Genomic DNA, 71,731 nt, shown 5'->3' on the forward strand with positions numbered 1-71,731 from the left:
CCATTTTGTTTCAGTTGGAAGTCTGAGGAGAATGAGACCTTGACTGGGGAGGGTTCTTCCCTTAAGAAATGGATATCTGAATGCTGCAGTGGTTTCGGGATGGCCTGCCCAGAGGATTGAAAGACAAAGAGAAGGTCTTTGAGACTCAGTATTCTCATCTGTAAATGGAAATGACATCCCCAACCTCATCTGGTAGATGTAAGTCTAAAACAAGGTGATGTATATAAAACAATCAGACAAACGCCCGTGCATCTGTAGGCACTTAACAGACACAACATTGCATCTGAATTCTTACAATATTTGAAACGGTGACAAAGGTGTTGCAGGAAAGTTAGTGTGTCAAGAGCCAGGCAGGGCTGGGTTTTGAAATACCACCTCTGACCCTTACCAATGGTACAGCCTTGAAGAAGGCATGTAACTCCAGGAGTCTTTCTTGCCTCATTTACATCTGCCTTATGAAATTGCTGTATATGAGAGTACACGTGTGGAATCCTGGCACAGGGGCAGGCATTCATAATGGTAGACACAGTGAGTAAGACTTTGGAGTCATACTGCCTGGATTTCAAGCCCAGTTGCATTATCTACCAGCTGTGTGACCCTCGACATGTCACTACACTTCTCTGTGCCTTGGTTTCTTCCTCACAGAGTTAGTTGCAAAGATTAAATGAGGGAATACATGTAAATGTTTCAAACTGCTTCTGGCACAGAGTACATGTTGGTGATTATTGTTATTATCAGACAAAGGCCTGAGAGGAATGAAATAACCACCCCCCCCCAACCTCTTCATGAACAAAGACATTAGTTGAAGCCAGTCAGAACAGATTAATGGGGTTCCTTTCATTCAGCTTCCTAAAGGCACAGAATGACCCCTCAGGGGCTGGGGCCCTGCTTGTAGGGGTTGCTGTGAGCAAACCAAATTTTAGCCAAGATGCCCCAGGCTCTCTCCTAGATTAGGCCAGAGCTGTTGAGAACCATTGCAAAGGCTTTGTTGGGCTTGGAGAGCTCAGAAACCTGTTACCTGACATCCCAACTCCCTCCCTGGGGGACCAGAGGTGGGAATTCAGGAATGATGCCATCATTCTCACACCTGACTCTGGAGCTTATGGCTACACCGGCTACAGGGGTTTGGGTTTAATGGGCCCAGAGGCAGCAGGGGGCAGGGCAGGACTGACTGCTGGTGCCTGGCGTCCAGGCCTAGGCTGGCCGAGAGTAGGCAGTCCCCCCCACCCCGAAATTCCAGTTCTGACTCCATTTACAACAGGCTTCCTGTAGACCCACTGCATTTTCCCCTCCACTGCTCTAGGCTTTCATAGCTTCTCTGAGCCCAGGCCAGGCCCAGCTAGGCCTTTGGATACCCAAAAGGAAGCGGGAGACCCAGTCCTGGCCCCCTTGCGTCACTGATCTGGCTGGGGCTGGGCTCCGCAAGACTTTAACGGTACAAAGCTGCAGTCGCGAGTAAGTGACCCCTCCCCATCCCAGCCCTGCCTGGCCCCACCCCCAGTGCCGCGTGGAGGGAAATCGGGAGAAGCCAAGGAATTGTTTGTAATTAGTGTGTTTTTAAAGGCTTTTCCGTGAGCCTTTAGCAGATTTCAGGGGAGGGCAGTTTGCCAGGGAGCATTGAAATGGAAATCCTGTGTTCTGGCCCAGACCCTCTTAGAAGGAGATGCTTCCCAGAGAAAAGGCCAGAAACACCGCCCCTCCTCCCTCCCGCAGGTCCCCATACGCTGCTGTGGTCAAGGAAGGCGGGACTCAGCGATGTGGGGCGGCTTTGTGGAAAGGCTTTCCTGCCCACAGGCCCCAGCTCTGCCTCAGGACACCTCGGTTCAGCCTCCACATGAAAGGCTGCTCCACAAGCCCCCAGCTCCTATGCCCCTCTACCCCAAGGGCACATCCGTTCACCTCCCCCACACAGAAAAGATAATCACCCGCTTTGCCCACTCTCCCCAAAGGCAAAGCAGTGGCCCTGGAAGATGGCACCTCCAGGGTAACCTCCTCTGAAGTTACCCAGAGGTCATGTGTACAAGCAACAGTTCTCAGAACAGAACAGTCCCTCCCACCTAAACAGCATTTTACAGTCTGCCATGCCTTGGCACTCCTGAGATCCAATTATACCTCGTAGCAACACCTTGAGTAGATACTGTTTAATGTTACTGGTTCACAGAATGGGGCTGGGGTCATGACTTGCCCAAGGTTTTTAGTTAGCAGAATAACCGAGCTGAGTCTAAAGCCAGGGTCTGGTGCCTTCTTCCCCTCCCCAACCCAGGCTGCCTCTTCCACAAGCTGGCTGACACGCAGGCAGGACTGCTCTGGTGCAATCCCTGGGCCTTGTGGTCTGGGATCATTTCCTGTGGCCTGAAGTACTTATTTGCAAGCTGTAAGGACTGCCCGGTTTCTGGAGGCCTCGATGAATGCTTCCAGCTGGGAATTTAACCTTCTCAGACCCAGCTGTGGCTCTTGCGAGCTCTCTAAGTTCTCACCCATTTTCCTAGACCCCCTGAGGTAAATCAGCCAAATATGGGTGGGGGACAATGTATGGAGTAGCACTGAATTGGGACCCAGAAGACCTGGCCCACCACCCACTTGCTCTGTGATCTTGGGCAAGTCCCTTCACCTCTCTAACCTCCAGTCAAGACTTAGAAAGTATGCTTCCCTGCCTGAGTTCCAAAGCCTGGCCTCTTGTTTTCATTGGAATATGAAGAACTGACCTCCCGTCCCATAGATCCTCCACATCTCAAGGTCTTGGGAAAACCTGGAATTATTGCATGTGACAGATGGCTATGTAGGCCCTTGAGGCCAATGAAAGTTGCCCCCTGCCACTCCAGAATTGTACAGATGAGCAAACTGGGGTGCAGGAAAAGGCAGTGACTTGCCCAAGGTCATCTGGGGATGCTAGTGCTAAGGTTATGGCATGGGAGATTTTCGTCTCCCCCCAGCCCCACTAAGCCATTCCCAATAAAATACTACCACTACTAAATGCATATTTCAAGTCTTATGTAGTGTGAGTAAAAGCATCTTCAGAAAGCTTTGCAATTTTTCTTTATCTGTAACACCCATCCTCTAAAGAATCACAGTGTTTGCTGGCCTCCAGAGATGCCCTACCTTCCACTGGATGGCTGCTTACCTGAAGGCCCTTCTGGTGGGGACACAGCAGCCATGGGCTCCTTGCTCTCTCCCCAGAAGTCTCCTCTATGCGTCTGTGAACATGTGCCATCCCTAGATCCATCCTTTCAGCCCAGGGCTAAGGGCCCTGGGTCTCTCACCCACAGTTCTCCTTAACTAGGGGAGGTTTCTTAGGCACAGCCCCACTCTCCTCCACTTCTGCCCTGACATTGGCTCTAGGAACACAAAAGTGCAAGGAGAGTCTGAGATTTACAAGACAGTAAAGAGAGCTGCATTCATATTTCAGAGGTGACTTTCATCTTGTCCCCTGGTGTCCTCCTTCTGCATCAAGGTAAGAATTTCTGAGCCTGTCCCAGTGCACAGAATGTTGAGGAACTATCACACCTCTAGGTTAGAGGTGCAGTAGCCCTTAGAGACCTCTGATTCCACCCTCTCAAGTTACAGATGGAGAAACTGAGGCCCAAAGATGAAGAAGGGACTTAGAAATCCTGCAGTGGAGCCAGGACCAGAAACCTCTTCTGCCCCCGCAGCCAGTGCTTTTTTTCTACCCTAGCCCATACCCTGCTGCTTCTTGCGCCCACGTGCAGGCTCAACCATGTGTGCGCTAATGCAGGCTGATGGCTTCTGGAAGGGTCACACATGGAGCCACACACCGGCCCATTCACTCTGACACATACCCCAGCTGGCTGTCCCCTGATACATATTCCTCCGTCCCCATTCACCGCCACCTACCCAACCCCCATCCCCTCCACCCTGCATCCCCTCCACCACCCTTGCCCAAGCATGCAGCCAGTCCCACATTGAATCACATGCTCCTCCCTGCCGGTGGCCCTGGGTCTGTCTCTCTTTGTCGATATGACTGTCCACGGCTGCGCAGAGAAGAGCTGGGCTCAGAGGTGCACCTTGGGCGGGGAGACGGGGGAGGGGGCAGCACAGGGGCACTCAGTGCAGCAGAGCTGGGATGTGTGTGCTTGCGCGCGTGTGTGCATGTGTTTGTCTGTGTGCGTGCGTGCGCGTGTGTGTGTGTGTGTGTGTGTGTGGTATTTCTATGACTATAGGCTGGATTCAGAAGTCTCCCCTGGGAGGCTTGGGGCCCAGCCATACCTTAGATAAAGCAGAGCAAGAGGAGGAATCTTTATTGTTTAGAAAAAGAACAGGAGGGGAAAAGAGACAGGGTTAAACAGCCTGCAAAAGATAAGCCCAGGAGTGGAGGCCTATTCTGGCAGAGACTGGGAGCGTCCTGGGGAAGCAGCCAGGCAGCTTTCCAGAAAGTGTGAGCTCACGGGCCACTAGACATTAGCCTGGGCTGGGGTGGGGTGTGCTGGAAGTGGGGGCAGCCTCTCTAGAGCCTGGGGGAGAACTGCTGAGCTGAGGAGGGGCCGGGCAGAGGCCGCTAACTACAGAGATATGAGGATGATAAGTCTCTTGGGCTGGATGCTGTTGGACTGTGCCTGACACACAGTGGGTGCCAATCCATGATTATTAGATGGACGAATGAATGAGTAGTGAATGAATGAATGAATGAATGGGCTCTGTCTCCCTTTATCACCATGAAGGACCCCAGCCCAAGCCCACCTCACAGACAGGGCTGGCTGCCTGCAGAGACGTTAAAGAAACTGGTGCCTCAGTAAAGAACCTGCGCCTCTTCCTTGTATGTGCAGTAGATGGGGCCCTGGCTCCTCATCTGCATGGGCAGCAGAGCCCCTCATGGCTATGTCATCTAACCTCCCTTCCCTTCTGTTTCAGACGGAGAAGCCGAGATTCAGATTGGGGCATGAATTTGCCAAGATCCCATAGCCCACTGGTGGCAGAGCTCAGCCTAGAACTTGCCTTTTTTCACCAGGTGTTTCTTTCTGCTGTTTCTCCTGGCTGCCACCTGTCTCTGTCACCTCTACAGCAGTGCCCTCAGCCTCAGACTCAATGGTTTCTGGGCCTGGGAGAGCCATGGGGAAACCAGGAAGGGTGGAGAAAAAATAAGAAAGATGAGAGATGAACTGGGGCAGCAGAGGCGGGGCCCCCTGGCTGTGAATAGGGGCCATGCCCCTTGGAGAGAGAAATCTGCTGCAGCCCCTTCTGCCCATCCTGACACTGGTGAGGCTAAGCCAGGTGCCCCTCACTCCCAAAGGTCCACGGGACAAGGTGTGTGTTCCCCACACACCACATGATGCACAGGCATGCACACACACAAGCCCAGGGTATGTGTCCCACCGTGTGACAGAGGCGATGGTTATAGAGACAGTCTCCGTCTCCCCACCTCACAGCAGGGCCTGCCATTACAGCTAGAAGGAAGTATTGGGTGGCTTGGGGGACAAAGGCCCTTGGAGTCCACATGCCTGGTGGATATTTTTCTTGTTAACACACAATACTGCTTGCATAACTGGAACTGGCTAGACAGTGTGAGAAATGTTTAGGGCTTGAGAAAAAGCAGGAGGAATAAATAGCCACAAAGCCACAGGGTCCCATGGGCTGCTTTCCTGAGGACATTCTGCTCCCCCACCCTCCCACACGCACATGAATGGAAGGCAGGCTGCAAAGATGGGACAAGCCCTCATCCCAGCGGCCCAGACTGGCCCTGTCGGCCCACAGGGTGCTCCTCTGTGGGCAGAACCTGAGGTTCTCTGTAGCCTCTCATCTTGCCCAGCTGGCTAAGCACTCCACTGCCCGCCAGTCCTGCCTTCTCATCAGTTCAGTCTCTAGGCTACGTCCAGGCTGGAGAACTCTGGTCGGACAGCTGTCAGGGCTGGGACCAAAGGGGTGTCTCTACACGCCCTGGTTCCGTCTACAGAGTGAAGCCAATTGTTTCAATTCAGCTCTGACCTTGTCCCAGTCTTAGCCTGAATTTCAGTGATAAAGCCAGTCCTGAGATGGGAAGCAGTGGCTTAAAGGCCTGGGAAAGATGTGAGGGGATGAAAAAGGAAGATGATTTTAGCAGATATAACAGAACTACTTTGCCCCAAAAGTGGCCAACTTCTTTATCTCCTTAGCTAGTCCCCTGGCACTGAAGAATGCATAGGTGTTATCTTAAAGCAGAGGGCTAGGATGAGAGCTCAAAGGAAAATGTGCCAGGATGCTTTACCCAGGTGCTCAAGAAGTCACCCATCTGAATGTAAGAGTAGGCATGCAAAGCAGGCGAGCAAACTGACAGGATACCTGCTCCCCTTGGTGGCCCAGGCCAAACCATCCAGGTCAGGGACCATGTTTTGATAAACACTTGTACCGGAGCAAGTAGGGTATACAGTAAATGACCCCATGACATCCAAAAGTCCGCTATTCTAGGATTTGGGGTGTTGCTGTTGTTCAGTCGCCAAGTCATGTCCGACTCTTTGCTACCCCATGGACTGCAGCACACCAGGCTTCCTTGACCCTCACCATCTCCCAGAGTTTGCTCAAGTTCATGTCCATTGCATCGGTGATTTGGGGTGAGGAAGCATCAGAAACATTGCCTTCTCTGACTTCTTCTGCTCACTTATTTTGAAGACACCAAGGTTCCTGTCTCCATACCCTGTGTCTTTTCTGGATTCAAGACTTCCTAGAATTTCATTTTCTTCACACTCACCTCTGCCTTTCCTATCCTCAGAAAATCCCTACCACTGTTTGGGAGTGGGACTCCTTGAAAAGAGTCCACTCTAGTCACTAAGCATCCCCACTCCAGTCCTAGCTCTGCCTGCCCCCAGAAAATGGGTAAGTGGAATCTGGTGACTGGCACCCCTGGGTCCCTAAATGAGAAGCATGTTTGTTTATAGCCAGATGAAATCCATCCCTCCTCCCACCCCTTCCCCCAGTCACGTCTGTGTATATGTCTCAGAAGTTCCTGCCATGGCCTCTATACCAAGCTGGCTTCTCCCAACCTTCCCAGCCCTGATCCCTTAGAGGAGGGGCTGAGGCAGCTGCCACATTCAGCGTGGCAGAGCCGCTAGCTCAGTACAAATCAGAAACACATTGGAGGCAGGCAGGGCGGGAGCAGACAGGCCGGGGCTGGGGCCCATTAAGGCCGGAGCCCGGCCACGCTGTTTGCCGTCTCCACACAGGTTTCAGGTCTGCCTCCTGATTGTTTGTTTGTCTTGGTGATGAGAAAGACCAAGAAGGCAGCTGACAAGGACCATGGTGGGTGGGAGGGGGAGGTCCTGGCTCTCACCATTCTCCCCACCCTGGAACTCATGGAGTGCAGGAGAAAGCAAGCTGCCTCTGCCTCATTTCCCTACCCCCACCCCCAAATTCCAAACAGATGTGTAGTCAGATTCTTCCTCTCCTTGGTTGGGGGAAACAAAAGAAATTAAAAATGGGACCCTAGAGACACTACTTTCGGGAGTACCCTAGTATAAAATAGGGGTGAAAGGGAGATACAGGAAGGATTTCCAGAGATGCAGGTAAGATGGGAGAGGTGGAAGCAGCTCAACCCTCTCCTAAAGACAGGTTTATGAAGATTCCTATCCGGGGTTGGGCAGTTGTTTAGGGGGAGGGGGTGTGCCTGGAAGGATGATTGCTCTGGGAGGTCCCACTGAGTTTCAGATGGAAAGGATTCAAAGATGTCTGCAGACATGAATAGAATCTCTATATCTTGATTTGCTGAGTCCTGACTTAATCAGGGCTGGCGTTTGCCATCATGGAGTCTGGCCCTCTCAGAGATAGAGGCTCTGTGGCCCAGAGTGGGGAAGACATTGTTCAGTGGTGCAGCAGACCAGACTCTGGAATGTCTAGATTGGAGGCCTCCTGACTCCCTGTCCAGTTCTCCCTTCATTTCATGCTGCTCCCCTTTCCTGGTATTCTCTGATTTTCTAGGCAGACACTCCAGCCCTCTCAGTCTTTCTGGCCCCAGCTCCAACCGAGGGTCTGGGCTGACTCTCATAGGCTTTCTGTGAAGTCTGAAAGTTCTCTCTAGATTTGCTTGGTAGCCATGTTCCTCCACAAGGAAAGTTTTTACTAGTGTCTGCCCTCTGCCCACTGCCCAGGCCAGTCTCAAACATCCACAGTTGGCCGTGGGCAGTGTGATCAAATGGTGAGCACCCAGCTCAGGCAACAGGGCCAGTAACCTTGTCTCTGGCAACATAGCTTCCAGCCTGCCACTGGCAAGGCCTTCCCCTGAGCAGGAGAGTCTCGTGTCCAGCCCTGTTACTGTCTCTGTCTAGCTCCCCCTCCTCTGAGATCCGCCTGCCTCCTGGCCCAGTCTACCCTAGCCCTCATCTCCATCTCTGCCCACCTGAGGCCAGGCTGTTACTGGATGCCCTCTGTGTTCCTGGCAGGGCTTGGCCATAAATCCCCCCAACAACACATATGTGCCCACTCACGTGCACATGCGCTTGATGTGTGCACGGACATACACTGTTTCCATAAGGTTCTGGTGATAGCTATTCCACTATCTGGGCCTCTGGAGCTGGTTTAGCCTCACCTACCATTAAAACTAGCAGCCCAGCCATCACCCGCAATCCACTGTCCACTCAAAGCTCTGGCCCCAACGGCCTTTTGAAAACTGTGTCAGTGTCCAGGCCAGTGTTGTCAAAGATCAATACTAAGTAACAGGTTTGGGGAAATAATGGCTAAGGAGATTAGATTCTTTTTCCGTGCTCTTGTACTCACACCTCCTCCCTCCCTCTCGCTCTCTTTCTCCCTTCCTCCCTCCCTCTCCATCTCTCTTTTTTCTTTGCAGTAAATTCCAACCAGATGGGGAAGCCTTCTTTCCCACTTCTGAAGTTGACGGGGAATATCAGCCATGGGGGAACAAGAAATCACTCCCTTCCTCAGACTGGATCATCCCAGCCTCACCAGGTCTCCTATCCCAGTGCCTCATGCCTCACCAGATAGACCAGATATTAAAAAGTATTTCTTAAGTCCTTTTTGTTCCGAGTCTACTATTGACACTTGTGCTTCCCTCTCAGCAGGGCCTCAAACAGGATGGGGTGGGGGGGGATGAGAGGGGAAGGGAGGGGAGCAGGACCCACTTTCAAGGATTCGGCTATCTGCAGGGCCAGACCCAGGCTGCAACCCCATTATCAGGGGAAAGAAGAGCTCAACTCCTGGGCATGACCGAGAATATCAATGGAGTGTTGTGTCTGCCTGGACGTGCTCTCCAAGCCCAGAGACGAGCACAGACAGAAACGGCAGCTTTTGGAGCAGTCAAGTGCCGCTTCTTGCTTTGCAGCAAAAGCTGGGTCTTGTTATTTGAGCTACAGACAGATGGATTTATATGTCTCTGTGTGATTTTTCCTTTAGAGAGCCAAGGTCCAGAATCCCTATGCATGGCAGAGATGGGACAAAGCTTCTCACATCTAGCGATAGTTCCAGAAAAAGCAGTGGGGACCTGAGTTGGGCTGAGCCGCCTTGTTTTCTGGCCTGCTGCCTCTTATGCACAAAGCTGTGGCTATAGAGCCACCACCCTGGCCCCTAGGGTTGACCCCAGCCTCAACTGAAACTTCAGCTGACACTTCCTCGTCTGGACTCCTGGTTTGGGGGTCAGCATCATCCACAGCCGGTCTCACACCAGTGTGTGCCTGTCTTGTACCCCATATCTAACAGCTAGCCCCTTAACCCATCAGACTCAGCCCATCCTAGGACTGCAGAAGGACACCATAAGAATACTATCCTGGCTTGCTTCCCTAATGCGTGTATGCTCAGTTGCTCTGTTGTGTCCAACTCTTTGCGACACCCATGGACTGTGGCACACCAGGCTCCTCTGTCCATGGAATTTTCCAGGCAAGAATATTGGAGTGAGTTGTCATTTCCTACTCCAGGGGATCTTCCTGACCCAGGAAGATTGAACCCACATCTCTTGTGTCTCCAGCATTAGCAGGTGGATTCTTTACCACAGCGCCACCTGGGAAAGCCCTACTTCCCTGATGAGTAATGATCATAATGTATAGCTACTATGTGCCAGGCACTGTTCCAAGGGCTTTACATGTATCCTGTGACATAGGAATTCTTAGCATTACTCTCATTTTACAGAAGAGAAACCTGATGCACAGAGAGGTTAAGTTACTTCTCCAAAGTAACAGAACTCGTAATTGGCAGAACTGGGATTCAGCCCAATGTAGAGATCAGATCTGTAAGAATATAATCACTGCTACCTACACCCCATCCTCCTGGTCTTCCCAGGATTGCAGTCAGACCTCCCAACCTCATGCCCTGTGACACTGCCTCCACGAGCCACCTATCAGAGTCTCCTTCCCAGATACCACCCACCTGCCTGACTTTAGCCTAGATTCTGACTTGGGGTTTGCTGACCTTCCTGCCTGCTGGTCTGGACCCTGGCTCCTTGCATCAGTTGGGACATTCCTCCATTACCTATCCTGCCCTATCCAAGCATTTCTTCAGAACTGACAGGATGGTTACTGCTGGTGGAGATTTAGCACATTGCCGTCCAATAGAAATATAATGCAAGCCATGTATGAAATGTTCTAGTAGCTAGGTTTAAAAAGTAAAACAAGAAAGTTAAATGAATTTTAATAATGTCCTATTTCACTCACTACATATAAAATATTATCATTTTAACAAGTAATCAATGTAAGAATTATTAATGAGATCTTTTACTTTCTCTTTTCACAGTCCTTCAAATCCTGTGTGTATTTTACATTTCCAGCACATCCAGCTTGGGTGCTACCAAACTGAACAGCATATATCTAGAGGCAGACTGGATCTGAGGAGCCCCTGGGATGGAGGTAACTGAAGTAACCTGGGTGGGGGCAGATGGTGCACTGTGAGGGGCGGGGGCAGAAAGGATGCCAACTTGGGGGTTCAGAGACCCCAGTTCTCCTCTTGCTGCTGATGCCAAGTCACTGGTAAGCTTGAGTCACCCCCTTCTCTCCTTCTCTGGAGACTTAAGTGAGAAGGTTTGCCTAAAGACCCTTCGAGTTGGAACACTCTACTCCCACACCCCTCCTGATGAGTCCCCTTTCTCAAGAATATACAACTGTGGCCTCGTCTGCCTCTTCTAGAAATATCCCTGGTCACCTGGAGCTTGGCCCTTTATTTGTCATAAACAGTGGACTTGGCCTTGGACTATCACTGACAAACTCCTAAATCTGTGCAAATAGATTGGTCTATTGCTCTAGATTGGTCACCTTTCCAATCACAAGAGCAGTTTGAGCAGAGGCAAGCTCAGTGATGTAGTGAGAGATCAGGCTTTGCCTTTCTAGAAAACCTGGCCAGCTCAGTTGTTTTTTTTTTTTTTTGCATACATCCCCCTCCATGATCTATGTATCCCACGCCAACCAAAAGGACTTTGATAGAAGCTTGACTATATGGATCTTAGACCATGGGAGAAAACTGGGCATATGAAATGTACTCTTACCAACTACACACACTCTTGGGAATTCTGTAATCCACAGCCCCCATCCCCCTGCCTTCCCACCCCATTCAGACTCACTGGCTGAAACTGAAACAATAGAGCCTCCAGAGAAGTTTTTTAGGCATGGTTCTGATCCTGAGAGTTGAGCAGACAAGGACATTTCCAAATGGTTTGGACTAGTAACAATCCAACTGGAACACTGTTGGCCCATTAAGAAAGATTCTTCTAAAGAAAATATAACCTGTCTAAAATTAGTATTGGAGTAGTGACCTTCTTATCAGTTCAGTTCAGTTCACTTCAGTTAAGTCACTCAGTAGTGTCCAACTCTGCGATCCCATGGACTGCAGCATGCCAGGCTTGCCTGTCCATCATGAACTCCCAGAACTTGCTCAAACTCGTGTCCATTGAATCGGTGATGCCATCCAACCATCTCATCCTCTGTCATACCCTTCTCTTCCTGCCTTCAATCTTTCCCAGTATAATGATCTTTTCCAATGAGTCAGTTCTTCACATCAGATGGCCAAAGTATTGGAGTTTCAGCTTCAGCATCAGTCCTTCCAATGAATATTCAGGACTGATTTCCTTCAGGATTGGCTGGTTTGAACTCCTTGCAGTTCAAAGGACTCTCAAGCGTCTTCTCCAACACCACAGTTCAAAAGCATCAATTCTTCGGTGCTCAGCTTTCTTTATAGTCCAGCTCTCACATCCATACATGACCACTGGAAAAACCAAAGCTTTGACTAGATGGACCCTTGTCGGCAAAGTAATGTCTCTGCTTTTTAATGTGCTGTCTAGGTTGGTCATAGCTTTTCTTAAAAGGGCAAGCGTCTTTTAATTTCATGGCTGCAGTCACCATCTGCAGTCATTTTGGAGCCCAAGAAAATAAAGTTTCTCACCATTTCCATTGTTTCCCCATCTGTCTGCCATGAAGTGATGGGACCGGATGCCATGATCTTAGTTTTCTGAATGTTGAGTTTTAAGCCAACTTTTTCACTCTCTTCTTTCACTTTCACCAAGAGGCTCTTAAGTTCCTCTTTCCTTTCTGCCGTAAGGATAGCATCATCTGCGTATCTGAGGTTATTGATAGTTCTCCCAGCAATCTTGATTCCAGCTTGTGCTTCAACCAGCCTGGCATTTCTCAAGATGTACTCTGCATATAAGTTAAACAAGCAGGGTGACAATATACAGCCTTGATGTACTCCTTGCCTGATTTGGAACCAACCTATTGTTTTGTGACCAGTTCTAACTGCTGCTTCTTGACCTGCATACAGATTTCTCAGAAGGCAGGTCAGGTGGTCTGTTATTCCCATCTCTTGAAGAATTTTCCATAGTTTGTTGTGATCCACAGAGTCAAAGGCTTTGGCATAGTCAATAAAGCAGAAGTATTTGTTTTTCTGGAATTCTCTTGCTTTCTCAATGATCCAACAAATGTTGGCATTTGATCTGTGGTTCCTCTGCCAGATCCCGAGGTTCTAAATCCAGCTTGAACATCTGCATGTTCATGGTTCACATACTGCTAAAGCCTGGCTTGGAGAATTTTGAGCATTACTTTGCTAGTGTATGAGATGAGTGCAATTGTGCAGTAGTTTGGATGTTCTTTGGCATTGCTTTTCTTTGTGATTGGAATGAAAACTGACCTTTTCCAGCCCTGTGACCACTGCTGAGTTTTCCAAATTTGCTGGCATATTGAGCACAGCACTTTCACAGCTTCATCTTTTAGGATTTGAAATAGCTCAACTGGAATTCCATCACCTCCACTAGCTTTGTAGCAATGCTTCCTAAGACCCACTTGACTTTGCATTCTAGGATGTCTGGCTCTAGGTGAGTGATCACACCATCATCGTTATCTGGGTCATGAAGATCTTTGTTGTATAGTTCGTCTGTGCATTCTTGCCACCTCTTAATATCTTCTGCTTCTGTTAGGTCCACACCATTTCTATCCTTTATTGTGCCCATCTTTGCATGAAATGTTCCCTTGGTATCTCTAATTTTCTTGAAGGGATCTCTAGTCTTTCCCATTCTATTGTTTTCCTCTATTTCTTTGCATTCATCACTGAGGAAGGCTTTCTTATCTCTCCTTGCTACTCTTTGGAACTCTACATTCAGATGCTTATGTCTTTTCCTTTCCTTTTCTCCTTTGCTGTTAGCTTCTCTTCTTTTCTCTTACTTTGATTCATGGACCTAACATTCCAGGTTCCTAGGCAATATTGTTCTTTACAGCATTGGACTTTACTTTCATCACCAGTCACATCCACAACTGGGCGGTTTTTTTGCTTCGGCTCCAATCTTCATTCTTTCTGGAGTTATTTCTCCACTCTTCTCCAGTTGTATATTTGGCATCTACCGAGCTGGGAAGTTCATCTTTCAGTGTCCTATCTTTTTGTCTTTTCATACTGTTCATGGGGTTCTCAAAGCAAGAATACTGAAGTGGTTTGCCATTCCCTTCTCCAGTGGACCACGTTTTGTCAGAACTCTCCACCATGACCTGTTCATCTTGGGTGACCCTACATGCCATGGCTCATAGTTTGAGTTAGAAAAGGCAGTGGTCCATGTGATCACACCTTCTTATCACCAAGGTCAAATGTCTGTAGAATTAAAATAGGTATTCTACTTCCAGTTCATGAAATGATTTTTCAGTGATGATTCAAGATTTTGTTTATAGGGGTGAAATAGGCCAGGATAAATGTTTTAGAGGAGTAACATTTTGCAAGTGGGTACCAGAATACAAAAAAAAGGGTGTTTAGTTTCTGCATTACCCCTGAGAGCATTGTTTCAAGGCTTGGTCACAACTTTTGGCCACGGGAGGTATAGGCAAGTTTCTTCCCCCATCTGCAAGGTGGGACTTAGTGGAACCTGCCCTGTGCTACTGTGACCCAGAATGGTTGTGAGGGCAGCCCTGATGCCATAACTAACAGCTGCAAACAGAGTCTATAAACTTCCAAGTGTTGGGCTTACCTAGAAAACTGGAGTGCAAATGTGCAAATTCCTGGTGGCCTCTGGCTATTGTCAGCACATTCAGCGTCCAAGTGGAAGCTCAGAAAATGCTTTGTCTACCATGGTCCTGGAGTAGACCAGACACTAGGAAACAACTGGAGCCTAGGAGGGATAACAGGCATTCTGAGTCAGAGATGAAGCAAGAAGAGGCAAAGGATTTAAAGATCTTAAATAGAGTCTTGAACAGAATTATTAATAATAATTTTAAAACACAAAATGTATATGGCATTCTTCCTTTTGGGAAAACACTTGGCAAACCTCAGTCTTAATAACAACTCTGGAAAGTGAGAACCATGGTTATCTCTATTTTATTACTAAGGCCCAGAGAGGGTAAGTTGTTTAGCCAAAGTCGCACAGCTAGTAAATGGCACAGCCAGGATTTGAATCCTAGGCTATCTGATAATAAAACTATTCTCTGTTCACACCATGTTGCTCCAGATTTCAGAAGAATTGTGGATGAGCACATCGTAATGCTACCAGGCTCCTATAGTGATGTCCAGGTACTATTCTATGTACTTTACTCATATTAACTCACTAATACTCACTACGACCTTATGAGGTAGGTACCCTTATTATTCTCCTCATTGTATAGAAGAGAACACTGAGGCACAAAGTCACTTATCTACAACCACCCTGAAGAGCCAGGATCTGAACCTAGCATCTGGCTCCAGAGCATTTAACCACTTCTCCATGCTGCGTTTTAAGCCAGGCTGTGTCACCACCTAGGAATCCTTGAGTTAGCGGCAACAGGGAGACCACCCAGGACCTCCCCTTCAGACCGAATCCAGCAACCGTCACCCAGGAGCATCAAGCCTCCATACCCACCTTTTAAGAAAGGCAAGCTGAGCAGAAGCAAGCTCATTCTGACAGAGACGCAAGGTGGTGTAGTGGAAAGAATTTGGCCTCTGGCATGAGACAAACCTGAGTTGAAATCTTGGCTTTGGAAATTACTTTGTGACCTTGGGCAAATCACCGAACTTCTTGGGATATCAGTGTCCCACCGCTAAGGGCTGTTGTGAGAAGCAAATTAAATGGCTATATAGAAACGTAAATTATATACTCCAAAGTGCTCTTGAAGGTTAGTTGGAATTGTAGTTCTATAGGGCTAAGTTCCTCTGCCCAAGCCGAGCCAAAGCGGCGACCAGGAGAAGTGGGCTTTAGAAATGCTAATGGCCTGCGTTAGTGGCAGGCAGGGACAATAGAGGAGGGCGCCTTGAATGGGGCGGCCCAGCCTGGGAGCGGGGCTCCCCACGTGGGAGCAGAGTGAGGGAAGGGGTGGAGGGGTGACAGTTCCCAGCGGAGGAGATCGGAGACTGGGCTAATTGGAAGGGGCTGGAGCTGCCAGGGAAGGAAAAGGAAGGGGATTACCTGCAGGTCGGCGGCCTACGGGGGCGGGGCTCTCAGGAGGGGAGAGGGGATGGGGGTACAGGGGCCCAGGGCCAGGGAGGATGTGCAGACCCACTGAGCTGGACCCCCAGAGATACAGGGTGGGGGAGCAGGGGCCTGGGGGTGGGAATGGAGCCAGGAGATTCTGAGTTGTGCAACTCCAGGCCCAAACCTGGGCTGGAGGTAGGGAAGATGGGATAGCTAGTTTCTAAAGCCAGCTTGAATCCTGACCTCCTTGGGTGACTTGGGGATGAGCCTCCCTAGTGCCAGGACTCTATGAGGAAAGTCTGGGGTGTGTGAGTGTGAGTGTGTGTGTGTGAGTGTGTGTGTGTGTGAGAGAGAGAAATGGGCTGGCTGAGGGGAGGCAGGAGCTAAGTCTGTAACCTTCTCCTTTTTCCCCTCATCCTCCCCTCCATGTCTTCCTTCTCTTCCTCTCCCGGAGTCCTCTCCCTTTGCCCTCCCCTCCCCCTGCACCATGAAGGCTGTTTTTGTTCCTCCTCCTGGCCTAGCCCCCTGAGGTGTGCAAACAGGAAGGACTTCTCCCCGGGCAGTGAGTAAGGAGGGAAAAATGAGGTGTTGAAAAGATGACAAGTCGCCCTGTCAGAGCTCACCTTGGCAGGGAACAGGCGGCAGGGGCTGGCGGGTGGTGGGAGGGGGGTCCACCCTGGAAGCCAGCCGACATGTGCCCAGAGCCAGGCAAGCTGATCTTCAACAAGCAGGCACTGTGTATGCGTTTGTTTGGCTTAGAAAAGCACCCCCCCACACACGCCATTCCCACCATCAAAGATTCCTTCCTTTCCTTCCCAGTAGGAAGAGTAAAGGCCGCTGGGCCAGAGGTTTAGAGTGTGATTGAAGGGGGTGGGGCAATGGGAGGGGGCTGGGCAAAGGCCCAAATCCCTCTTCTAAGTTTGGAGCCTTGCATCCAACAGCCTCTTGGACATCCCCTGGCATGTCTCAAAGGCACTTCAAACTCGACATCCTAAACTGAATTCATCAATGCCATTCTCCCCACCCCTGCATTCTGTCCCTCCTATAGGGTTCTTATCTTAGTAAATGACATCATCCAGTCACCCAAAAGCCTAAATCTTGGGAGTCATCCAAGACTTCCTCATACCCCCCAATTGGATCAGTTTACTAATCTGGTCAGTTTTCCTTATCTCTTGAATCTGTCTCTACTCTCACTCCCCATGGCCACCACTCTCTCATTCACTCATTCATTCACTCATTGAGCAACAATTTAGCAAGCATCTACCATGTGCCATGAACTGTGCTATAGCCATTGATTATTCAGCTGTGAACAAATCTAACTGACTCGTGCTCCCATGGAGTTTTGTGCCTGACATGTCTAAGTTCACTGCAGTGGGATGGGGCTCCCTGGATGAACCAATTTCCAAAACTCTTCCCACCGAGCAGAACAGTTAAGAGCAGTGCCTGGGTTTGATTTCTGGCTCTACCGCTCATAGCTGTGAGACCTCAGGCAAATCACTTAATCTGTCTGTGCTTTGGTTTTCTCACATGGAAAATGGGAGTAATGATAGCACCTACCTCGTAGGGCTACTATGAGGATTGATACCCATTTTTTCATGTATTTTAATATATATATATATATATATATATATTTAAAGTGCAAGCACAGTGTTCTATTAACATGGTTAATTTTATTATTTAAAGTATGGAGTGAAGCAGGGCCTGATGATAAACCAAATTATCGGAGCCCAGAGGGAGGCCTGCCTGGGAGGCAGTGGGTGCTTGCAAAGGCCCTGCCAAGAAGTCTGCATAAGAAATCTAGCACAGTCCTGATTAGCTAGCAAAGGCCTGGCATAATAAATCCAGGTGCTGCTGCTGCTGCTGCTGCTAAGTCACTTCAGTCGTGTCCGACTCTGTGTGACCCCATAGATGGAAGCCCACCAGGCTCCCCCCTCCCTGGGATTCTCCAGGCAAGAACACTGGAGTGGGTTGCCATTTCCTTCTCCAATGTGTGAAAGTGAAAAGTGAAAGTGAAGTCGCTCAGTCGTGTCCGACCCTCAGCGACCCCACGGACTGCAGCCTACCAGGCTCCTCCATCCATGGGATTTTCTAGGCAACAGTACTGGAGTGGCTTGCCATTGCCTTCTCCGAAATCCAGGTGAAGAATCCAGAAATCCAAAGGGTATGAGGCAAAGGGTGGTAGATTTGTTACTATCAGTAAGGTGTGGGCACCAGCCCCAACTCTCCCATTTCCTAGCTGTGTGGCCTTGAGCAGGTCATTTTCCTGATCAAGCCTTAGTTTCCTAAGGATAGCAGTTAACAGGTTTTGAAAGCTTAATATTCATCAGGCACTGTTTTCAGCGCTTTTAACTGCCCCTCAAAGGGAGTTAGTGTTATGGAACTCTCATTACACTGATGAGAAAACCGAGGCATGGACAGGTTAAGGCACCTGCCCAAGATCACAGAGTAGGTGAAACGTACACCTGGGACCTGAAAGCAGGTATCTTTGAGACTAGTGATCAGTGCACCTCCTTTGCAGAGCTGTTGTGAAAAATGTGCAATATATTGAATACTTCTGGAAGTATTTGGTAGCAGGTTGGCAGGCTGCCCAGGTAGGACTGTCTCTAAGCTATGGGCTCCAGCTGCTGGGCTGAGGCAGGAGGAAGTCTGAGCCTTGAAATCTAATAGGACCAAAGCAATACCTGAGTCTAGGGAATGGGCTAGAATCCCCTGCAGAATCAGGGCTCAAGGTTAAAGCTGGACTAGAGGCCAAGGGGACTCAAACTGCTGAAACTGTTGAGGGCAGAGACGGTCTTGGTCTCTCTGCACTTCCTTCCACAAAAGGAAGTGCTTAGTGCTTAGTAAATATAGGAAGGAAATGCCACTTCTAGAGGGTCTCCTATATATGGCCACCACACTAGTCTGTCATGTCCTCTTCACAGTGGTCCCATGAGGTTATTGTCCCATTTTACTGGTGAAAAAAACTGAGGCTCAGAGTGGTGAAGTGACTCACTCAAGGACCAGACCTAACAAGTAGTTTTAAGCACAGAGAAGAGAAAAAATAAAAACAGAAAAGACAAAGCCCCAGCTCCCCGACCCATGGCCGTGAAGGAAGGTACTTTTTAACACTAATCTTACACTTTGGTGACCACCAGCCTTACCCCTCTACCTGCCTGAAGCCAATGAAAGAAGCTTTACTTCTGTAGAACCCACACAGGATCAGGATTAGGGGTTCATCAAATATGCAGGTATATGGTCTAGGCTTTCACTAAGAGCCCAAACAAAGAAGCTCCCACCCTCGCCAGCCTGAACCTGTCACTCTGGGACCCGTTCACTTAGGGACAAAGAGACCAGTGGGAACTTCCGACTCCCACAGACCCAGAAGAGCTTCACTCTTAGCCGGGAGGACTCTGGGCAAGCCTCAGGCTTTTCTTTCCCGGTGCCCAGCCTGTGAGGGAGGAGTCAGTGCAGCAACCGTGCCTAATCAGGCAGGGCCCCAGGACACAGAAGCTCCTTCATCCAGGCCTGAGGAGGGGTCAGGCCAGGGCTCAGGGAGGGGCCAGGGCAGACACAGAGCCCATCCAGCTGGGACCAGCCCACATTCCTCAGCGGGCCTGGATGGGGTGGGCACGCTCAACAGGAAGCCAAGCCCTTCACGAGAGGGGCTCAGCCGCCATCTGTGCATACAGACAGTGGTTAGCAAAGGGCCTCGGCCAGCAGAGTCAATTGCACAGAAAAAAAATAGCAAACATTTTGCTTCCTCCTCCTCCCCCATCTCGCCGCACTCTGCTTCCAAAGGGAATGTTGGACTCCTGCTAAGTATTTTTCTCCAGACCAGGGCCAGGCATCCGGAATCAGCCTTGCTCAGTTGCTGAAGAGAGAATGATGTATGTGGGGGCATTCTTTCTACCCAGGGAGTAGTGGCTTTTCTTCTGAGCCCCAGGCTCCTGCAGCTCCAGCAAAAAAAAAAAAAAAAAAAAGCCAGGAGAAATGATAACCAATAACAACCATCCCCTTATGCTTATATAGTGTAGTGTATTCTGTCCATCTGTTATTTCCTTTGCTCATTCCAGCCACCCTATGAGATAGGGATTCTTTTGTCCCATTTTATAAATAAGCAAACCAAGGCTGAGAACGGGTGTGTGCCTTGCTCACCACTCACAGTGAATTAGCATGAAAATTGTTTCTGACGAAGGCCTGACTCCAAATGCCCTGGTCTCTCGCTAGCCTGAACTGCCCAAAGCCTGCCTGGCCTCCATCAGGAAGAGCCAGCTTTGAGAGGCTTGAGTCAGTGTTCTAGGAACATTCCAGTTTCGTTTTTCCCTTTTTGCTCTGATCACCTGCTTGCTGAAGAGAATTTGAGAAATGCCCTCAAAAGGGAAAGACAATTAAAATTACCTGTAATCTTACCACTGTTAGCTAACATGATGGCTGAGGTAGATTTCCTGATAGTTCCTCTGTTACGCACATATACAATCTGGACATCTCTTTTACATACCTAAGATGTTAGTGGACACGGTTTAGGTGTTGGGCCACCCTCCAGCCCCACGCTGTGTCCTCAGCCGAACTTGCAGTTCTTCTTTCGATAAGGCTTGCTTACGTTGAAGTTTCTGGTTCCTGAGGGGCCATGCACACACGCCTTGCTATGTCATGCCCCTGACTTTGTTCATTCAGTTGCCTTCACCAGAGGTCTCTGCCCTCCTCCCTCCCTCCCTCCCTCTTTTCTCTCTATTGTTCATATATACAAGGGTTTAAAAATATCAAATTAACAAAAACTCCAAAGGGACAAAGGGCATACAGTAAAGGATGGGGTTCCTCGCCCCTGACCTCAGTGCCTGTTTCTTGTGTGTCTTTCCAGAGACAGTCTATGTACAGGAAAGCACTGACATGCATGTATCCTCTGTGGAACATGTCTGGTAACTGTGCCCACTTCTATGACTCACTTTTAAGTTCTTGGTTTGGGGATACTCACACTGCAATAGCTGTAGGTCTGCCTCATGCTGTCTTGCAAAGCATCCGATAGCTGTGCCATAATTTATTTAACCAGGCCCCTAGTGATGGACATTGACATGCTTTCTGGTTTCTTGCTACTACAAACAATGTAACAATAAATATCCTTGTACAAACAACCTTGTGCTTTTGCTCATGGAGGAGAAATTCTACTAGTGGAGCTGCTGGATCAGAAAGCATGAGGATTTTAAATGTTAATATATTTCACTAAAGTGAAAGTGTTCAGTCGTGTCCTACTCTTTGTGGCCCCATGGACTGTAGCCCCCCCATGGGATTCTCCAGGCAAGAATACTGGAGTGGGTTGCCATTCCCTTTTCCAGGGGATCTTCCCAATCCAGGGATCAAACTCAGGTCTCCTGTATTGCAGGCAGATTCTTTACCATTTGAGCCACCAGGGAAGCCCATATTTCACTAAAGAGGCTTCTAAACAAACTCATTGACACTCCCACCAATAGATGACACTGGAAAGGGCCCATCCTACCCTCCTTCCCTTCTTTCTGCACCTGCTTAATGCCTATTCATGCTTTCAGAGTGACTTCATCCAGGATGCCTACAGGGACCAGCGCCCCCTGCCCAGGACAGCCAGCACAGCTCTTTGCCTCCATGGTATGATTCTTGCCGGTCACCCCATGTTTGCCTCCACACAGTGCTTCGCACGGTAGACTGTAAGCTTCTCTTTACATATCTTTTTCCCAGCCTAGACTATGAGCTTTTTGAGGGAAGGGCTAAGTTTTAGCCTTGGGCTTGCTTCCTCTGGGTCCCTGGACATTTGTCTTCATGTGTTTGGTGCTCAGTCCCTACCTTCCTTCAGACTGGCTCCCAGGCCCTGCTTGGGCCATATTCCTCAAACTCTCTGTAAGCGGTTCCTATCTCCTGGTCCTTAGCTGCTGTGGAAGAACTCCTCTACAATCTGGGTCTTGTTTCTCCTCTTCCTCCCACTGAAAACCCTAGTGTCCTCCTGTCTGGGTGCCCCCAGGTTTCTCTTTCCTGATCCCTCACTGAGCTGTTGGGTGGCTGACAGCCTGGATTGCCTGTGACCAGCATCCCTGAATGGGGTCAAACTGGAACCAGGCTGGACTTTTATGCTGATGACAAGACCCCTACCTGCTCCTCACCACACTGAGAGCAGGCCAGGCACAGAAAAGACATCCCTGCCATGCACATGTACTCCTGCTCTCCCTTCTGAACCTCGGTCTCCTGATGGTTCATCTCCTGGGATTGACGGGAGGGTCCAGGGACATCACTGAGTGTAAAGAGGTCTGTAGAAATCTTATCCAAATGGCAGGGATTATAAAGCTTCACTAATATTCTCCATCCCTCTTTGGGATAGTGAGGTCCAGAGGGTAGAAACAGTATAAGAAGCATGCAGGGGTCAGCAGAAACGTGCAGCAGTCTCATTCTGCAGATGTCAATGCCAAGGAAGGCTGAAAGTATTGCTCAAGGGTCCCAGAACCTGGCTTGCTCCATACCAGGACAAACAGAAAATGGGACAAAGGGTGTAAGGAGGAGTGGCCAATGGGGATGAAGGAGAGAAGGCGGGGGCTGAAGAGGCTGTGGGTGGGGATGGGGCTGAAGCCAGGTCACAAGCACTTGGGGGTCAGCTCCCTGAGACACCTCCCCGGTTCTCTGAACATAGCCCCTGCTCTGAGGGAGGGACTCATTCATCCTGTCAGCAACGGTTTTTGCTACTGAGTGCCAGGACTATGGAAATGAGTCAGACAGAGAGAGCTCCTGACCACGAGGACTCACAGGGATAGAACGCAGAGAGGAAAGGAGCTAGAGCTATCAAAAAATAATCTTTTCAGGAACTGGCACGTGAACAGGGCTTGTTAGAGAGTAGATGGAATGGACAGGGCTGGGAAGGACATTTCAGGTCAGAGATCCAGACACAAATGAATTAATAGAAGGATCTAGCTGGAACAGAGGGTGAGAGAAGGTTGTGCCTTAGAGCATGGAAAAGCCTTATGATGGCTCAGCAGTAGCGCCAGTTGCGGGGACCACCTCAGGAAGCTGAGGTGCTCTCTTGCAAGATGAAGTGGTTTCTGCTCCAAATCAGTGACCAAAATGGGAGGCTATTTATTTCACATCCGGGAAACCAAGATGTCCAGTGTGATGGGTGGCACCTTCGATGAATACACCAAATTTAACTTACCCTCAAAAATAACTGTTTTGTGTGTAGTGGTCCCTAAAGCCTACTGTTCTAGAACCATAGCAGGAAGTGCCAATAAGGGGTTCACTGACCTGTAAACAAGGGCTTCCCAGGTGGCTCAGTGGTAAAGAATCCACCTGCCAAGCAGGAGATGAGCATTCAGTCTCTGGGTTGGGAAGATCTCCTGGAGAGAAGGAAATGGCAACCCACTCCAGTATTCTTGCCTGGAGAACCCCAAGGACAGAGGAGCCTGGAGGGCTACAGTCCATGGAGTCACAAAGATTCATACATGATTAGTGACTCAAGAACAGCAGTAGCAGCAGTGTAAATTGAAATCACCTGACCCCTGGTCATTTGGGGCATCTTGTATGACTAGGAAAACAGGCCCAAAAGTGGGCTATGGTGCTGGTAAGTGTGCCATTTGAGGTTCTTAGTTACAAACAACAGAAACCAACCTTAGTTAATTTAAGCAGAACAGTTTTATTGGAAAGCTATTTGGGCTTCCCTGGTGTCTCAGAGGTTAAAGCGTCTGCCTGCAATGCGGGAGACCTGGGTTTGATTCCTGGGTTGGGAAGATCCCCTGGAGAAGGAAATGGCAACCCACTCCAGTATTCTTGCCTGGAGAATCCTATGGACGGGGGAGCCTGGTGGGCTACAGTCCACGGGGTCGCAAAGAGTCGAACACGACTGAGCGACTTCACTCACTCACTCAGACTCCTTTCTGCAATCCATGGGGTCACGAAGAGTCGGACACGACTGAGCGACTTCACTTTCACTTTCATGGGGAAGCTTGGGGAATTGTCAGAGAGAATAGAGGGTTAGAAACTGGCAGGAATAAGGGGAAATGGGCAGCCAAGGGCAGGGCCAATCCTGCCCCCTGGGCCACCACCACCCTCAGCATCACAGCAGCACAGGAGCAAATGCTTCAAGACCTGGGCTCCTCTGCTTTCGTCCCTACAAACAGGCATAAGGGTCTTCTGTGCTGAGACTGAGGTGTCAGCTCACACTATGCGGACCCTGGGCCTGGGTCTCGGGCCTTGTTGGTGTCTCCAGTTGGGAGAGTCTCACCTCTGGCATGAGCCTCCACAGTGATGGGCTCCTCAGACAGGCCCTGGGGAGAGGTCCCTTTCATGGATATACCAAGGCTGACTAAGGGAAATTGGGGCTGCCGCTCCCCAAGGTGCAGGGAGGAAGGCAACCAGGACCTAAGGGGGTTCTTAACACATCTCTTTGTGTGGTGCCAGTCAGGGCACCACAAAGGTTAATGTTAGGCCAACTACCACAACCCCACCCAATGGGGGCCCCCAAGGTCGCAGACGTCTGAGACACCATGACAGCTGAGGTGCTGGCTGAAGGCCAAGGGGGAACACAGAATGACTGGGAGATGAAGTTATAAATAGCAGCTTGACCAGTTGCAGGAAAAAAGGACTGTAGCTTCCACCACAGGTTTCTGTGCTTGCAGTGAGAGAAAAATCCTTTATTTTTTATCAATTGGAAACTTTTTTGATTTGACTTATTTTGTTAACAGTCATGGGAAAACACTGACACACAAAAAAAATATCAAGCAGATTAACTTAAAAAAAAAAAAAGCCCCATTCCTTACTACTTTCTTCCAAGCCCCTTTTCCTCCCCAGAGGCAACCACTGCCATCAGTTAGGTTTGCAGCCTTCCAGACACTTTTATGCATTTTCATATATAGTTTGGTTTTGTAAGGTTTCATTTTATCAATACATCAAGATTGTACATATTGCTCCACAATATGCTTTTTTTTTTTATTAACTTAACATTATGTCTTGGAGATCTTTCCATATCAGTGCATACCATTTTAAACTGCTGCATAGTATTAACTCCATACAACTAAAATATCTAACTTGCTTTCAGGGACATGCATCACTTTACATTTTGAAACCAAGCTACTCCCCAAACTGCCCTGAAAAGGCTGCTATTGTTACACTCACACCCACAGCACGAGTGCTGCCATTTCTTCTCTTTGTAGCCTAAACTAGATATTATCATGAAGAAAAACTATCACTTTCTGATGGACACAATCAGTTTCATTGTCGCGGTAATTTACACAGCACTGATTGCCAGTGAGGTTGATTGTTAGCAACAGCCAAGCTGTTGATGCTGAAAACAGCTCTCCAACTGTTGGGAGGAGTTTCAATTAGTACAATCACTTAGGAGAGCATTTTGGCAATATCTAGTTAGAATGAAGATGCTCTAACCCTAAAATGCCCAAATTTTACCTCCATGTACTTACCCCTAAAGAAATCCACACATGTGTACAGAGGAACATCTTTTAATTATGTTCACTGTTGCAAAACACTGGGAAGAAACGAAATGTCCACCAATGAGAGAATAGATAAATAACTTGTGGTAAGTGTACAATGGAATATTTAGTATACAGCAGTTAAAAGGCATGTATCAAAATGACTAAATCTCAGAAACAATGTCGATTGAAAAAAATAAAGCTGCAAAATGATACATTTTAGCAATTATGTCCATTTAAAAAACTCTATATTGGTTATGGAGATACATACACGCATATACATATATATTTACACAAATACACATGCACGCACACTTCAAAAAAAGTAGACAAGTAAACACACCATTTCCTGGATAGTGCTTACCTCTGTGGAAGAAGGTCAAAATAACAGGTGAAGTTCTTCACCTGTACCTGAAAACGTATATTCATTGGAGAGAGAGAGAGATCTGAAGCCAATATGGCCAAACATTCAAACCTGTTCACTTCGTGTGGGTGGGTACCTCTGTTTTTCATAGTACTTGTCCGGCATATATTTCTCTGTTCTTTTTGTGTCACTGTGTTAATGTATACAATCAGCACACAGTTTTAGTTTTTACCCATTCCCTCTGAGACTTGCTTTACTTTCTGAGACTTGCTATTTTCTAAAAGAGGATTTTAACTCCTTCACCTCTACAGTTTGTTTGGATGTGTTCCTACCATCATTATTTTTACTATGCTTTTTCACTGTTTCTTTCCTTCTCATAGACTGACAGAATATTCTTTTCTCAAACTTTGCCTCTTTAGTAGTTCAACAGCCATACACTTTACTCCTACTTTTAGAAATAATTACCCTTACTTTAGATGTTGTTGAAGTCAGTATTTCCAATGAAACTATTTTTTTTTCCTAGTGGGAACACCAAAAAACCATATTTTGGAGGCAAATACAAGAGGTCATTTATAAAGTCACTTAGTACCACGGTTTTAGACGAAACCAAACAATTCCACTATACCATGTAAAACCAAAAGGAGAACTTTAATAAGCTTTTACGGCACTGCAATTACAGGAACATTAACCCATAACATGCAACAGAAATGATGATGCCTCTTGGACAAATTTAACAGATAAACTTGACGTTACAATCAACAGCAACATATTCTACTGAGAAAAAATGCAACATTTCACTGCTCAGGTTAGAAAATGCATCTTCTTGCTGCAATCTCAAGTAGCACTTAGAAAATTTGGTGTTCCCTTTCTAACCTCTAAAACACAGTATGATTTTTTTAATGCAATCATACACAATCATTTTCACACTGGAAATAATCACAAGGAATCAACAGGTAGAAATTAATCAACTGATTGATTTCATTGCAATGGTTAATTTGGAGAGGGCTCCTGCAGTATTGTGGATTTCAGATGGGGAAAATCAGACCAGGAGTAAAGAGCCTTGGTCTTAAAGTGGGGGAGGGAACATGCAGCGGCACACAGGGCAGGTGCCTGACTTCTGAAGCCAGATGGACACGCAAGGCTTGTGGAAATAGTGGTGGCATGGCAGCTCCGTCGCCACCTCCCCCTTTGCATATTCACTGCAACAGATAGGGCAACACATCTCTTGCCCCACCGCACTATGATCTTCCGTGATCAGGATCTCAGGAAGAGTGTCGATGCTCTCTTTGCTGGCTGGTGGATTAGCCACCTCCACATCCACCGCCAGAGACTCCAAGTGTGCCAAGGCAGTTTCCATTGCCTGGGCCAGGCGTTCTTCAAGTGCCATGTATGTGAGGAACTGAGGATCCACGTAGGAAATGGCTTCGGCTACCCCCAACCCATCCGCGAACCCATCGAAGAGGCTCCAATCCACTTCGAGGTCTTCACTGACGCTGGAGTCATCTTCAAGGTTGTTGTTGCCATCCAGCATGAAGACACCAGGCTGCAGAAACTCCCGACCAGAATCATTATCCCCCTCACTGCTGCTCTCATTTACATTGTATTGGAGCCATGGAACTTCTCCTTCTTCGGGGGCTGCCCTTTCCTCTTCCTGGAGAGATGGCCCTCGAACTTCTTCAAGTTCATTGCTGCCACTGCTGCCAGCACTGGCACCAGCACTGGCACCAGCACTGGCATTCACTCTGGCTTGCTCGGCTTCAAGCTCTTCCTTTCCTGGCAGAGTCTCCCAGCTCTCACCACTGGACGACAGATTTTGCTCCTGACCACGATACTTGCGACGCAGAGATGCAGTCCACTCTTTGTCACTGTCAGAGTCTTCTTCAAAGTATTTGTCGTAGTCATCGCTGTATGTCCAGAAGTCAGGGTCGGCCATGGTTCGTCGCCGTCTAGGCACCTTTTCAGGCTTCACTTGGTCACTCCTGGCTTCCCTCTTGTCTTCGGGGTACTTCGGCTCAGGGTAGCCACTTGAACCCTCACCTCTGCTCCTTCTTGCCAGGCCATCCAAGTGGCCTTCATCAGCGCTGGCAGTCTCCCTCCACCTGGAAGTGCTATGTGGCATATCATCATCATCATCGGTATCAAAAAAGATTTTTGGTTTCACGCAGTTGGGACTTGCCAGATTTCTGATTTTGGGCCTCACCACTGGTTCCTCTGCACTCTTTGGAGTGTTTTCCCCACCACAAATACTCACAGGAGCCCTGCTGGGACATGCAGGTAAATTTGACTCCTGTCTCTCCCTCTCCAGGTTGTTGCTGTTTGTGACCACCTTGCCTTCAGCAGAAGACGGCTGAGAGGCCATGCTATTTGGCTGCAAGAACTCAGCTCTGCTAGCAGAGGACCGTGCTGCAGGGGCTGGGTCTAACTTGTCAACCTCCTCTCTCACGTCATGGTTAAAACTAGAGAACTGTGAGGCCACCCCAGCCAGAGACCTTGCCCCCTTCTCTGGGTCATACAGCTTATCATCTTTAAACTTGCCAGTTTTCCCTCTTACTGACACTCGCTCAGCAGGCCCAGCCCCCTCCTCCTCACTATCATCTGCCCCGAAACAGTCAACATGTCCATAAGCCATTCCTCTTCTGCTCCCCGAAGCCCTGTACTCTCTGGGCGGGTACCTGGAGTAGTCCTCATTATCAGCATTCAGGCTGGTTCCTGAGCTCTCGCTGTCATCCCAACTACGACGAGTGGTGGAAAACGGTGATCGGCTCCTCTTGGTGGTTTGACTGGGGGCTGATCTGTGCATTGGGACTTCGGATGGCGTCTTTCTCTGGCTGGAAATCCTTTCTTGCTGGCTTGTAGATGGCCTGAAACTGACATAAGCATGCCTTCTTCCATACCTCCTGCCTGTATTGGACTGATATCCTCCTGCTGGCTTGGGCCAGATAGGCTTGCTAGATTCCTGACCCATTTGCTCTATTTAGGAGGGTTTCCAATATGGCTGGGGATTGAGTGGGAAGGCTCCTGCTCCCTGCACATGCTTTGGAGATGGAAAGGTCAAATCAGTTCAGAGTAAAGGAGCAGGGAGATTTATTTTCACTTCAGTAGGTAAAAAAAAAAAAAAGAAGAAGGGGACTTTAAAATTAGTTTCACTTTCTTCTAAGGCCTGGAATAGCATTCAAGTGACTGTCAGGTGTAGACCTGGAACACATTTGTAATGTTGGCAAAATGATTACAAAACTGGGTTTGTAGGAAAGCTGGACTTATGAGAGAATCTGATAGAAGATGGAGGGTGACTGGACGTTCAGAAGGTGGGTGAAACACTGGAATTGTGCCAATGTGGGAAGAGGAAAGATGGCTGTGGTTTTTTTTTATGGGGTGCCTGCATTTTTCTGAGCCCTGTAGACACACAGGAGAAATGCAAATTGGAATAGAGTGGAAAATATAGATCACCATCACTATGTATGTGAGAGTGCCTAGTGTCTGGCAGGAGGAGCAGGACAGGTGGAAGGGGGACCAGCAATCACGAAGAGGAAAGACTCCTGTGTTTGTAGAGGGAAAGGCCTGGTGACAGTAGCATGGGAAAAGGCATACTATTGGGCAGAATGAGACCCACTGTGGATGTGGGTATGAAAATGACAGGCATGGTGTGGCTTCAGAGGAGAGGGGCATGTGAACGTATGACAGAGAATGCGCATGTGGTTCTGATGTGTGATGGCTGGAGCTCTACGGAAGGATGCCTATGTTTATGTGTCTGTGGCAGGCCAGGAGGAGTAAAGTGGCATTGGATGGAGTGTCCTTCAGTTTGTGTGTGTGTTCATCAAAATGGGAGGCAACAATGGAGAAGCGTCAGTGTGAACAAATGCATCAATGGGGAAACAGCACTGGAGAGGGACATGCATGTGGCAGGTGAGTGGGCACCAGCAATCAAAGAACATCTGTATTCATGGAAGTGGGGACAGGAAGGGGGGTTGTTCCAAGATAGGGATTTATGTGAGTGTGAGTATGTGCATGGCAGGGACCAGTGAAGGAGGCTGTCTAGACATATGTAGCAGACAGCAGCACCTGAGAGGGGTCTGTGAAAGAGCATGCGGGTGAGCACGCATATAAGTGGCGTAGCAAAAAGGAGGCAGCAATCCAAGCATATCCTTAGGGGGTAAGGCCTCACAGCGGGTGAGGGTGTGGGTGTGTGTGTGGGTGTTGTGTTGTATGCTCACCAGAGCATGCGGAGGCACAGGGAGGAGGGGAGGTATGTTCGTGGAAGGTGGTGAGAGGCAAGCAAGGCATCGGAGGGTTGGAGACTGTGTGTCTGTCAGTCATTCTGTGTCTCTCTCAGGGGAAGGCACTGGGGTGTGTGACAATGTCTGAGAGGGTGTCTGTACATGTATGTCCAAGCATGTGGGGGGGAGGGGACACTCAGGAACCTTGAGTAGGGGGGGCAGCGGTAAGGCAGCTGCATCGGAAGGTTTTGGGCATGCGTGAGTGCGTGTGTGTTCGCGCGCACGCATGCACGCGTGAGTGTGCGCCCAGGTGCACACGCCCGTGTATGTGCGGGCATGTGCGTATGTGTGTCCCTGTGTGTGCACGCAAGACACTAGGATGGGAGGGGGTCCGCAATGTCATAATGAGAGAGGGAAACGTTTATCAGCTCAAATGGTAGATCCAAAGCAATGTGGCAGGGAAGGGGGAGAAAAGAAAGGGAGTGTGGGGATACAGTTTTCCCTGGGAATGATTTGTCTTTCTGACAGCATTTCTTTTCCTGGAACAATATATTTGCCTAAAAATCTTCATCCTTTACCATTCATTAAAACAACTGCAAAATGGGGAAAGAAAGGCCACAGATCGCTCCACAGAGGAGCCAAGAAGGGAGGCAGGAGGAGAAGGGAGGACAAGGCATAGAGGGCCGCGACCACCACTCCCCTCTTGAACAGCGACTCAAGCCACCAGAGCGGGGGCGTGGGGGGGGCGGGCCATATTTAAGGAGCCAGGGATGAAGGATGAGTCCTAAATCGGGCCAATGGAGGACACAGGCCTCCCTCTTTGGTCAGGTCCCGCGTCCGCCCCACCCCTTCCCGAGGGGTGAGCCCGAAAATCTGTTCGCTAGAGCCCCCCACCCCCACGTCCTACCCTGGTGCCCGGCCACTCGCCCTCACCCTCGGCCACTGGCCCCACCGTCATGTCTGAAGGGATGAAGGAAAGAAAGTCTTTCACTCACCCAGTCGCGACCCCGCACGCTCTCGGGAAGAACAGATCTCTCGGACCTCCAACCGCCACGACCGCCAGAGCCGCTGCTCCTGGGGCTCCAGCTCCTCCCCCTCCAGACAGCAGTGGGGCAGGCGCGACTGCGGCGGCGGAAGTGATTGTGGCGTCGCGGCGGCCCGCCCCCTTGATGTGGCGGGGGCGGCAGCTGCTCTCAACAAATCAGGGTGGGCCCGAAAGCATTATTTCATTTGAAATGATGAAATCGTCAAGGATACAGAAAAGGACAGAGAAAAATGTAACCAACAGCCAGCTGTAGCAAATGTTAAACATTTAGCCACATACCCTTCCGTTCTGGGGTTTGCATGGTTGCTGTCCTTGCTGTCTGATATAAAGTGAAATCTGCAAATTCCTTCTGATTCATTCCGATGTGAAAGTAATCATATTAATATGCCCTATCCTATGTTCTATGTTATGATTTGTAGTGGAAGTATCACTGTATTTAGGGTTGTGGTCAGCAGAAAATTTTTAACCTGATGGTTGAAGCAAACTGAACTGTTTTTCATACAATTTGTTGTTGTTAATCGAGCTTCTCTATCCAGAAGAAATGATCAGTCATTGCAGCACAACATACCTTCACATTCTTCTAATTGCATTGCCCTTTAAAATATTATAGCTATGCCTTTTGGATTTACACAATTTTACCGAACTCCAAAGTCTTTTTTATATATTGCGCTTTACATGTATCTCTAATACTTGCATCAAATGTAAGACTTACCTTTGTTCACAATAGCAAAGCTTTGTTCTTTACTGGGAATAAAATGCATAATAGAAGAACAAGGAGTTTTAGGGGTAATAACAGAATTGAAATAGGATGTATAACTTTCAAACCATTGAAGAAATAACATGTAGAACAAAGAAATATATTCATTCTTACAAAACGCAGAAATGGGATGAGAGGCAACAAGAAAGTATGTTAAAAGGGGTGGGGGCAGAAATAAATCCAGATATATCAGTATGTACTATGGGTTAATGTCTCCCATAAAAAATGTAAAAGCTCTCAATTTAGGCATTTAGTTTTTAAAAATCCAATTATATGCTGTTTATATGTTTCACCTAAGGCAGAAATAAGAATGGAAAATATATTTTCCAGTGAAATACCAGCAGAAAGAAAGGAAAGAAAAAGGTAGAGAAGGAAAGATGGAGAGAGGTGAAAGAAGAAATTTTAGAAAAGATAAAACAGAAGGAAAGAAGGAAGGAAAGAGACATGTAGCAATGTTAATATCAGAAAAATTAAGAACTCAAAGTAAAAAGCATTAAAAAAAACAAATCATGTTGTTTCATTCACCAAGAAGATATAGCCACAAAATTTATACACCAAATAATGTAATTTTAAAATACATGCGTTCAATATTGTTAGAAATATAGAAATCAGAAAGTCTGCAATTGTAGTGGAAGACTTAACCACACTTGTTTTGGTATAGATAGAGCAAATAAACTGCAAAATAAACAGGAATATAGAGAGATTCCACAACCCAATTAATAAGCCTCATTTAATGTATATGTATTTTTGTACTCAAGAAATAATGTATTTTTGCTAAAATATTTCAAACATAAAGTACAGAGAATAAAATGTACATTTGCCCACACGTACTTGTTACACAGACCAAGTACATTTTATTTTGTTTCGATCCTCTGATTCTTCTGTTTTTTAAACAAAATATTACAGTTGAATCTCACTTTATCCTATTCATCTTACATCTTTTTCCCAAAAAAGAATCATTTGGAAGTCTCTTTCTTGTGCATGCTTTTTCTTTTTTTCTATGTATATATTTATTTCTTACCAATATACATTATTGTTTCATGTATTTTACATTATATGAATAGCATAATAAATACATCCTCTGGAAACAAATTTTCATTTAATATTTTTTGGAAGTTAGCAATTTGATTCATTTAGATCTAGACCATACATCTTAACTAATGAATACGATTGTATCAATTTTCCAATATGATATTGCTATATCATTGTATGGACTTCTGTTACAGGGATTATTTTTCTTTATCTTTTTGCTTGCTGATGGACTTGGATTGTTCCTGTTTTGTGCAATTATAAGTGAAGATTCAATGAACATCTTGGCTATGTGTCCTCGAACCCATATTGAAGAGTTTCTCTGAGGCAGTGCTTCACAACTGGGTAATGGGGGTTCTGATATATTGATTCCCTTAGCCCTCTAGAAAGATGGGCCTGGCTTTACCCAGCTGCTGCCCTGGGGCTGTTCCCTCTGGCTAAGAGTAGGCTGTCTCTTCATTCCAGTGAGCTGGTAGACATAGTAGCATTTTTAACATGCTCTGATGTGAAAAGGATTGGAAAAAGCTACTCTAGTGTATGTATTTTGAAGTAGAATTTCTGGGTCAAAAGATATGTAGTAGTTCACTAATGCTGTGTAACAAATTGCCTCAAAACTTAGAAGTTTAAGACAATAGATAACTATTATATCACAGTTTCACAGGTCACAAACCTATACATGGCTTAGCTGGGTGCCTTTCTAAGTCTCTCATGAAGTTGCACTCAAGCTGTCATCTGGGCCGCAGTTGCATTCTCAGGCAAAATTGTCGTGGGAGGTCCACATCCAAGCTCTTTACATGGCTGTTGGAAGGCCTCAGAAGATCCACTGCCAAGCTCATTCATGTGGTTGCTGTCTGACTTCAATTCCTTGTTATGTGGGCCTAGCCATAGGCTTCCTGAGCTTCCTCACAACCTGGCAGTTGGTGAGAAAGAACCAGAGAGCAACTAAGTTGGAAGATACCGTTCTTTTATGACTTAAAGTCAAAAGTGACATCCCAACACTTTTGCCATATCCTCTTTATTAAAAGTAAGCCAGAGAACTTGTCCACCTAAGATATCAAATTTGTAGGCATGGAATTGTTCATAATTAATGTCTTTATTATCCTTTTAGTGTCCACAGGATCAGTAGTGATGGCTCCTCTTTCATTTCTAATAATAGTAATTTTGTCTTCTCTCCCCTTTTCTTGGTCACCCTGGCTAGAGACTTACCAATATTATTGATCTTTTCAGAAAATCAGCTTTTGGTTTAATTGATATTCTATATTGCTCTATTTTTTCAATTTCATTTATTTCTGCTACTTTATTATTTCTTTTCTTCTGCTTACTTTGGGTATAATATGCTCTCTTTTTGTAGTTTCTTAACGGTAGAAACTTACATTATTGATTTTAGATCTTTCTCCATTTCTAATGTATGCTTTCAATATTATAAGTTTCTCTCTAAGCACTGCTTTTACTGTATCCCACAAATTTTGGTAAATTCTAGTTTCATTTTTATTTATTTCAAACTTAAAAAAATTTCTCTTGAGACTTCTTCTGAACCCATGTGTTATTTAGAAGTATGTTGTTTAATCTTCAAATATTTTGAGATTTTCCAGCTATCTTTCTGTTATTGATCTGTAATTTAATTCTGCTGTGGTCTGAGAACACACTGTGTATGATGTCTAATGTTTTAAATTTGTTAAGATGTGCTTTATCACCCAGGATGTGGTCTATCTTGGTGAATGTTCCGTGTGATCTTGAGAAGAATGTGTATTCTGCTGTTGTTGGATGAAGTAGTCTATAAATGTCAATTAGATCCAGGTGATTGATGATGCAATTCAGTTCAACTATGTCCTTACTGATTTTCTGCCTGCTGGTTCTGTCAATTACTGATAGAGGGGTGTTGAAGTCTTCAACTGTAATAGTGGATTCATCTATTTTTCGCTGTGGTCCTACCAGTTTTTTGCCTCACATATTTTGATGCTCTGTTGTCAGGTGCATACACATTAAGGATTGTTACATCTCCTTGGTGAATTGACCCCCTTTGTCATTATATAATGTCCATATTTATCCCTGATAATTTTTCTTGTCCTGAAATCTGCTTTGTCTGGAATTAGCATAGCTACTCCAGTCTTCATATTAATGTAAGCATGTAAATCTCTCTTTCATTTACTTCTAATTTGTGTCTTTATATTTCAAATTGGTTTCTGACCTTAAAAAAAATCTATTCTGTAGTCTCTGCCTTTTAATTGGTATAGTTAGACCACTCACATTTAAAGTAATTGTTGGTGTAGTTGGATTAATATGTACCATATTTGTGACTGTTTCCTATTTATTGACACTGTTTTTTCTCTCTTTTTTTTGTGTGTGGGTCTTTCATTCTTTTTTTTTTTTTTTACTTTTGGTTGTTCTGGGTCTTCATTGCTGCACAAGAGTTTTGTCTAGTTGCAGCTAGTGGGGGCTACTTTCTAGTAGTGGTGTGTGGGCTTCTCATTGCAGTGTCTTCTCTTGTTGTGGAGCACAGGCTCTAGGCATACAGGTTTCAGTCGTTGCAGCTCCTGGGCTCTAGAGCACAGGCTCAGTAGTTGTGGCACATAGGCTTTGTTGGTCTGCGGCTTGTGGGATCTTTCCGGACCAGGGATCAAACCTGTGTCCCCTGCATTGGCAGCAGATTCTTATCCACTGTGCCACCAGGGAAATCCAGTCTTCCATTCCTTTCATGCCTTTTCTGATTTTAATTGAGAATTTTATATGATTCTATTTTCTCTCTTCCCTTAGAATTTCAACCATAATTATTGTATTTGCATTTTTAGTGGTTAGCCTAGAGTTAGCAGTATACATTTACAACTGATCCAAACCCACTTTCAAATGACACTGTACCTCTTCATAAGTAGTGCAGGCACCTTGCAACAAAATATTTCCAATTCCTTTCTCCTATCCTTCATTGCTATCATTCATTTCCCCTATCTATAAGCTATAATCATCTAATATCTTGTTGTTATTATTTTTTAATGAAACTGCTATGGGCTTCCCAGGTGGCTCAGAGGTTATAGCGTCTGCCTATAGCGAGACCCCAGTTCGATCCCTGGGTCAGGAAGATCCCCTGGAGAAGGAAATGGTAACCCACCCCAGTATTCTTGCCTGGAGAATCCCATGGACAGAGAAGCCTGGTAGGCTACAGTCCACGGGGTCGCAAAGAGTCGGACACGACTGAGCGACTTCACTTTCTTTTTTCATATTCATTGGATCAGTTGGAACAAGGAAAATATTTTTATTTATACCTTAATTTATTCCTTCTCAAAATTTCTTCCCTTTTAAAATGCAAATCCAAGTTTCTGACCCATATCATTTTTCTTCTTTCTTAAGAACTTTGAACATTTCTTCAAGGCAGATCTCAGAAGTGATATTCAACACTTTCACCATATTGTATTGATTAAAAGTGAATTACTAAGTCTAGCCCACACTCAAGGGGAGAGGATTATATAAGGGCAGGAGTTACAGGAGGTGGAGATCATTGGGGCAGAAGGGTGCAGGAGCATTTCAGCTTCAATAGATGTTGCCAGTCTGTCTTTCAAAGTGGTTTTACCAATTTTTTGTCCCACCTGCAGTTTATCCACATCAGTGTTTTCCCACATCCTACCATTCTTGATATCTTCACAATTTAAAATTGTTGTCAATCTTATGAGTATAGAATATTGCTGTTTGACATTGCTTTTTCCTAAAATAGCAGAGAGGTTAAATATCTTTTCACATTTGTTAGCCACTTAGATTTCTTCCTCTCAGAGTTGTTTGTTCATATATTTTGTCCATTGTTCTATTGGGGTTGTTTTTCTTGTTATTGATTTCTAGGAATTTATATGTTCTGGATACCAGATACCAGTTATATTTGTATAGTTGCAAATACCTTCTTCTAGCTGGTGTTTTCTTTAAATGTAAATATGAAATTATAAAAGTACTTAAAATAAACCACAGGAGAATATTTTTTATAAGCCTGAAGTAGAGAAGAGTTCTATAAGTTGACAAAATGTACAAGAGCAAGAAAGGGAAAGTTTCAACTTCACAAAAACAAAATGTTCTGGCAGGCAAAAGGAGTATATAAACAATTCTAAGGAAATCTAAAAATAAATGGAAACATGGGAGAAATATCTTCTGCTGATTTCACAAAGTGCTTATTTCCCAAATATGTGAAGAGCTCCTATAAATCAATAAAATGACCAACAAACCAATGTTAAGATGAACAAAGTGTACAAATAGAAATGTTATTGGAAAGGAAATACAATTACATTGTAACACTTAAGAGGATGTTCATTCATAAAAATAAAATGAGATACCATTTTACCTGTGAGACTGACCAATATAAGAAAGCTTGAAAACACTGTGTGAGGGAGGGTATGGAGCCTCGGGAACCTTCAAATATTGCTGGGATGGGGGTAGGTAAACTGGTAGAGCCCTTGTTGGCAAGTTGGCAATATCTATCAAAATCACTAATGTGTATACTTTTTGACCCAGAAAGTCTACTTCTAGGAATTCAGTTACAAATATACTTGTACATGATTGAAATGAAATATGTACAATTCTATTCATTGCACCATTGCTTTTAATAGTAAAAGAACAGGAAAAACTTAAATCTTTATCAAAAGAGAAATGAATAATTATTCTGGTGGAATACTTACTGTAGAGCAACTAAGATGCAGAATCTAAATCTACATGTATCACAATGGATACATCTGATAAAAAATATTGAATGAAAAAAAAATGATGTCAGAAGATATTCACAGTATAATGCACTGTGTGTGCTAAGTTGTGTCCAACTCCTTGTGATCCCATGGACTGTAACCCACCAGGCTCCTCTGTCCATGGAATTTTCCAGGCAAGAATACTGGAGTGGGCTGCTGTTTCCTACTCCAGGGGATCTTCCTGACCCAAGGATTGAACCTGCATCTCTTGAGTCTCCTGCATTGTCAGGCGGGTTCTTTACCACAAGCACCACCTGGGAAGCATATATAATAGCATTTATATATGTTTTTAAAACACATAGAGGGCATATAGGTTAAGAATTGCTCTGTCTTTCAGAGAATTGTTCATTTTATCACTAAGAAATGATCTTCCTTGATTCTAATATTTTTGGTATTACAGTCAGTCTTGTCAATGATCCGGCTACCCAGTTTTCTTTTGATAATAATTTTTCAGTATATTTTTACTCATCTCTTCTTTAAAATATTTTAAGGTAATATCTTTATAATTATATATAAATATATATGCAATTTTAGATATACTCATAAAGGAAATCCTATGTGCACATTTTGTAAAATTATAGCCTTCTTTCTAACTTTACTTCTTTCCCTTCTCTGTCTGTATCACCACTCCCCATAACCTATATCAATAACCTACATCAATAATTCATTATTTCACTTTTTCATACCTGTATAATCATATACAGACATATATTACATATATATATACATATACATGTGCAATACATGTGTGGGTTTTTATTTGTCCTTTTTTATTAAAATGAGATCATATATATATATATATATATATATCTCATCACCTCTTGCTGCTCTCACTCAATAACACTCCCTGAATCAATTGGTATAACTCTAATTACTAACCTTCAATGGCTGCCTGGTATTTTATGATATGGATGTACCATAATCTATTCAGCCATCAACCTATCAATAGGTCATTTTTATTTCCAAAGTTTTTAATGCTGCAACAAGGCTGGATTAATGCTGCCACAAACATCTTTGGACGTATAGGTCCTTACATGGCCAGGGTTTCTATTTCTACAGAATGATGTCCCAGAAGTAGAATTGCTAGGTCAAATTATATATATATATATATATGTATATATATATATACATATATATATATAATTTTTAGTAGATGGCACCAGATTGTTTTCCCCAAAGACTGTTCCCCTCCCTGTTTCCACCAACAACGTGTGACCTGCAGCATGGCTAACTTGACTGATCGTGAAGCAGAGATTCCTGACCCATGCTGAGTCAGTTGAACTTTCTTCCTTTGGATATGAAACTCAAAAGAGACACACAGAGACTGGGAAGATCGAAGTGGAGTCAAGTTCACATCAATCAGTTTTGAAAACCACCCCAGTATCTCTCAAATACAGTCTTACTTTTTGCCCAAGTTAGCCAGAGTTGAGTTCTGTTGCTTACAACCAAAAGAAAGTTATAAACCCCTAAACCTGGTCCAAAACTCAGCCTTGATCCCAGATACAGATTCAGTTCTGACACAGGCCACAGACTCAATTCTTACTCCAGTCAGAGACAGAGGGCCATTCCTGGCCCCAGACGTCACTGACTCTGCTTGTCATCTCTCTGAGGGGTGCTCCTCACTGCAAAGGGGCAGGTGAGCTAGTGGGCACATTTCATCTAGAGCCTGGAACTCAAAAGTTAAGGCCTCTCTGTGGCAACGAATGCTGATCACTTTGGAGACAGAGGGGAATTTCTGGTGAAGAATAATTGTAAAATCTCAGTCAGAGATATTTTGGGGGCGTCTGGGTTGCAGGGAATAAGGGATCAAAAGGGTGGGAGATGGGATCAGGGGTTTGGTTTGTGGAGGCAGAGAATGAGGGCACTGAATTCTGGGTCTAGCTCAAGAAAGTCAGGACAGAAGAGGGATGTGGGGAGGACCAGGCATCTGGAGCTGGACTGAGTTGCTTGCTAGAGCCTGGGGGGAGGGGGCCCCAAGGAGAAAAAGAGCCTGTGCCCTGGGATGAGCAAAAGGAGTTGCCATCAAGAGACATCGAAGCAGCCTACAGCCCAGCAGCCTCCTCCTTTGTCTGTCCCAACCATCTGGCACTGCCTAGGCCAGAGACTGGGCCCCTATGCCACCTGGCCCTCTCCCCCATGTCCTGAGTTCCCACAGGCCCCCAAAGCCACCTGCCTCCTCCTTTTTTTCCTCCAACTACCCCCCTCCCCTTCATCTTTTCCCGTGGCTCAGCTTCCCTTTGCGTGCCTCCTGCTGAGTTTCAGGGATTAGGGCTGTCTACTATGGGACACGGCTCCCTTCTCTTCTCTCCAGAGCCCAAAAGCTCTTGCCAAGATCTGGTCCCAGCCTTACCCCAAGGATCTCTGGCAGGAAACATGGCAGAGCTTGCTGGGAGTGTGGCTGGAGGGGCAAGCCTGCATCACAAGGGGACTAACATTTGTCAGGACACCAGGTACTTTACTTATACTCTCTCATTGCATCTTCAGAGCAAGCTGGTAAGGTCACAGTTCTTATGTTCAGATGGGGAAGCTGCAGCTCAGCGATTATAAGGACTTTTGTCCAAGGCTAGAGGCAGCCCAGCTGGAATTTGAAACTGGCACTGTTGACTCCAAGGCCAACCACTTCCAGGCCTAAGGTGAGAGGAATGAGGAGGTCTTAGTTCCTGACTGAAAGGGAAGCCCACCAGCTAGGGAGTGGAGGCTTAGAGCTGCTTACTGGATCCATGGCTGGGATCCCGGTACTGAGCTGCAGGGAGTGAGTGAAGAAGAAGGCTCACTGGGCCAGGATGCTGGCCCAGCTAGAGAGGCAGAGAACAGGTTCCCCTCATCCCTACTCTACAGCCTTGACTTAGCCAGTGCTGGGCCACTGTCTTTCCATAGCATTTCCCCTCAACTCTGGGTACCTTTGTGCTTCCATCTACAAGGACAGAAGGGAACAGCTTGTGATGGTGGGAGATGTCCGAGGTGGGGGGAGAGTTGGAGGGAGAACCAGACTCAAAAGGCCAGAATACAGTCAGTTCAGGCAAGAACTCCAAATTTCCCCTCCCCTGGCCTCACTCTTCCCATCTTGACAATGGAGAGATTGTATTAGCTGATGGCTGAAACCCATGGCAACTCTGCCAGTGTGTGTGTGTGGTGGGGTCTGCCTGGACAGGAAAGTGCTGTGGCCATGTCTGCAGGGAGAGCTTGCCCACAGAACATGATTAGGGGAGTGGCAAGGGGGAGTCAGGGGGAGACTGGAAGACGCATCAATGGCTGGCACAGGAAGAGCTCCTTTGGGGCCTGCCTGAGATCCTAGCCCGGCCCCTGGCTGCCCTCTTCACAGTAGATGGGTGGGGGATAAGCAAATTGAGAGCCAAAGTTATGGAAAATGTGTCTTTGAAAATGATACTAGGGGAAGTGCCTGAAAGGGCTGTAAACACTTCTGATTGCCCTGAGAGGGAGAGAAAATGGCACCTCCAAAATACAAGTGAAAAAGCCCACCCTCAGGTTTCCACAGAGGCACAAAGCATAAACTGGTCTCTTAAACCAGGCTCTAATTCCAGGCTTGATAATCCTGCTTGCTGCACAACTTTGAACAATCTTATTCCTCTATGAGCCATCTGCATGATGAGAGTTTGGGCCTAAATACACTCCAAGGGCTCTGACAGCTCTCATATTCCAGAATCTTCTATAAGTCAGCTCTGAGTCAAGCCCCTTGAGCTCAGCCCTGCCTGACAGGTGAGTTGATCAACTGTGGGAGTCAGAGTAACACTGGGACTTGGGGGTCAACCTAGGGCTCAATGCAAACTCCTCACCATGGCCTAGAGGCGTGGCTTACCTGGTGTCCTTCCTAGTTTCCAGCCTCCCCTCCTCCTATGCTGTGTCTCCCTACCCCCATGTTCCACTGACCCCCTTTCCTGACCTAGAACATACCAGACTCCTTACTGCTTCCACACCTGCACAATTGCTATTTACCACACTCAGAATGCAGTTTCCTATCTCTTTGCTGACTAACTTTTCCTTTTGACTTGAGCTGAAATGTCACCTCTTCCAGGAAGCCCTTCTTGCTGGCCACCTATCACAGGTCAGCTCCAACTCTGAGCCACCCTTGCAACATGACAATACCTATCACAATAGTTACTTGTGCCACTTTTTTTATAGTTGTCTTTCATCTCAAATTCCTATGAGCTCTGCGAGCACAGAGGCCTTGTTTATCTTGTTCTCGGTTCTACCTCTGGTGTCTAGTAGCCTAGGAAAATTTTAACCCACAAATGTTTCTTTAAAAAATTTCCCAGCAGCTACCTTATTTGTAGACCTACTGGGGGCCAGGCACAGACATACAGGGTCTCATGTGGCCTTGGTATCACACTCCCTCTTCTCATTTCTTAAGTGAGGTGATGGAGGGGCAGAGAGGTGACAGATTTTGTCTTGCCCAGTTTTGTCCTGGGCTAGGCAGCTGGGCTGTACAGAGTTGGGCCTGGCAAGCAGATCTGCCTGCTTCACGCCTCCTTTTTCGCCTGCCACCACTCTTCAGAGAGGAGCAGCAGCTGTGGCCTCTCCTCATGTTCCCATAGCAACCAGTGCTTACCTCCTGCTCACACTGGTTCCTAATTGCCTGATTACGCATCTTCTCCCCCGCCAGCTCTGGAGCTTCTTGAGAGCAGGGTCCATGGTGGGCTTTGCTCACCATTACATGCTCCAGGCTTAGTGAGTATTAGTTAAATGAACAAAAATGAATGCATGACCATCCATGCCCATGGGATTTTAAAAGCTTTCATCACAAACAAGATACCTGACAGCCTATAGTGGCTGGAGAGAGGAGCACTAGAGGACTCCTCAGCTCACCTCTGCTGGCCCCCCTTTTCTCTCCCCTGCTGCCTGGGGAAGCTCTTTAGAAAACAGGCCAGGCAGCCTGCGCAGTTGCGGGCAGGAGGGGTTGCCGGAGCCAGTGCAACACCCTCCCCTAACAATCCCCCATGCACACGCACACGCGCGCACACATGCTCCCCCACCACCTCCTTCTGAGGGAAGCCATCTCAAGTGGCTTTTGCTATGAGAATTACCAGCAACAACTGAGCTTCGTATTCACTTCTAATGTTCAGTTCACGATCTCACCAGTCAGCATCTTCCTCTCCTTTCCCACTGCAAACAACTTAATCTCTTCTACCTGAGCAGCTCCAACAGCCACCTCCCTGCTAATGCCCTGTTTCCCTTCCTTCTCCCTCCCCATCCCCCGCGGAACAAACAGAATGAGGATCCCAAACAGAAATCAGCCCATGTTATTATCAGCCAGCCTCACAAGGGAGTCATCATTTGTGTGGCAGGACAAGACGGTCCAAGCACTGAGGCCACTAGATGGAGGGAAGACAGAGCTATCAGTCCATTAGTTTAGTCTTTAAATGTTTGACTCCAGACCAGGCACTGAGCTACATCCCTGCACTCACAAGAATGGGACCAAAATGAGTTCCTACCCTGGTAGAAGGGACAGAAAAGAAACCCTGGTGTGAGCTGTACTTTGCACAGGATGCCATGGGAACATACAGAAAAGTATGTTTGCACAGGACTAGGGAAGGCTCCACTGAGAAAGGAACATTTGATATTGGTTTTCCATCAGTAATTTTGTTTGCCAACAACAGACATCATCTCTGACTAACTGAAGAGAAAAGTCGATTTGTGGGGTTTTGGGGTAACCTGTACAGAGCTTATAATATCAAGGGAAAGGCTGGATAACTGGATTTGAAAACAGATGTAAGCAAAAGCACCATTGGGGGTTGGGAGGGGTTGGGAAGTTGTGGGAAGCAGGAATAGTTTGATCAGGATGCTGCTGCTGAAATGGATGAAGGCTGTTTCCCCTATTCTTATACTCCTGGCTCCAGATTCAAAGAGAGTCTCCAGGGGCCAAGCTTAGTACCATTCTTCTCCTGGCTAGCCTGGGCTGGGGATAGGAAGACTTGACTTCCATGGCAGTAGGCAGACAAATGAATTTGTTGTTTCATCAGCCTAACCCCTAATGAGATAGAGACAATTCACATTAAAAAAATAGGAGTCTAAAGAAGGGAGAAGACAAGAGAAGGCTCTACACATGGACATCACCAGATGGTCAACACCAAAATCAGATTCATTATATTCATTGCAGCCAAAGATGGAGAATCTCTATACAGTTAAGAAAAAGAAGACCAGGAGCAGACTGTGGCTCAGATCATGAACTGCTTATTGCAAAATTCAGACTTAAATTGAAGAAAGTAGGGAAAACCACTAGACCATTCAGATATGACCTCAATCAAATCCCTTATGATTATACAGTGGAAGTGAGAAATAGATTTAAGGGACTAGATCTGTTAGAGTGCCTGATGAACTATGGACGGAGGTTCGTGACATTGGACAGGAGACAGGGACCAAGACCATCCCCTTGGAAAAGAAATGCAAAAAAGCAAAATGGCTGTCTGAGGAGGCCTTACAAATAGCTGTGAAAAGAAGAGAAGTGAAAAGCGAAGGGGAAAAGGAAAGATATAAGCATCTGAATGCAGAGTTCCAAAGAATAGCAGGGAGAGATAAGAAAGCCTTCCTCAGCGATCAATGCAAAGAAATAGAGGAAAACAACAGAATGGGAAAGACTAGAGATCTCTTCAGGAAATTAGAGATACCAAGGGAACATTTCATGCAAAGATGGGTTCGATAAAGGACAGAAATGGTATGGACCAAACAGGAGCAGATGCTTATATCTTTCCTTTTCTCCTTTGCTTTTCGCTTCTCTTCTTTTCACAGATATTTGTAAGGCCTCCTCAGACAGCCATTTTGCTTTTTTGCATTTCTTTTCCATGGGGATGGTCTTGGTCCCTGTCTCCTGTCCAATGTCACGAACCTCCGTCCAGAGTTCATCAGACACTCTATCTATCAGATCTAGTCCCTTAAATCTATTTCTCACTTCCACTGTATAATCATAAGGGATTTGATTTAGGTCATATCTGAATGGTCTAGTGGTTTTCCCTACTTTCTTCAATTTAAGTCTGAATTTGGCAATAAGGATTTCATGATCTGAGCCACAGTCAGCTCCTGGTCTTCTTTTTGCTAACTTATAGAGATTCTCCATCTTTGGCTGCAAAGAATATAATCAATCTGATTTCGGTGTTAACCATCTGGTGATGTCCATGTGTAGAGTCTTCTCTTGTGTTGTTGGAAGAGGGTGTTTGCTATGACCAGTGCGTTCTCTTGACAAAACTCTATTAACCTTTGCCCTGCTTCAATCCGTGCTCCAAGGCCAAATTTGACTGTTACTCCAGGTGTTTCTTGACTTCCTACTTTTGCATTCCAGTCCCCTATAATGAAAAGGACATCTTTTTTGGGTGTTAGTTCTAAAAGGTATTGTAGGTCTTCATAGAACCGTTCAACTTCAGCTTTTTCAGCGTTACTTGTTGGGGCATGCTGCTGCTGCTGCTGCTGCTAAGTCACTTCAGTCGTGTCCGACTCTGCGTGACCCCATAGACGGAAGCCCACCAGTCTCCCCCGTCCCTGGGATTCTCCAGGCAAGAACACTGGAGTGGGTAGGCCTGGATTAATGTGATATTGAATGGTTTGCCTTGGAAATGAACAGAAATCATTCTGTCATTTTTAAGATGGCATCCAAGTACTGCATTTCAGACTCTTTTGTTGACCATGATGGCTACTCCATTTCTTCTAAGGGATTCCTGCCCACAGTAGTAGATATAATGGTCATCTGAATTAAATTCACCCATTCCAGTCCATTTTAATTCACTGATTCCTAGAATGTCTACGTTCACTCTTGCCATCTCCTGTTTGACCACTTCCAATTTGCCTTGATTCATGGACCTAATATTCCAGGTTCCTATGCAATATTGCTCTTTACAGCACCGGACCTTGCTTCTATCACCGGTCACATCCACAACTGGGTATTGGTTTTGCTTTTGCTCCATCCCTTCATTCCTTCTAGAGTTATTTCTCCACTGATCTCCAAAGTACGAAAGAATGCTCAAACTACCGCACAATTGCACTCATCTCACACGCTAGTAAAGTCATGCTCAAAATTCTCCAAGCCAGGCTTCAGCAATATGTGAACCGTGAACTCCCAGATGTTCAAGCAGGTTTTAGAAAAGGCAGAGGAACCAGAGATCAAATTGCCAGCATCTGCTGGATCATGGAGAAACAAGAGAGTTCCAGAAAAAAACATATATTTCTGCTTCATTGACTATGCCAAAGCCTTTGACTGTGTGGATCACAATAAACTGTAGAAAATTCTGAAAGAGATGGGAATACCAGACCACCTGACCTGCCTCGTGAGAAACCTGTATGCAGGTCAGGAAGCAACAGTCAGAACTGTACATGGAACAACAGGCTGGTTCCAAATAGGAAAAGGAGTACGTCAAGGCTGTATATTGTCACCCTGCTTATTTAACTGATATGCAGAGTACATCATGAGGAACGCTGGGCTGGAAGAAGCACAAGCTGGAATCAAGATTGCCGGGAGAAATATCAATAACCTCAGATATGCAGATGACACTACTCTTATGGCAGAAAGTGAAGAGGAACTCAAAAGCCTCTTGATGAAAGTGAGAGAGGAGAGTGAAAAGGTTGGCTTGAAGCTCAACATTCAGAAAAAAAAGATCATGGCATCTGGTCCCATCACTTCATGGGAAATAGATGAGGAAACAGTGGAAACAGTGTCAGACTTTATTTTTTGGGGCTCCAAAATCACTGCAGATGCTGATTGCAGCCAGGAAATTAAAAGACACTTACTCCTTGGAAGGAAAGTTATGACCAACTTAGCATATTAAAAAACAGAGACATTACTTTGCCAACCAAGGTCCATCTAGTCAAGGCTATGGTTTTTCCCGTGGTCATGTGTGGATGTGAGAGTTGGACTGTGAAGAAAGCTGATCGCCAAAGAATTGATGCTTTTGAACTGTGGTGTTGAAGAAGACTCTTGAAAGTCCCTTGGACTGCAAGGAGATACAACCAGTCCATCCTAAGGGGGATCAGTCCTGAGTGTTCATTGGAAGGACTGATACTAAAGCTGAAACTCCAGTACTTTGGCCACCTCATGCGATGAGCTGACTCACTGGAAAAGACTCTGATGCTGGGAGAGATTGGGGGCAGGAGGAGAAGGGGACGACAGAGGATGAGATGGCTGGATGGCATCACTGACTTGATGCGCATGTGTTTGGGTGAACTCCAGGTGTCAGTGATGGACAGGGAGGCCTGGCGTGCTGTGATTCATGGGGTCCAAAGAGTCGGACATGACTGAGCGACTGAACTGAACTGAACTGAACTGAAGAAAGGGAGAGGAATGGATGACCCAAAACCACAAACTAATGAATGTTCACTCCTTCCATGATGATAGAAAAAGAAGAGGAGGGTCCAGCCAGAGAGAAAGAAATGGACAAAGAACCAAAGCCTGCTGTGCTTGAGGCAGGTGGGCAGCATTGTGTGACTGGAGTTTCGGGGGGAAGGTGAAGTCCCCTCAAGAGATGAGACCAGAGTTAGAGGCAGATGGACCACAGCCTGCCCCGTGGAGTTGGTCACAGACAGCCAGCCTTCAGAGGAGAATATACGGGCTGACCAGATGACATTTTAGGACCTTCACTCTGGAGGTGTCAAGAATGGGTCAGAGATGGCAAAACTGAAGATGGGGAGACCAGCACGGAACTATTCCAGGCAAGAGATGGTGAGGCCTGAATTCTAGCATTGGTCATGGACAGAGAGGAGAGGATTGAAGAGCAATTCAGGACCTAGAATCCACTGAAGTGTGAGCGGTGAGGAGTGGGAGTGAGGAGTAGGAGGTAACTGTGAAGGGGTACAAGAGGGAGGAACAAGGTTGAGAGAAAGAGTTTGTACCTTCCTCTTGGGCTTCAGAATGCCCAGCTATCTCTCTCAATAACCATTCATTCAGTAATGTCAGCTTAGTTCAGTTCAGTTCAGTTCAGTTACTCAGTCATGTCCCACTCTTTGCAACCCCATGGATCGCAGCATGCCAGGCCTCCCTGTCCATCACCAACTCCCGGAGTTCACTCAAACTCACGTCCATTGAATCGGTGATGCCATCCAGCCATCTCATCCTCTGTCGTCCCCTTCTCCTCCTGCCCCCAATCTCTCCCAGCATCAGAGTCTTTTCCAGTGAGTCAAATCTTCGCATTAGGTGGCCAAAGTATTGGAGTTTTAGCTTCAGCATTAGTCCTTCCAATGAACACCCAGCACTGATCTCCTCTAGAATGGACTGGTTGGATCTCCTTGCAGTCCAAGGGACTCTCAAGAGTCTTCTTCAACACCACAGTTCAAAAGCATCAATTCTTTGGCGATCAGCTTTCTTCACAGTCCAACTCTCACATCCATATATGACCACGGGAAAAACCATAGCCTTGACTAGATGGACCTTGGTTGGCAAAGTAATGTCTCTGCTTTTTAATATGCTGTCTAGGTTGGTCATAACTTTCCTTCCAAGGAGTAAGTGTCTTTTAATTTCCTGGCTGCAATCAGCATCTGCAGTGATTTTGGAGCCCAAAAAAATAAAGTCTGACACTGTTTCCACTGTTTCCCCATCTATTTCCCATGAAGTGATGGGACCAGATGCCATGATCTTCGTTTTCTGAATGTTGAGCGTTAAGCCAACTTTTTCACTCTCCTCTTTCACTTTCATCAAGAGGCTTTTGAGTTCCTCTTCACTTTCTGCCATAAGAGTAGTGTCATCTGCATATCTGAGGTTATTGATATTTCTCCCGGCAATCTTGATTCCAGCTTGTGCTCCTTCCAGCCCAGCGTTCCTCATGATGTATTCTGCATATCAGTTAAATAAGCAGGGTGACAATATACAGCCTTGACGTACTCCTATTCCTATTTGGAACCAGCCTGTTGTTCCATGTACAGTTCTGACTGTTGCTTCCTGACCTGCATACAGGTTTCTCAAGAGGCAGGTCAGGTGGTCTGGGATTCCCATCTCTTTCAGAATGTCCCACAGTTTATTGTGATCCACACTGTCAAAGGCTTTGACATAATCAATGAAGCAGAAATAGATGTTTTTCTGGAACTCTCTTGCTTTTTCCATGATCCAGCAGATGCTGGCAATTTGATCTCTGGTTCCTCTGCCTTTTCTAAAACCTGCTTGAACATCTGGAAGTTCACGGTTCACATATTGCTGTAGCCTGGCTTGGAGAATTTTGAGCATGACTTTACTAGCGTGTGAGATGAGTGCAATTGTGCGGTAGTTTGAGCATTCTTTGGCATTGCCTTTCTTTGGGATTGGAATGAAGACTGACCTCTTCCAGTCCTGTGGCCACTGCTGAGTTTTCCAAATTCGCTGGCATACTGAGTGCAGCACTTTCACAGCATCATCTTTCAGGATTTGAAAGAGCTCAACTGGAATTCCATCATCTCCACTAGCTTGGTTCGTAGTGATGCTCTCTAAGGCCCACTTGACTTCACATTCCAAGATGTCTGGCTCTGGTGAGTGATCACACCATCGTGATTATCTTGGTCATGAAGATCTTTTTTGTACAGTTTGTCTGTGTATTATTGCCACCCCTTCTTAATATCTTCTGCTCCTGTTAGGTCCATACCATTTCTATCCTTTATCGAGCCCATCTTTGCATGAAATGTTCCCTTGGTATCTCTAATTTTCTTGCAGAAATCTCTAGTTTTTCCCATTCTTTGTTTTCCTCTGTTTCTTTGCATTGATCGCTGAGGAAGGCTTTCTTATCTCTCCTTGCTATTCTTTGGAACTCTGCATCCAGATGATTGTACCTTTCCTTTTCTCCTTTGCTTTTTGCTTCTCTTCTTTTCACAGCTATTTGTAAGGCTTAGCCTGGTTCAGATGTCTCAGGCACTGTTATATGAGAGAAAGAGAGAGAGAAAGAAAGAGATAGAAATACAGACCCAGACCCTTAATGGCCCCTCTCCTGGTCTTCTGGTCAGAGTAGTAACTGATTGTTTATTTGCTAAGTTGTGTCCAATTCTTTCGCCACCTTATGGACTGTCGCTCACCAGGCTCCTCTGTCTATGGCATTCTCCAGGCAAGAGTATTGGAGTGGGTTGCCATTGCCTGGTTCATATAATTGCTATGGGAACAATCTGGAAATATGTTACACTCTTTCAAATATGCAACCTTGGCAGTTGAATTTTCTAGAATTTTATCCTGAAGACATAAGAAGTATGTAGAGCTAGACATAGATACAAGAGTAAAAAACTGGAAATAACCTCAATGCCCATCAATAAGAAACTGGTTAAGGAAATCATGGCATTCCCTGACAGGGGCTTACCAGTGGGAGGGAGAAGAAAGGACCGCCCCCCACCCCACCATCACCTGTAGCAGCCTTACTTCTGGGCCTGACAGACCCAGAGGAGGAGATGGGGAAAGCTTCAACTTTTATTGAAGTCTGGACTTTTGTCTCTAACAATGGACTGGGTATGTTAATTCCTGAGAGTAATTGGAAGAGGGTTTTTTGTTTTTTTTAATTCTCTGAAAATGACTGAAAAATATGTAGATCATCAGGAGATTTCACCCAAGAAGCAGAAGAGAAATAGATCATAGAAAGAGTTGAGGGAGAAAATGAAGTTGTTTTCTGCTTGTGCAGTTGAAGCTGTGCCCTAAAAGTTACAGTAACAACAATTATCTCTGGGGAGTTAAGATAGAGGGTTTTTACTTAATACTTTAAACACTTGGGCATTGTTGGAATGGTTAACAGTGTGCAAAAATCACAGAAATCAAAAGTCAGTAGAAACAATGAGGACACTTGCATTTACAGAGGAGAGTGGGAGAGATGTTGACAAGTTGCTCGGTCCCCTGAACTCCTGAAGTAGGAGGAGTGTGCGTCAGCACTGTGGCATGCTAGGCCCTGTATTCTTTTGTGCCCTGAAGGGCATCTAGCAGCTCCGGGGCCTCTAGTAACTAACTGCCAGTAGCAACCTCCCACCCCAGGTTGTGACAACCAAAATGTCTTTGAGACGTTGCCAAATGTTCCCAGGGGTTGGGGCCAAATTGCCCCCTGGGTGAAAAGTTCTGCTATAGACAGAACTTCAGACTACACAGGTCTGAGCCTCTGGGCCTTTGCTTCACTACTCCCATCTTTTAAATGGCTCTCTGTCAGGCCCTCCCCATTGCTCCATCAGTCTAGGAGTCAGATGTGGCTTGACTTTGATTCTGCCACTTACTAGCTGTATGACTGTGAGCTTTCCCGAGCCTCATTTTGCTCAACTCTAAAATGGGACTTATAGTAGTCACATGGCAGCCAGGACTGCTGTGAAGGCAAGATATCTGCTAAGTAGTGAGTGCAAGTCTTGGGCTTATAAGGCACTTGGTCAATATTAGGGCCCAGTGGACCACTGGAAATGGATGATGTGGCTCCCCTTTAGGCCAAAGGCTGAAGCCAGATGGGCTCCTACTAGTATTCTCTCCCTGGCTACTCACCTCTGATTAAAATAGAGGAACTTTCTTTTATGAACACAAACTTCTATTTGTACTTTGGATCTCCTGTCATTCTACCTCTTCTGGAGAATCTGACCCCACCTGTGATCCCGCTTCAGGATAACCAAGCTCTCCCTTTCAACTGGACTTTTCCCAATTGCTTTGAAAGGGCTCAGGTCTCTTCCACTGAAACACACAACCACTTTCCTCGACCTTACTTCCTTCTCCAGCTACGGCCCTGGCTCTCTTTTCATCTCACTCCTTAAAGGTACTTCACACTCAGCCTGTTCCAAACTGATCATGCCACTTCCCTCCCTAAACCTGCTGTCTCCTGTCCCTTCTCATACCTAGAAAAGGTCACCCTTTACATCTCATACACAGTCCTTCAGCCTAGGAGCCACTGTCAATCTTTTGTGAAATACCAACCCATAGCCAACCCTAATCATTTTACTTCCTAAGTCACTTTGGCTTGGAAAATTATTTGTTTCTAATAGGAAGTGCATTCAAAACTCAAAATAACAGAAGAAGGGATGGTGTGAGTAGTCTCACTCCACCTCCATCAACCTCAAGCCCCCCACCTACCCCCTAGACACACACAGATCAGCCACCTGTATTATTGGTGGGTAGCCTTCCCATGTGAGCTTCCCTGGTGGCTCAGTGGTAAAGAATCTGCCTGCAGTGCAGGAAACACAGGAGACAAGAGTTCAGTCCCTGGGTTGGGAAGATTCCCCTGGAGGACCGCATGGCAACACACTTCAGCATTCTTGTCTGGGGAATCCCATGGACAGAGGAGCCTGGAGGGCTACAGTCCATGGGATTGCGAAGAGTCAGACACGATTGAAGCAACTGAACATGCAGCACTTCCCATGCACCTTTATGGAAAAGTGAATATAATGTATATTCTTATTTCCCCCTTTCTTCCACAAATGTACTGAGCTTTACACATTGTTCTCTACCTGGCATCTTTCACTTAGCAATGTACCTTGTCACTCTTTCTCTTCAATACTTAGAAACGTTGTTCACTCTGTTTACCCGTTCTGTTCTCTTAGATGGAGATACCATCATTTATTTTACCAGTCCCATCTTTATGAGTGGAGAAGGCAATGGCACCCCACTCCAGTACTCTTGCCTGGAAAATCCCATGGACAGAGGAGCCTGGTGGGCTGCAGTCCGTGGGGTCGCTAAGAGTCGGACACGACTGAGTGACTTCACTTTCACTTTTCACTTTCATGCATTGGAGAAGGAATTGGCTACCCACTCCAGTGTTCTTGTCTGGAGAATACCAGGAACGGGGGAGCCTGGTGGGCTGCCGTCTATGGGGGTCGTACAGAGTCGGACATGACTGAAGTGACTTAGCAGCAGCAGCAGCAGCAGCATCTTTATGAGCACCAGTTATATGTCATCTTTTGCTGTTGCAGATAATACCTAAACATATTTTTTAATCCATCCACTTGTTTCAGACTTCTTTGTCTCCATTCTAAGCTACCACTATCTTTTACTCGACTCTGCTAAATAGCTTGCTAAATGCTTGACCCAAGTCATCTCTTGCCCTCTCTTCTCACAGCAGCCAGAGTGCATTTCCAAATCATGACTTTGGTCATGTCATTCCCCTGTTTAAATCCCTTCTGTGCTTTTCGGGTAAAGACAAACCCCTCATGATTTCATGAAGCCTTTTCTAGCCTCCCCTGCCCGCCGTCCATCCTCACTTTTACCCACTCTGCCTTCCCCTTTGCCACTCCGCCCCTCTGGCCACCTTCAGAGTTCTTTTCCTATATATGTTGTTCCTTCTAAGTTAAATATTCTCCCCTCCTCTGTTCACCTCGTCTGTTTCTACTTGTCCTTCAGATCTCGGCCTACTACCCTGCTCTTCTCTACTCCCCTGGTCTCCGTGCAGGTCAGAGCCCAGGACTATGCGTGCTCACTCAGCACTATATGCCTCTTCTGCATCACCCTTGTCCCTGTTCTGGTTTCACGTTTGTTTGATTCTTTGATTCATGTCTGATTCCTATTCCCCCTTCATGAGATCCATGAAGGCAGAGGTCTTACCTGTCTTTGCTTATCATGAAGCCCCTGCATCTAGGAAAATTACTGACTGGATTAATGAAAGAATGAGGCATATAGGGGGCCAAGCAGAGGACCTGACATGTAGTAGGTGATCAATAAACGTCACTCTCCTTGCCATCACTGTCTCCTCTGAAATGTTAGGCATTTTCCAGTTCCATCTCACGTCCCTTTGCTTTTCACCCTGTACATGCTCTCTTCAGCTGTCTCATCCATGCTCATAGCTTCCACCACCATGTACGTGCAAACAGAGGGTTTCCTGCCCCAGTTTCTGATGTTCCTCAGGCCCCTGTATTAATGCCACCTCTTCCTCCAGAATGTAAATAGAGGCAAATAGTAGATTGTGTCTGTATTTGCCTACAGTGATCTCCCCAGCCCCTAAAGCACACAATAGTCACCTAATTAAGTGCACGAATAAAGGGCCCCACGCTAGGATGGAGAGCTGCCTCCTCCATATGGGGCCTCTTTCTAGGCAGAGAGAAGGGCTGTGTGCCAGGTACCAGGTCCCACTTGTGCTGGACCCTAGCAGATCGCTCATACTCAGAGTAAGAGGGCGAAGATGGAATTCCAGGCAGCACTTAAAGCCAGGAGCCAGTCGTCCACAAACCAGCCAACCTCTCCTGGGGGTTGGTTCACCCCATCTGCAAACCACAAGGCAGTCTTTGGCCAGAGAGGGCAGCTCATGAGAACACATGCCAGTATTTAATTGCCATGTCACCCTTAAGGGGATCACGCAGGCAGCCATGGCCAGTGGTAAAGCATCAGAGGGGATGAAGGCCCAGGCTGAGGCTCCATGAGCCAGGACAGGGAGCTGGAGTTGAAAACTCTCACCACTGGACGGGGGCCAGGCCACCCTGCTCCCAAGCTCAGGGCCTTCCTAACAAAGGTCAGGGATTGGGAGGCCCAGTTGAGGGGTAAACAGATTCTACTTGCAGCCCTGACACTGCCTGTGGCACAGCCTCCTACATGCAAGTCTGAGTGAAGTCCAGGCCCCTGCTCTGTGTGCCATGAAAACTCTCACAAGGCACAGAATGTTCTAAGTCAGAGCTGAGCAGGTCCTTTGAAACCACTAGTTCCACCCACCTTGTGCTTCTAATGGGACAACTAAGGCTTAGATTAAGGCAGAGACTGTCCTGTAGCTATTAACCAGCAGGTTGAACTATCTGGCTTACCTCTTGGCCAGTTGCCTTGGGCCTACTCGGACCCACAGGGCTGATAAATCTCTTCCTGCTTGCATTCTAGACAGGAGAGGCAGTCCATGATTTTTTTTGAATTAAGTAAAATATGCAACATGAAAGATGGAGAAAGAGAAAGTAGTGAAGGGGGACAGAGAGTGCTGGGGATTTAGGATTTTAGGTGGAGTGGTCAGGGTAAGTTTCCTTGAAAAGGAGTCATTTGAGCCAAGCTCTCTATGTTGTGCTGAGGGTGTGCCTGGGAACGACCCTCAAACTCAGACTGGTTTCCCCCAGGGCCACAATGGGAGGGCTTCCTGAGACATTGACACTTGGATTTTGGCCTGGTCACAGGGTCAATAATTGGCATATCTTCCAAAACTGAACCGGGCACAAAACCAGAGGCCTGTAACACCTTAGTTCAGGTATTGATAATAATAACAATAGTAGATACACACTGCTGCTGCTGCTGCTGCTGTTTCTGCTAAGTCACTTCAGTCGTGTCCGACTCTGTGTGACCCCATAGACGGCAGCCCACCAGGCTCCCCCGTCCCTGGGATTCTCCAGGCAAGAACACTGGAGTGGGTTGCCATTGCCTTCTCCAATGTGTGAAAGTGAAAAGTGAAAGTGAAGCCGCTCAGTCATGCCTGACTCTTAGCGGCCCCATGGACTGCAGCCTACCAGGCTCCTCCGTCCATGGGATTTTCTAGGCAAGAGTACTTACACAAGGACCTGCTATATAGCATAGGGAACTGTGCTCAATATTCCGTGATAACCTGCATGGAAAAAGATTATATATATATAACTGAGTCAGTTCACTGTTCCTTGAAACATTGTAAATCAAGTATAGAGAGAAGTCTCTCAGTCGTGTCCAACTCTTTGCGACCCCATGGACTGTAGCCCACCAGGCTCCTCGGTCCCTGGAATTTTCCAGGCATGAATACTGGAGTGGGTTGCCATTTCCTTCTCCAAATCAAGTATACTTCACTAAAAAATAAACTTTAAAAAATAGCAGTGATGATAACAATACCATTGAACTGGCACTGAGCACCTGCCATGTGCCAGACACTGTTTCAAGCATGCTATATGTGTTATTTTATCCTCACAATGACCTTATGAGGTAGGTGCTATTCTTATGCCCATTTGATAGATGAGAAAACAGAGGCTTAGGGCAGTTACAGAACTTGTCCGAGGTTAAAAAGCTAATGAACAGCAGAGTGAGGTTTGGAGCCTACGTTGTGGGCTTTGTAGACAGCTACAGATTTTAGCTGCCTGGGGCTAGGGTTGTCTGGAGGCAGAAGACAGTTCCACGATTTCTTGGACTCTCTGCTGTGCCCCCAGAGCCAGGCAACTCAGAAGGAGCTGAAATTCCATGTCTAATGTGGCAGCTGACCTGGGAGTAGGACTGCATTGGGGGCCTCCACTGGGGAAGTGGACTTCTCCTCTACTGAAACATGAAAAAGAAAGAAAGTGAAAGTGAAGTCGCTCAGTCGTGTCCAACTCTTTGCAACCCCATGGACTGTAGCCTACCAGGCTCCTCTGTCCAAGGGATTTTCAAGGCAAGAGTACTGGAGTGGGGTGCCATTGCCTTCTCCAGGATATCTTCCTAACCCAGAGATTGAACCCAGGTCTCCAGCACTGTAGGCAGATGCTTTACAGCCTGAGTCACCAGGAAAGTCACTGAAACATGAGTTCTGTGAATTCAGAGTTCTTGTCTCTTTGGCCCACTGCTCCCTCACCAGTGCCTAGAAGAGTGCCTGGCACATAGTAGGTGATCAATTAATATGGGAATCAGTGAGCAAATAACAGAATGAATTAACACTCCATTCTCATCTACCAAAGGCTAGCCATCTTTCCAAACAGCCAGGAAATCTGGGTTTCTGCCTGCTTGAGAATGTGAGGCAAGAAAAGGCAGGGAGGAACAAGGAGCAAGGGAAACTCAACTGGGGCAGAGCCCAGAGTTAAGGACTGGGAAGGTGATGGGAAGGGGTGCAGAGAGGCCCCCCAGTGTGAGCACTGGGATGTGTGCTATACGTACACCACACAGCTCCAGGAGGCAAGGACTGCTGTAATCCCTAACAGAAAGACTAGGAAACTGAGATGCACAAAGCTAAATGATTTGCCCTAGATCAGTGGTCCTAAACCTCTGGGATCTAACACCTGATGATACAAGGTGGAAATGATGTCATAATAATAGAAATAAAGTCCATAATAAATGTAACAAGTTTGAATCATCCCAAAACCACCCCCCACCCCACAACCCTTGGGAAAAATTGTCTCCCTGGTGCCAAAAAGGTTAGGGACTGCTGCCCTAGATAACAGGGGCATTGTAGAGAGGAGCTGGAATTGGCAAGGCAGGCCACTTGCTTGCTGTGGTCCCCAGCTGGAATGCAGTCAGAAGCGCCCCCTACTCTTTGCTGTCTGCCCTCACCCATCTCAACCTCCTGAGCTCCTCTGCTCGCAGTTGTCCCCAACCTCTGCCTGGGAGCCGGCCCTGCCACTTCAGTCTCCCTAAGAAATAGGGGCTCCAACACACCAGCCCCTCTCTTCCATTACCCACCTATAAATTCATGCCCAGGCCAGGCCCTTTCTCCTTGAGAACTCATAAAAGTGAAAGTGAAGTCGCTCAGTCGTGTCCGACTCTTAGTGATCCCATGGACTGCAGCCCACCAGGCTTCTCCATCCATGGGATTTTCCAGGCAAGAGTACCGGAGTGGGGTGCCATTGCCTTCTCCAGGGAGCCCTCCTTAGGTTACTCATTTTTAGCTGCTATCAGAAAACCTGTATTCCGTTTCGCATCTCCTTGCTTCTGTCGTTGTTCCCTGCTGTTGAATACTTTTAAGAACAACATCTACTAACTGAGAACGATTCATTTCAAACACACTATCTAATTTCTGTAATTATTTAATCTCTGGAGCACTTTGCCTGATGAAGGCCATATTTATCATCCTTACATTCTCAGGGGCCTCAGGGTCTGTATCTGTGTAGCACCTATAAACTTGATAAACTTTCTAGAAACTGTGATGGATCCTCAGTTGGTTTTTGTTTTATCTCTCGAATTTTGTTTAAGCTCTTTTGTCTAGGTACCCTGTTGGGTTTTCTCTCAGACCTCTGCATGATAAGGTGGTAGTCCTCTGACTTCTTTTTCTCCTAATGCTTCTATGTATGGAATCTCATCTCTTTTCCCTGCTCTTTTGCAAAACACTTCTAACTGTGAGATCCCCTAATAGTTGAGTGAGCCATTCAGGGTCAGTTGATCTTCTGATCCTAACATATATTGGGTCCACACCCTATTATAGTAGAATAGTCATAGGCTTACAATTATATTTTGCCCGTTTATCCAATATATGCCCCAAAGGGCTCTCCTTCAAGATAGATGGAGTAATACCCATTTATAGATGGAATACTTCCCATTTTTAAAAGTATGACCACACCACACGCAAAAGATGAATAGCAATTCCAATATAAAAAATTCCACACAAAAAATCGCAGCATTGATACACCAACAAATTGGCCCCCAACTCCCAAACTTACCCTACAAATCAAAGAATTCCAACTCGGGTAGACTTACCCCACAAGAACTAGTTCCCCAATAAACTAGTTCCAACTGAGCAGCTTCCCAACTCAGGTAAATAAATTTATCCTACAAAACAAATAAACTAATTCCAGCTAAGATAGGCTTATCCCCACGAGAACTAGTTCCCCAGTGAAATAGTTCCAGCTCAGGTACAGTCCAACAACAATTCCCCTCCCCAACAGGGTACCCCAACCAAATTGGCTTGTCCCCTAAAGGAAAAGCCCAAATTGAGGTGGGGGTATGTTTCCAGTGTGCACACTGGAGAGACTTACCCTACAAAATTGAGTCCCATCAACGTCACTTTCTTGCCTCCATTGCCAGGCACTGGGGAAGCTGGTGCCACTTCAGGGAATCTTGAAGGGAAGATCCTCATGACAAATGGTCCCAGCAGCTGCTAAGGCCTTGCCCCAATATTCCCTGATACATACCCAGGGCCAGGTAGCCACAAGCAGCAAGGCTTCTGAGCTGGCTAAGCCAAATTTGAGTCAAGTTTTAGTCTGCTTGCCACATGATAGGCCCATTAACCAGGTGTTGAGGCAAGGAGAACTCATACCTTCTTTCAATTCTGAAAAATTCTCAGCTACTATCTCTCAGTGTTACTTTTCCTCATTTGTTCCCCATTATCTGTATGGACTTTCTATGAGGCTTAGGCTGGAGCCTCTTGGTATGTGCCTTCATACCTTTTAATTGCTTATTCAAAGGTTGTGTCTATGCTGGTATGACTCACTCGGTACTAGCCTTCAATTCATTAATTCTTCCCATGACTGGGTCCTGGCTATAGCTACCCCATTTATGGCAGTTTTCTTTTTTATTTTAATGACCACATTTTTTTCAAATATTTGTAATTGATTTTCTTTTCCTATCTCACTTCTTGCTGTTGTGCAATCATGTCTCATCCTTTTAAGGACTATCATGCCTTCATTTATCTCTGCAAACACCCTAGACATGCTTATTTTCAAAATCTGTCAGCTTGCTCTCCAAAACCTCATCTGGAATAAATTTATGTACTGATTGTAAACTTGGTTGGCTCTCCCCAAGCATTAGATTTCTTTATATGTTTTGGAATTTGGGGTTGCAGCCTCATTTGGGGAGGAAGAGATGGCGCTGTTTTTGTTTGTGTTAATGTTCTATTGTCTGTCTCCCTCCCTTAGTGCTACCACACCCTCCCCATCCAGGGCTTTCATGGTTGCCTACACTGGTCCCTCATACCCCCAGGCCACAATCAGATCTTCCCTAGGGGATGGTAGGGGTCCTTGGCTCCAACTAGCACTTATGGCTCACTTCACTCCCTAGTCATGAGTCAGGGTCTGGCCCCTCCAGCTCCGCATGGCCAACACAGTCCACACTGGCTTGTAGGCAGAACTCTCAGCAGCAGCAGGCATTTCCAGCTCTTACTGGGAGGGCCCTCTCCCTCCTCCCTCTGACATCCATAGTGAGCCTGGTTTCAGCCTCCCACCCATGATGGAGACCTTGTAGCTCCCCAAGAACTGAATTCTGGGCACCCCACTCCCTGTGCTCCAACCTAGGGGCTGGTAGGCTGCTGCAGCACCTGCTGCTGTGTGCTTCTGTGCAGACCAGGTGTCTATCAGATTTTGAGCCAGGCTGTCTTTGGGGTTTTCTCTTTTTACAGTATATTGGTGATCCATCACTCTGAGTTTGGTGCAAAGGGATCTGCAACTACCTTAACTTGAAGTTCACTGGGATTCTATTGTGTGTGCTCTATGTACCATCCTTATAGATTGGTTAACCAATCCCCTAACATTTTGCTTTTATGTTGTTTTCCATTTTTGACTAATACAAACATGAAGGCAATAAACTTCCTTCACATACTTGTCTAATTCCTAGTGCACATTTCGGGGTGAAGGATGCAGCCATGTTTCGGTTGGATATGTGTTGCACCCCAATCATCACTACCACCATCACCAATATACTGTCCCCAACATCTGGTCTGTGGAACAGAACCGATGAGGCCCTAGAAAATGAACAATACTGTGCTCTTGTGAACTCTACCTTGGTGTTCAGGGGTGAGGCATTCTCAGACCACTTCTTCCCTGTTTCTGGCTCGTCTGGAACCCCAGACCCCTCCCAAGGGTTGTTTCAGTTAATCTACATGTCTTCCCAGCAAGATAGGGTAACATCAGCCTCACTTCACCAAGGACAAAGCCGAGCCTTGGAGAGGCGAGAGGACCACCTAGGCTGTCACTGGTGGGAAGGAGTCTACATGACACTAAGAAGACTCTTGAGAGTCTCTTGGACTGTAAGGGGATCCAACCAGTCCATCCTAAAGGAGATCAATCCTGGGTGTTCATTGGAAGGACTGATGTTGAAGCTGAAACTCCAATACTTTGGCCACCTCATGCGAAGAGCTGACTCATTGGAAAAGACCGTGATGCTGGGAAAGATTGAGGGCAGGAGGAGAAGGGGATGACAGAGGATGAGATGGTTGGATGGCATCACCGACTCAATGGACATGGGTTTAGGTAGACTCCGGGAGTTGGCGATGGACAGGGAGGCCTGGTGTGCTGCAGTTCACGGGGTCGCAAAGAGTCGGACACGACTGAGTGACTGAACTGAAGGAGAAGCACAGTTGTTCCCAGTCCACTGAACTGCAGAGAGAAGGCCGTCAGGCCTTCTCTGAGCCAGATGTTCAGGAACTTGGTGCCCTCCATGGGGCCATGGCCTTCATGGATTGTGGGCAGTGCCTAGATGTCTGGGTTTAGGAAGCTCCAGGGCAGCCTCCACCCCGTATAGAACAAGTGCCAGCTTTGCCACTTGAGCTCAGCCACTCACTAGTCAAGCAGACATGGGCTCTGCTTCCCCTGCTTTCTCAACCAGAGGCAGCTAGGTAAAGGGGAGAGTACACGGACCTGGGATTCAGATAGACCTAGAGTTTTTTTTTTTCTTTTTATATCAAATACTTTTTAAAAACTTGAAGTAGAGTTGACTTACAATGCTGTGTTAGTTTCTGATGTATAGCAAAGTGGTTCAGTTAACATACATATATATTCTTTTCCATATTCTTTTCCATTATATTAATAGTTTATTGTTGCTGCTGCTGCTAGGTCACTTCAGTCGTGTCCGACTCTGTGTGACCCCATAGACGGCAGCTCACCAGGCTCCCCGGTCCCTGGGATTCTCCAGGCAAGAACACTGGAGTGGGTTGCCATTTCCTTCTCCAATGTGTGAAAGTGAAAAGTGAAGTCGCTCAGTCATGTCCGACCCTTAGCGACCCCACGGACTGCAGCCTACCAGGCTCCTCCATCCATGGGATTTTCTAGGCAATAGTACTGGAGTGGCTTGCCATTGCCTTTTCCAAATAGTTTATTATAAGGTAATAAATATAGTTCCCTGTGCTACACAGTTGTATACAGACCTGGATTTCAATACGAGCTCTGCCAATTTTCTGCTGCTTGAGCTGTAAGTTACTTCACCTTTCTGGGCCTTAGTTGCCACATCTGTAAAATGGCTTAATAAGGCCTCTCTTGGAGAAACATTGTTAAGATGAAAGGAAGTCCTATATGTTTGGCAAGTAAAAGAGACTCCAAGTCTGCTTCTGACAAGAAGGGTGAAAGGTCACTTTTCTAAGCTTGCCCAGCCAGTCAGCTGGGGCTCACTCAGTCGTGACTCCACATCATTTATTCTTCCCAGTGCAAGAGCCTGGGCTCCCTCAGTCCTGTATTTCACTGTTCTTCTGTCCCACTATGTTCCCTCCTGCCAGAGAAGGAATGAACCCAAGGAGCCTGAAGCTCCGACCCCGGCACACCCTTCGTTAGCCCCTGCTTGCCTCTGTGGCGATGCTTTGCAGAGCTGGGCTGCCTGACACAGGCATGGACAGCCTCTGGATGCCCAGGAGGCTCCACCTGTGTCCCTGAACCCAACCCAGGTGTGAGCCTGATGCCCAACTTGGCCACCTGTGGCACATGTGGTAGGAGTTGGGGCTACAAGGCTTTGATCACCAGAGAACATGAAGCTGCGATCACTGAGGCCTAGGCCTCCAGGCTGCTCAGAACCTGGGGATGGAGCCTGCAAATAGGTCTGTCTGCTGTCTCAGGGGGCATCAGCAGCCTCTTAGAAGCCAGAGGAGGCCTTCCTATTCTAGCAGCACCTGCACTTGCAATGACTCTGAGGGCCAGTTAGGGTTTGGGCAGGCCTTGGGAATTTCTGAGGATGCGCAAAGCATGTCAAAGCCATGAGCTCATCCACCCCTCCCCCCCGCCCTGGAGAGAGTGACAAGGGGGCCAGAGCCCAACCAATCCACAGATGGGCATCTGGGGAGGCCAGTTTCAGGCCCATGGTGGCTCAGGATAGAAGCTGTGGCCATGTGGGGATTGCCTTTGTGCAGGGTTGTGGGCTTCTCTAGTGGCTTAGATGGTAAAGAATCTGCCTGCAATGCAGGAGACCTGGATTCAATGCCTGGGTCAAGAAGATCCCCTGGAGAAGGGCATGGCAACCCACTCCAGTATTCTTGCCTGGAGAATCCCATGGACAGAAGAGCCTAGCGGGCTACAGTCCACAGGGTCACAAAGAGTCGGACACGACTGAAGCAACTGAGCACACACACACGTGGCATATGAAAATATTTGATCCTGAGCTCAATGTATGGGAATGGGATGCTGTAAGCAGAGGTGAGGCCGGGACCCTGGGAGCCCCAGCTTCCCACAGCTCTCACGGATTAAAACCTGCATCTCAAAACAGGCAGAAATACTGTCTTGGTGCCTAGCAAGATGATAGTTGAAGACCCAGGCCCTCCCAGCCTGGTTCACAGGCATACTCCTGAGTTTCTCTGGCCCCAGTTCATAGCACACTGCCAAGGCTTGTTCAACTACAACCTAACCCCTGGAGGCTTTCTACCCTTTCATTTTCCTCCCAGCCCAGCACTCAGTGGCCCTGAGGAATCCCCAAGAGAGGAAAGCTCTGGTGGGGAACCCCGTTGCTAGAGAGTATCAGTTTGGTTCATGACATACAGGTTTTGCCCAGTCATAATAAGCAAGGCCTATGTTGTTGCTTCATGCTTTGCACAGGTGATGGTGGTGGTTCCTGGCTCCACTGGGCACGAGGGCCTCCAGGAGTAGGACAGACGAGCCTGGGAGTTCAACGACAAGCCTCCATCCTTCATTGGCTGGGGAGGTCTTGTGGGGTGGTCTTCTCTCCCAAGAAAGGGCACTTTGCCTGAGTATCAACCAGGCTCTGGGAGCAATCAAACTCCGGACCCAGAAAACCTGTTCTTAGAGAAAGTCTGCATATATTTGTCCTGAATTTATCAATCAATCAGGCTTCTTGGCTTTGTCCCCCGGGTGATGGGTCCAAGGACAGATGGGGCTTTGGGGGTTCGAACACACAATCTGTTCTTCCCTCTACCCTTCTCCTCTCCCAGCCTGATCAAAGGTTGCCCTGGGACCTGACTTCTCTGTTCCTTTACCACTGGGTTCAGGGGCATGGCCAGGGGCTAGAGTGCTGAGATAAGCCACTCAAGCCCAACAGGACAGAAAACTAGTGACCCTTAGATGTGAATGGGTCTTCATCAGTCACAAATCACATTTCCTGATTCAGAGACTCACCAAGTAGCAATGTCAAGACAGTTCCATCTGCCTCAGCCCCCTTGCATTGCAGCTGAGTTGCCTGAGGTCCAGAGAGGGCAAGAGATCACATAGCAAGACAGTGATAAACCCCAGGTCTCCAGACTCCCAGTTCAAGGCTCTTTCTGCCATATTCATGACCTTTCCTGAAGAAGTGGTGAGTGGGAGAAGCTGGGGGTGGGGGATGTACAAGGCAGGGAGTCAAGAGGAAGAATGTGAGAATGGAAAGTTGCTGGGAAGCAAAGCCCCCAGCACTGAGTGGCAGCCCACCCTGGAGACATCAGCCTAGCTATCAAGCTGCTTCCATTGCTAAGGATTAGCACAAACATCCCCCAGCTGGGGGCCTCCCTGCTGGCCAGCTGTGCAGGCTTTGGGTGGCGTGCCCCAGATGTGGGAGGCCCCAGGCTGGAGGCTGGACTTTCTCTCTAGTGACGTTGTGTGCTCTCCCGGCATTCAGAGGGCATGGGCCAGCCTCTGGCTCATCTCTGCTGTCAGGCCTGGTGAAGGACAGTCAACACTCCTGGCTGATCAAAGGCACTCCCACCCTCTAGCCCCAGGAGTGCTGGAGGCGAAGGGGAGTGGGGAGAGCCCAGATGCCATCCTGCCATGCTTTGAAGTCCCAGTGCATCCTGGGAAGTAACTGACTTTGGAGTGGGACCTCTGGAGCACAAACTAAACAAAAATCCCTGCCATGTGTTACAGTGGAGGCAGGAGAGCCGAGTCCTAACACCTTTGGCCAGTACCTTCACCTCTCAGGACAGTGGCCTCCCCAACTGGGTCATTTGGGCTCCACAAGTAAGGGCCAAGCCAGTTCTGCCATTTCATGACTCTGATTTTCTCTTCCTTCTCCCTGAGCTCAGGTGGGCATGGAGGCCCAGGGCAGGCTGGTGCTCAGGGGTAGATGGAGTCTGGCACCGAGGACAGAATGGATGGGATAACTGGAAGTAGAGTCAATTCATTCATTAATTTATTCATTCATCCATCACTGAATACGTACCATGTGCCTTAATCTGACAGCTTGGAAATAGGACACAGTAATGTGTTGCTCCATGACCCAAGAGACCTAGATTCGGAATTGGCCCAACCCCTTATTGTGCATCAAATATGTTCTAGAGCTAGGATGACTATGCCTGTTCTTAACTTTTAGCTGGCAGGGGCCATATCCAGCAGGGGTTTTTGTTGAATCTGTCTCCAGCTAATTTAAACGGGAAAAGAATCTCCTGGAAGACTGGGATAGCTCAGAGTCTGCTCTGGGAAGGTGGAGAACCAACCTCGGAGAAAGGGTTGGCACCCAGCAATGCAGGGAAGAATGTTACAGGGCCAAGGGACAATCAGGCTAGTTTACTACATTTGGCACTGCTCTTCCTCCATCACTTTCCAGATGACAATGAAATTGGGAACCATTTCTTAAATGTCTGTGTTTCTTTACATGGGAAGAAAATGATTGGCTGTTAGGGACCAGGGCTTCCCAGGTGGCACTAGTGGTAAAGAACCCGCCTGCCAATGCAGGAGACATAATGAGACGTGGGTTCAATTCCTGGATCTGGAAGATCCCCTGGAGAAGGAAATGGCTACCCATTCCAGTATTCTTGCCTGGGAAACCCAATGGACAAAGGAGCCTGGTGGGCTATAGTCCACGGGGTCACAAAGAGTCGGACACAACTTAGAACACAGGTGAGGGACCTAGGGGAGGGGACTCTTTGAGCTTCTGACCTTCTCCCCTGACAAATTCCTTTCTCTCCCTGCCATTTCACCAGCTACTGCAGCTTGGACTCAAACTGACTTTGTTTTGGACCCAACACCCTCAAGAACCCCCAGGCTTTCTGAACTTGCCATATGGCCAAACAACTTCTTTTTCTCCTCATGTGTGTCCTTCAGAGTCATATCTAGAGGGGCCATCCTAGCCATTTCCCTTACTAGTCCGGATCACCTGGCCCCAGGTGAATTCAAAGTCCTGTGATTTAGAACATGATGTCACCTCAGGGTCCACAATGAAAGTGGGGTGCCAAAAGCCTTTGCCACCTGCTGAAGAAGGCTTCTGCAGGAGGAACAGGATAGCTCAAACCCATGATCACCCCCAGGAGAGTCAGTCAGAGCGGAACCAGTTTGCTCAAAGCTCCAGGAGCTGAAAGAGCCTTGTGTCAGCTTGCCAAGGAGCCAGCTATGTGGGGGACCAGGCCAGGCTGAGTAAGGGAACCATGCCGGGGACCTACTGATACAAAGCTCCTCTCATAGCTGTTCCAAGAACCCTCCAATCAGAGACAAAGGGCATCTCCTGTCGTCCCTGTAGCCCACTGAGATTCTATCAAGGTAAGGGCCATGGGAGAAAAGTAAAGCTTTTCTTCAGGCTTCATGCCTCAGGACATTAGGGACATTATGTGGCTTGCTCAAGGTTATATAGATGATCACAGGCAGACTTGGAACACCTAGGTCCTCGAGCAGGCAACAATGTGCTCTAGCAAGGACTGCATCATACCCCAGAGAGCTTTCAGGACTCTCTTTTCCCCTGGGCCTCCTGCCTCAGGGCTTAACCCACTTGCTGAGAGCCACAGTGTGTCAGGACTTGAGGAGATCTGAGAGATTAGCTGTCCAGCCCAGCCCATATACCCGTGTGCACACATATGCACACACTCAAACACATGCAGAACACAGATGGGAAATGTGAGACTTGGGGAGGAAAAAGAGAATGATGCCAAAGATGGACAATGATTCAGTAGGCTTAGAAGCCAGATCTCTGGACTTCTCCAGCAGTTTTCTCTGTGTCCAGGCCTAGCTGCATCCTTGTCCTGCCAACTTTGCAAGCAAGCCCAAGCAGCTATGACTCCTGGCTCCCCTGTCCACCCTGTCCTAAGCTCTGTGGTCAGGGTCCAGCCTACAATCAGAGAAGACCCCAGCCTCCACATGAGCACAGAGCATAGCAGGGTCAGTGACTGCTCCCAAGCCCCACCCAGTGGAAGAGCCAACCACTTCTGGCCCACATCCTGTCCTTTCAATAGCATGCACAAAGAAGCGGTTGGTAGCAGAAAGAATCCATGGGAAAAGGTAGGTCCGGGTGAGGCAGCCCAGACTGCTAATGGAAGAGGCAGCTCCTGCCCCTTCCATCAAAGCCTTGGAATCCAGAACTGCAAGGGCCCCAGAGAGGAAGTAAAAGGAAGCTGAGTTGCTAAGTGGCCTGCCCCCAGCCCCAGCTGCAAATGCCTGGCTGGCTGGAAAGAGGGGAGGCCAGCAAAGGAATGATAATAACCATCCCTTGCATCTGGACAGCCTTTTTACACACCACTAGCTGGCTCTCCACCCCTTCTCTTATCTCAGCCACACAAAAGGGTCATTATCCCCATTGGACAGATGGAGGTTCAGAGAGGACCAGAAACCTGCGTCAAGTTGCCCAGCAAGTCAGTGGTGATGGTAGGTTCCATTCTGCTCTCCAAGATTCCACATCTTGGGCATATGTCCTTTGCTTTCTGCCTTGCCTATAGGCCCAGGCCCCAGGTACTGAGTGCTGCCACTGCAAGGGGGCAAAGGGCATGGTTGTCCAGATTGGGAGGGACTGTGAGAGAGGAACAGGGTTTGGGGTGGGGAGGGTGATGAGGACCAACATGACAAAATAAACATCTACCTCTTTCCCGAGTTTCCCTCACTGCCCTCTCATCTGAAGAACTGTCTTTAGCACTTCTTTAAGAAGAGATCTGCTGGCCACACATTCTCTTAGTTTTCCTTCATTTGAGAATATCTTTACTTCCACTTCATTCTTGCAGGATATTTTCACTGGAGATTGAATTTGGGATTGACCGTTCTTTTCTTCTGGGATTTTAGTAATGTGGTGGCATTTCCTTCTGGCCTCCGTGGTTTTGGATGACAACTCCACCATCATCTATGCCCAGGTCTCTCCTGACTTCAAGGACCTGCTTGAAAGGTGATTTTGTAAGGAGAAGAATGACATCTGGGGACTGGGAGTTGAACCACAGCTCCACCACCTCTGAGCTAAGGGGCAGTGGATGAGTCTCCCTACCACTGTGAACCTTAGCTTTGGCCCTGTTGCCATGAGAAAGTGCCAGGAGGACAGATGTCACACTACAGGCCTCTCTTGTGGTCCTGGCATTCTCTTTGTCTCTAAGAGTGATCAAACTCCCCAAGAGGGGGAGTTCTTGGTGAAGAGGAAAGAGAGAGACTCTGAAGAGATGCCCTTTGGCCCTGTCCACCCGTGGGAGAGGTGGCCTGAGTCCTACAACTTTTGTCTCCTACCTGCTGAGGCAAGAAGGGTTCTTAGGATGTTTCTCGCTTTCCTGCACAGCTCCCAAATCCTGATCAACTAGGTAGGCCCTCATTTTCTCTCACTGAGGCCATTGCAAAGTCTACCTTCTGTGGGGATGGGGCAACCTCCAGGACCACCCGATGTCTATCCCCTACACCCTACAATACACTCCAACTGCCAGGTCTCCCCACATGCTCCCATGCTCTTTCAGGCCACCATTTTGTTTCCTCTGCCTGGCAAGTCCTTTTGCCCTTATCCACTTGAAAAGGCCTTACAAAAGTGATGTGGTCTCTTACTTCCCCTCTCTTTGCCTCGGTTTTCTCATCTGTATGTTGAGGATAATAATTACCTACCTCATCAAGTTGTTATGAGGATTAAACAAGCTACTCCTTGCAAAAAGCTTTGAACAATGTTTGGCCCATAATAAGTACTCCATAAACATTAACTCATTCTTATCATTATCAGTGACATGATTATAGTATAGTGATTAAGTACACAGACCCTAGAACCAGACTGCCTGTGTTCAAATCCCAGCTCCAACACTAGCTGTGTCACCTCAATCATGTCATTAAACCTCAGTGTGCTTCAGTTTTCTTACCTTTAAAAGCTGGCACGGGGTGGAGGGGATGATAAGGTTGTCACAAGGATCAAATAAGACAACATGTATGAGCACTTATCATAAAGCCTGGCACATGGTAAGCTCTTAATAAATATTCACTATTAGTTTCATTACAATTATCATCATTTCAGTTTCCTTCTTTCTTAGAGATGGAGCAGCTACTCCTGGGGTAGGTCCATCCATGAACACATGCAGTTCTTGGACCACGTCAGGCCCCCAGTTCTGGCCAGGAGACACTCTCGTGAGATTTCCCACATCTGTGACTTAGCAGACCTGTTCTCTATGCCTAAATTGCCCTCTGCCCTGACCCAGCTCCAAGGCCCTATCTTTAGGAAGCCTCCCCCAGTTCTTTCATGTCAGTGGAATGCCAGAGATCCTCCAAGGAACCCCTGATGTGCCCTCTGAAGCTTGAACAGCAGTTGCCCTGGGCCTGCCTTAGATGGAATTAATTCTGCTCTAGAGCCCTAGGTTCGAGTCCTAGTTCTGCCCCTTAACTTGCTGCGTGACCTCGAGACAGTCCTTTTTCCTTGATGGACCTCCTTTTTCCATTGTAATATAAGAAGTGTGGCCAAGAGGGTCTCTAAGGCATCTCCCAGATGGGTAAGTCCTAATATGACTCCCCTGGGTCATCCCAGGGTTGAGCTAGCCAATGCCTGACACTGAGCATGGGATGAGTTGAATCAGATGGAACTTAAGTGCAGTGATTATAGAAACAAGGACAAATGCCCTGACTCGGTGCCCACCCCTCTGCTGCCTGCCTGCTCTGACTGCCCAGCTCCCCGACCTCTGTAGCTGTGGGGTTGAGGGAAAAGCCTGGCTTCTGCCTGGAGCCTGGAGTGGTGGGGCCCAAGCAGGAATGTTCCGGGGTTTATTTTGGTGCTCTAAATTGGAAGGCTGAAGGCTCTAATTTAGCCTTCCCTGCCTGGAGCAGGAGCCCAGGCTGGGGTGGCCTGCCTTGCTGCCAAACATGAGCCCCCCACCAGACCACAGCCCAACCTCAGAGCTGCCTGTGGCCGGCCCTGCATAGCAACACTCCAGACAACAAAGGCCCCTTAACCCTCCTCCTCTAGCAGCAACCCTGGTGGTGGCTGCTGTTGCTCTGGGGCTAGGCGGGCTGGGGCCCAGAACAGGACGTGGGGTGGCTGACAGAACATCAGACGGCTCAGACAGTCCCTGTGCCCGCTCTGGGCACCCTCCCTCAGGGAACCTTTGCAGGGCCACACGAGCTGCCCCCTCCGAGCTGGGCCAGACTGAGAAGTGTGGCCAGTGGAAATTAAGGCCCGAGAGCCTGGAGGGCCACTGGGCTTTAAGGGAAGGGCCAGCTGTTTTCCATCTTCACTGAGGGCTGAGGGAGAGGAAACAGCCAGGGAAAACAGTGAGAAGGACAGAGGGTTCAAAAGACTAGCCTTTCATCCTAGGCAACTGTGGAGAGGTGACTAGATCTCCAGCCGTCCCACTGCAACCCACCCTCCACGCTGCCAGGAGAAGCATTTTGCCTGCAAAGACTTGATCAGATTCTTCCTTTAATTAAAACACTTCAATGGCTTCCTACCACATACAAGAGAAAGTTCAACCCTCCACTTAAATGCTAAGGCCCTTCTTACTGTGGCCCCAGCCTACTTCTTTACATTACTCCCCATGCCTCTCCCCACCCCACCCCTCTACAACATGGCCACTCCAGATGCTGGGCTTTCCCCAGTTGCTCCCATGTTCTCTCAGGCCTCCATTTTGTTCCCTTTGCTGGGGAATCCTTTCTCTCTTGTCCATTGGGCAAATTCTTCCTTATCATGGAAGTTCCAGCTCAAATGTTTCCTACTTTGTTACACAGTTAACTGTCTCCTCTTCTGTGCTTCCACAGCATTACCATCAGACACTCATTCATTCAACCAGGCTTTACTGAGCATCCACTAGATGTCAAACACTATTCTAGGCACGGGGGATACAACAATTAAAAGTGGTAAGTCACAGACCCTACCCTTGTGGAGCTTACATTCAGAAGAGAGCAAATAAGTAATCAAATGTATAAGATAATTTCAGATATTGAGAATTACAGAGGGTGCTGGTAAATGTTTAACAGCCAGCTCTGGAAAGGGAGAGTCTTGACCTGCAATGTCTACTGATTTCTGTTGTGTAAATTCTCCTATCACGGCTGAGTCCAAGTGACCAATGAGAAGTCACTGAACACTGAGTTGGGAAAGGTCAGTGACAGACAGCTTCAGCACATTGGTGGTGCATGCCAAAAATAAAAGCAAATAAAGTAACAAAAGAGAGAATAACTGAAGCACAGAGGTCAGGGTATTACTAGATTAGATTAGGTGAGGGGGTAAATCCTGGAAGGTCTCTCTGAAGAGTTGACATTTAGGGGATGACCTGAATGACCAGGAGCCAGCCACACAGAGATCTGGCAAACTGGATTTTTAAAACTACTTTTTCTAGATGCCCAATATAACTCATTATTAGAGAAATGCTAATCAAAACTACAATGAAGTATCACCTCACTCTGGTCAGAATGGCCATTATCAAAAAAAATCTACAAACAATAAATGCTGGAGAGGATGTGGAGAAAAAGAACACTCTTGTACTGTTGGCAGGAATCTAAATTGATACAGCCACTATGGAAAACAGTATGGAGAGATTTTTTCCTTAAAAAAAACTAAGAATAAAACTACCATATGACCCAGTAACCCCACTACTGGGCATATACCCTGAAAAAATCATAATTCAAAAACACACATGTACCCCAATGTTCATAACAGAACTATTTACAATAGCCAGGACAGGGAATCAACCTAGATGTCCATTGACAGGTGAATGGATAAAGAAGTTGTGGTACATATACACACAGAATATTATTAAGCTATAAAAAGGAATGAATTTTAATCAGTTCTAGTGAGGTGGATAAACCTAGAGCTTCTTATACAAAGTGAAGTCAGAAAGAGAAAAATATCATATATTAGTGCATATATATGGAATCTAGAAAAATGGTACTCATTGATCTATTTGCAGGACAGGAATAGAGATGCAGATGTATAGAATGGACTTGTGGGCTCAGGGAGGGGAAGAGAGGATGGGACAAACTGAGAGAGTAACATTGACATATATAGACTATCATGTGTAAAACAGGTAGGTAGTGGAAAACAGCTGTATAGCACAGGGAACTCAGCTTGGTGCTCCGTGATTCACATTGTTGTACAGCAGAAACCAATACAACATTGTAAAGAATTATCCTCCAATTAAAAATAAACAGAAAAAAATAAAAATATGCAATGGAAAAAATACCTTTTCTATTGAGTATAATTTACATACAGTCAAATGCACTGATCTTAAGTGTTACAGCTCCATGTATATATATATATAAATATGTATATATATCAATGTAGATAACCAATACCTAGATGGAGAGGTAGAACATTTCCAGCACCCCAGAAGGCTCTCTCTGGCCTTCTCCCCATCAGCAATTCCCCCTCCTGCCCCAAGAGTAACTATTATTTTGATGTCTATCCCCATGGATCAGTTCTATCAGTTCTTGAAATTCGGATACATGGAATATAAATGTGGCATTCGATAGTATGTTCCTTTTTGCATTGGACTTCTTTCACTTGACACAATGTCCAGGAGATTCATCCAGTAGACTGTTCTTTTTTTATTGCTGTGCACTGCTCCATCATATGAATATATCCCAGTAATAGGATATCAATTGTAATAATCTGTGTCCCTGCCAATCTCCTCCTCAAGTCTGAGAGATGGCTATGTAGAATGGCTGAAACGTGCTGGGCTTTAGAGTCTGCGTGAA

The 71,731-nt window shown here is 46.9% G+C and overlaps 1 protein-coding gene across 4 annotated transcripts; it reads right to left on the reverse strand.

The window, feature by feature from the left end:
- Positions 1-23,377: 23,377 nt before the first annotated feature.
- PJA1 (praja ring finger ubiquitin ligase 1) lies at positions 23,378-30,872 on the reverse strand. Of its 4 annotated transcripts, XR_008681520.2 has the most exons (3): positions 28,210-28,343; positions 25,165-25,229; positions 23,378-23,693 (listed from the first exon to the last, which is right to left on the reverse strand). XR_008681520.2 is itself a non-coding variant. In XM_055393487.1 (2 exons), the coding sequence occupies exon 2, from the start codon at positions 28,335-28,337 to the stop codon at positions 26,604-26,606; it is 1,734 nt and encodes a 577-aa protein (XP_055249462.1). In that variant the 5' UTR covers positions 28,338-28,404; positions 30,747-30,872; the 3' UTR covers positions 26,167-26,603. The 4 variants fall into 4 exon arrangements, 3 of the variants coding, with proteins under 3 accessions (XP_055249462.1, XP_088689921.1, XP_055249463.1); XM_055393487.1 differs by lacking the exons at positions 23,378-23,693; positions 25,165-25,229 and adding an exon at positions 30,747-30,872 and having other exon boundaries at positions 26,167-28,404; XM_088833795.1 differs by lacking the exons at positions 23,378-23,693; positions 25,165-25,229 and adding an exon at positions 30,747-30,868 and having other exon boundaries at positions 26,167-28,398.
- Between the last annotated feature and the right edge of the window lie 40,859 nt (positions 30,873-71,731).

Source organism: Moschus berezovskii, chromosome X (genome assembly GCF_049115385.1).
Source record: "Moschus berezovskii isolate FMDL1 chromosome X, NW_MosBer_1.0, whole genome shotgun sequence".
NCBI lineage: Eukaryota > Metazoa > Chordata > Mammalia > Artiodactyla > Moschidae > Moschus > Moschus berezovskii.

Excerpts from the sequence above, each read along its gene's own strand:
- PJA1 (XM_055393487.1), bottom strand. The coding sequence starts at position 28,337 with ATGCACAGATCAGCCCCCAGTCAAACCACCAAGAGGAGCCGATCACCG.